Source organism: Ranitomeya variabilis, chromosome 1 (genome assembly GCF_051348905.1).
Source record: "Ranitomeya variabilis isolate aRanVar5 chromosome 1, aRanVar5.hap1, whole genome shotgun sequence".
Taxonomy (NCBI): Eukaryota; Metazoa; Chordata; class Amphibia; order Anura; family Dendrobatidae; genus Ranitomeya; species Ranitomeya variabilis.
Window position 1 is genome coordinate 465,913,376 of NC_135232.1, and position 72,089 is coordinate 465,985,464.

The 72,089-nt window shown below is 42.9% G+C and overlaps 1 long non-coding RNA gene across 1 annotated transcript; it reads right to left on the reverse strand.

The window, feature by feature from the left end:
- Positions 1-15,256: 15,256 nt before the first annotated feature.
- Positions 15,257-59,100, reverse strand: LOC143785645 (uncharacterized). Its single transcript, XR_013218142.1, has 3 exons — positions 58,875-59,100; positions 15,560-15,715; positions 15,257-15,482 (listed from the first exon to the last, which is right to left on the reverse strand). It is a non-coding gene; the product is annotated as an uncharacterized LOC143785645 (long non-coding RNA).
- Between the last annotated feature and the right edge of the window lie 12,989 nt (positions 59,101-72,089).

Sequence of the window (72,089 nt, forward strand, 5' to 3'; positions counted from 1 at the left end):
GTTCAGCACATTCTATGTTTTGCTCATTTGTCCAGCTTATCAGTATGGATCTATTCAGCTAAGCTGGAAGCTCTGGGCTGCAGATTTTGCCCTCCACACGTTTATTCAGGTGTGGAGATTTTTGCATATCTCTGTGGTGGACTTTTTCTAGTTTTTATTACTGATTGCACAGTGTTTCTTTCCTTACTGTCTATCTAGCTAGAATTGGCCTCCTTTGCTAAATCTTGTTTCATACTATGTATGTCATTTCCTTCTCCTCTCACAGTCAATATTTGTGGGGGCTGTCCTATCCTTTGGGGATTTTCTCTGAGGCAAGATAGCTTTCCTGTTTCTACCTTTAGGGGTAGCTAGTTCTCCGGCTGTGACGAGGTGTCCAGGGAGTGACAGGAACATCCCACGGCTACTGCTAGTGTTGTGTTAAGATCAGGAACTGCGGTCTGTATAGTTACCACCTGCACAGAGCTAGTCGCATGTCACTCCTAAATTACCAGTTCATAACAGTACAACTGGCCAAAAATGAGTTGAATGCATCTCAAAAGAAGGAAAAGAAAAAGAGTTCTGAGCCATTTTTTTTTTCTTAAGTCTGTTTTGTCTTTTTCCTTCCTCTTAATCTCTGGGTGGATTTGGGCGTGGACATGGATGTTCAGGGTTTGTTTTCTCGTGTGGATCAGCTTGCTGCAAGAGTTCAGAGTATCCAAGATTATGTTGTTCAGACTCCAGCCTTAGAGCCTAGAATTCCTACTCCAGATTTGTTTTACGGGGATAGATCTAAGTTTTTGAACTTTAAAAATAACTGCAAATTGTTTTTTGCTCTGAAACCCCGTTCCTCTGGTGACCCCACTCAGCAAGTTAAAATAGTTATTTCTCTGCTGCGTGGTGACCCTCAGGACTGGGCATTCTCCCTTGAGTCAGGGGATCCGGCATTGCTTAATGTAGATGCATTTTTTCAATCGCTCGGATTATTGTATGACGAACCTAACTCTGTGGATCATGCGGAAAAAACCTTGTTGGCTCTGTGCCAGGGTCAGGAAGCGGCAGAATTATACTGCCAGAAATTTAAAAAATGGTCTGTGCTCACTAAATGGAAAGAGGACGCTCTGGCAGCAATTTTCAGAAAGGGTCTTTCTGAAGCCCTTAAAGATGTTATGGTGGGGTTCCCCACGCCTGTTGGTTTGAGCGAATCTATGTCTCTAGCCATTCAGATTGATCGGCGCTTGCGTGAGCGCAAAGTGGTGCACCATATGGCAGCGTCCTCTGAACAGAGTCCTGAGCCTATGCAATGTGATAGGATTCTGACTAGAGTGGAACAGAGGGGATACAGACGTCAGAATGGGCTGTGTTTTTACTGTGGTGATTCTGCTCATACTATTTCTGATTGCCCTAAGCATATTAAGAGGGTTGCTAGATCTGTTACCATTAGTACTGTACAGCCTAAGTTTCTCCTGTCTGTGACCCTGATTTGCTCATTGTCATCTTTTTCTGTCATGGCATTTGTGGATTCAGGCGCTGCCCTGAACTTAATGGACTTAGACTTCGCCAGGCGCTGTGGTTTTTCTTTGCAGCCTTTGCAGAGCCCTATTCCTTTGAGGGGTATTGATGCTACACCGTTGGCCAAGAATAAACCTCAGTATTGGACTCAGCTGACTATGTGCATGGCTCCAGCACATCAGGAAGATTGTCGTTTTCTGGTATTGCATAATTTACATGATGTTGTTGTACTGGGTTTTCCATGGTTACAAGTACACAATCCAGTGTTGGATTGGAAATCAATGTCTGTGATTAGTTGGGGTTGTCAAGGGGTACATAGTGACGTTCCTTTAATGTCAATTTCCTCTTCCCCCTCTTCTGATGTTCCTGAATTTTTGTCAGATTTCCAGGATGTATTTGATGAGCCCAAGTCCAGTTCCCTTCTTCCACATAGGGACTGTGATTGTGCTATTGACTTGATTCCAGGCTCTAAGTTCCCTAAGGGCCGACATTTCAACCTGTCTGTGCCAGAACATACCGCTATGCGGAGCTATGTTAAGAAGTCCTTGGAGAAGGGGCATATTCGGCCGTCTTTGTCACCATTGGGAGCGGGATTCTTTTTTGTTGCCAAGAAGGATGGCTCCTTGAGACCCTGTATTGATTATCGCCTTCTTAATAAGATCATGGTCAAATTCCAATACCCTTTACCTTTGCTCTCTGATTTGTTTGCTCGGATTAAGGGGGCTAGTTGGTTTACCAAGATTGACCTTCGAGGCGCATATAATCTTGTTCGTATTAAACAGGGTGACAAATGGAAAACTGCATTTAATACGCCCGAAGGCCATTTTGAATACCTGGTGATGCCTTTCGGGCATTCTAATGCTCCTTCTGTATTTCAGTCCTTCATGCATGACATTTTCCGCAATTATCTTGATAAATTCTTGATTGTGTATTTGGATGATATTTTGATTTTTTCCAATGATTGGGAGTCTCATGTGAAGCAGGTCAGGATGGTATTCCAGATCCTTCGTGATAATGCTCTATTTGTGAAGGGGTCTAAGTGCCTATTTGGAGTTCAGAAGGTCTCTTTTTTGGGGTTTATTTTTTCTCCTTCGTCTATAGAAATGGATCCTGTTAAGGTCCAGGCCATTCATGACTGGATTCAACCCACATCTCTGAAGAGCCTTCAGAAATTTTTGGGCTTTGCTAATTTTTATCACCGTTTCATTGCCAACTTTTCCAGTGTGGTTAAGCCCCTGACCGATTTGACGAAGAAAGGCGCTGATGTGACAAATTGGTCCCCTGAGGCTGTTGAGGCCTTTCAGGAGCTTAAGCGTCGATTTACTTCTGCTCCTGTCTTGCGTCAGCCGGATGTGTCTCTTCCTTTTCAGGTTGAGGTTGACGCTTCTGAGATTGGGGCAGGGGCCATTTTGTCTCAGAGGAATTCTGATGGTTCCTTGATGAAACCATGTGCCTTCTTTTCCCGAAAGTTTTCGCCTGCGGAACGCAATTATGATGTCGGCAATCGGGAGTTGTTGGCTATGAAGTGGGCATTTAAGGAGTGGCGACATTGGCTTGAGGGGGCCAAGCACCGTATTGTGGTCTTGACCGATCATAAGAATCTGATTTACCTCGAGTCGGCCAAGCGGCTGAACCCTAGACAGGCTCGATGGTCCCTGTTTTTCTCCCATTTTGATTCTGTGGTTTCATATCTTCCGGGATCTAAGAATGTTAAAGCGGATGCCCTCTCTAGGAGTTTTTTGCCTGATTCTCCTGGAGTTCTTGAGCCGGTTGGCATTCTTAGGGAAGGGGTGATTCTTTCTGCCATCTCCCCTGATTTACGGCGGGTGCTTCAGGAATTTCAGGCTGATAAACCTGACCACTGTCCTGTGGGGAAGCTGTTTGTTCCTGATAGATGGACAAGTAAGGTAATTTCTGAGGTCCATTGTTCGGTGTTGGCCGGTCATCCTGGGATTTTTGGTACCAGAGATTTGGTGACTAAGTCCTTTTGGTGGCCTTCCTTGTCGCGGGATGTGCGTTCTTTTGTGCAGTCCTGTGGGACTTGTGCCCGGGCTAAGCTTTGCTGTTCCCACGCTAGTGGGTAGCTTTTGCCTTTGCCTGTCCCTTAGAGGCCCTGGACGCATATTTCCATGGATTTTATTTCGGATCTTCCTATGTCCCAGAGGATGTCTGTTATCTGGGTGGTTTGTGACCGGTTCTCTAAAATGGTCCATTTGGTACCTTTGCCTAAATTGCCTTCCTCCTCTGATTTGGTTCCATTGTTTTTTCAGCATGTGGTTCGTTTGCATGGCATTCCGGAAAATATTGTGTCTGACAGAGGTTCCCAGTTTGTTTCCTGGTTTTGGCGGGCCTTTTGTGCTAGGATGGGCATTAATTTGTATTTTTCTTCGGCGTTCCATCCTCAGACAAATGGCCAAACTGAGCGAACTAATCAAACCTTGGAAACCTATTTGAGATTCTTTGTGTCTGCTGATCAGGATGATTGGGTGGCTTTCTTGCCGTTGGCCGAGTTTGCCCTTAATAATCGGGCCAGTTCGGCTACTTTGGTTTCGCCTTTTTTTTGTAATTTTGGTTTCCATCCTCGTTTTTCTTCAGGGCAGGTTGAGCCTTCTGATTGTCCTGGTTTGGATTCTGTGATGGACAGGTTACAGCAGATTTGGACTCATGTGGTAGACAATTTGACGTTGTCTCAGGAAAAGGCTCAGCGTTTTGCTAACCGCCGTCGGTGTGTTGGTCCTCGGCTTCGTGTGGGGGATTTAGTCTGGTTATCTTTTCGTCATGTTCCTATGAAGGTTTCTTCCCCTAAGTTCAAGCCTCTGTTTATTGGTCCTTATAAGATCTCTGAGATTATCAATCCAGTGTCTTTTCGTTTGGCTCTTCCAGCCTCTTTTGCCATTCACAATGTTTTCCATAGATCTTTGTTGCGGAGATATGTGATACCCGTTGTTTCATACTACGTATGTCATTTCCTTCTCCTCTCACAGTCAATATTTGTGGGGGGCTGTCCTATCCTTTGGGGATTTTCTCTGAGGCAAGATAGCTTTCCTGTTTCTACCTTTAGGGGTAGCTAGTTCTCCGGCTGTGACGACGTGTCCAGGGAGTGACAGGAACATCCCACGGCTACTGCTAGTGTTGTGTTAAGATCAGGAACTGCGGTCTGTATAGTTACCACCTGCACAGAGCTAGTCGCATGTCGCTCCTAAATTACCAGTTCATAACACAAGAGGCAGCGTTTCAACAACATAATGGAAGAGTAAGTGTCCACATGTCTCCGCATACTGCATGCTTGGTCAGTCCTATTTAATTTATCAGTCTCCAAACTGAACACATGGCCTGAGCTTGCCCTTTATGCCTTGGAGATGTTGGCCTACCCTGAGGCAAATGTACTGTTGGAACTTGTGCTTAGCGCTTCAGTGGGTGTCATCACAGACAGGCGCATCTGCCTGTCCACAGCCAGTGTGGACAAGCTCACATTCATTAAAATGAACCAGGTGTGGATCCCCCAGGACTTGACAATACCTTTAGCTGCCTAGAAATGTTTACCAACCGCACACAGCCTTTGTTAACCGATTATCTACCAATGTCCTTTTTTTGGGATGCCTAATCTTTAGCTTCTAGCAACTAAGATATTATAATTTTTATAATTAGGTCCAATTTTTTGTGTTGTGTTTGTAAAATTAATGTTTACAAAATAGGAAATTATGTCATTGTCATTTTTAATTGAATATTGGGATGTCCTTTTCTGAAAAATCCATACTTAAAATTTTTTGTTTCTGATTCATTAGGACCCAAATCATTAAAAATCTGTCATAAAAAAATTGAAAAATTGCTAATTTGGCAAGTAATGGGTTAAACTCCAGCACAGTTTTTTCGTTCTATTTGACCTTTACAAAGTTTTGGGAACTCTGCAATTTAGAAAAACAAAAACAAATAAAAATCAAAAACAGGGTTGGCTGCCTCCTCCTCTTCCACCTACACCTCCACGTCCAACTCCACCTCCTCCTCCACTTTGACATCCACCACCTTTTTCAAGATTAGTATTTTTTATTCTATGGTATTTTAAGTAATTTTCCTATGCACAATTATTTGCAAGGCAGTCCTCAGCCCTTACTACAACCATTTTGCAATCATTTTACAGCACAAAAGTTTTTGTCCCCATTGGCTTTTCTAAGGTTTGGGTTCGAGGTCAAGTTGTGGTTAAACTCTGGTACCCGAACTGAACTTTGTACTACAGTTTGACCAAACCCAATGAACATCCACAGGTCCGCTCATTCCTAATTTTGTACCCAACCTTGCATAAGGACTTAATCTGCATACCTGCTTAAGGGCCTGCCAGGAAAATTAACACCATTCAATGCACCAAAAAATAATCATTTTTCACCAAAAATAAGAATGTATTAAAGTAAGTAGTAATAATTATAGAATGATTAATTTTTTTGAAACATCAAGCCCTGTGCAGGAGCCAATTCACACCAGTCATATACCAGAAAATATTAAATATTTTTTTAAAAATGCATGATCATAAAACAAAATAGTAGTCATTCCCAGTCTGGCACGTAGGATGAATCCTATGCAGGAGTGCACCTGAGGAATTCACACAGGTCAATATGCAACCAAAATGTACTCTTATTTACAAAGAAAAATTTAAAGATGGTAAACATGCAAGCAATTTTTTTGTCAGTACAGCAAGAAAGTACGTAAAAACTTTTTTTGATGACAACTCCAGAAAAATAAACCCAAGGATGAATTAATGATACTTGTAATTCAGTGTGAAACAGCAGGGGTAAGCACATATACTATGGTTTGTGGAAAAGCAATGGGAAGCACCATAGGACTCGACCAAATTCGGTAAGTTATCTTGGAAGTTAGAATTTTTTATAATATAGTTAACAGGGAAATTGCATCACTGACAGGTATCAAGAAAGATATATATCTTTGCACCATGTTAGCCAGTAGATAGAAAAATATTTAGAATTGAGAGTCCTCAGTGGTTGATAACTTTTAATGGCTAACTGAAAAGACGGTAACAAATTGCAAGCTTTCGAGACTACTAGTCTCAAAAGCTTGCAATTTGTTACCATCTTTTCAGTTAGCCATTAAAAGGTATCAACCACTGAGGGCTTTCAACTCTAAATATGATAGAGATCAGTGATTCAGGCAAAATTCAAATTTGCCTGCTTGTGCAGATTTTATGGAGAAATTTGATTTGCAGAATTCACTACAAATTTAATGTCCCTTATTATACTCTGGACTTGCTCCAGACCCCAGAGCATTGTAAATATAAGATGTAAAAATAAAACCATAGACTTTACTAATATAACCACATTTTACTATTTTTGCCATGAGCGCTGAATCCTCAGCCAAGCTAGGTCAAGACTTTTGGGTAATAGAAGGCTAGGGAGGCTTCTGTGTAACCACAGAAGGTCACAACGTCATGACTTCACAATGTATGAATTGATCTTTCTGGATGGGTAAGAGTGTAGAGACCAGGGAGGTGAGTAGTAAGGAGATTCTAAGTATTTTTATTTATTAACCAAATAATGACCCTTTATGGTTCAGAGAATTGGAGGTCGCTGTTGATCCACCTTGCTTGTGTTTATGCACAGGTGATTCAAATGGATCCTCTGTGGCTTTTTCACATGGGAAGTGGGAATTATTCATGATTACCGGGGAATATCATGAGCTCATTTCTTTGCCAAATGAAGATGTAATAGCTTTTTACAAACATTCCAAAAGTGATTTCTTTATTTAGAGAGAAAAACAGGTTTACTGAGTACTTGTTAAAGTGAAGAATTAATGACTTCTCAACTAAGTGTGAAAAAATATAAATTTTTCTGATATCCAAAACAGATTTGCTATTTTCAATATGAGTAAACAAGTAAAAGGCTTTTGGTCAAGTTGTTTAAAAATTTAAAATTGTTTTAAGAAGCAGGAGTTGTTTTCAAAGTGAAGAGGCAGTGGCCTGTCAACAAAGATTTCAAAAAATATTAATATTATTATTGTTATTTATTGTTATAGCGCCATTTATTCCATTGTGCTTTACATGTAAGGAGGGGTATACATAATAAAAGCAAGTACAATAATCTTAACCCCTTCACCCCCGGAGCTTTTTCCGTTTTTCCGTTTTCGTTTTTCGCTCCCCTCCTTCCCAGAGCCATAACTTTTTTAATTTTCCGTCAATTTGGCCATGTGAGGGCTTATTTTTTGCGGGACGAGTTGTACTTTTGAACAACATCATTGGTTTTACCATGTCATGTACTAGAAAACGGGAAAAAAATTCCAAGTGCAGTGAAATTGCAAAAAAAGTGCAATCCCACACTTGTTTTTTGCTTGCCTATTTTGCTAGGTTCACTAAATGCTAAAACTGACCTGCCATTATGATTTTCCAGGTCAGTACGAGTTCATAGACACCTAACATGACTAGGTTATTTTTCACCTAAGTGGTGAAAAAAAATTCCAAACTTTGCAAAAAACAAAACAAAACAAAATTGTGCCATTTTCCGATACTCGTAGCATCTCCATTTTTCGTGATCTGGGGTCGGTTGAGGGCTTATTTTTTGCGTGCCGAGCTGGCATTTTTAATGATAGCATTTTGGTGCAGATACATTCTTTTGATCGCCCGTTATTGCATTTTAATGCAATGTCGTGGCGACCAAAAAAATGTAAATCTGGCGTTTCGATTTTTTTTCTTATTACGCCGTTTAGCGATCAGGTTAATGCTTTTTTTTATTGATAGATCGGGCGATTCTGAACGCGGCAATACCAAATATGTGTAGGTTGGGGTTTTTTTTTATTGATTTATTTTGATTGGGGCGAAAGGGGGGTGATTTAAACTTTTATATTTTTTTTATTTTTTTCACATTTTTTTTTACTTTTTTTTTTTATTTTTGCCATGCTTCTATAGCCTCCATGGGAGGCTAGAAGCAGGCACAACGCGATCGGCTCTGCTATGCAGCAGCGATCATAAGATCGCTGCTACACAGCAGAAATGCCGGTGTGCTGTGAGCGCCGACCACAGGGTGGCGCTCACAGCCACCGGCGATCAGTAACCATAGAGGTCTCCAGGACCTCTATGGTTACAATGTACAAGCATCGCCGACCCCCGATCATGTGACGGGGGTCGGCGATGCGCTCATATCCGGCCGCATGGCCGGATGCGGTAGTTAAATGCCGCTGTCTGCGTTTGACAGCGGCATTTAACTAGTTAATAGCGGCGAGTGATCGCGATTTCACCCGCCGCTATTGCACGCACATGTCAGCTGTAAAAAACAGCTGACATGTCGCGACTTTGATGTGCGCTCACCGCCGGAGCGCACATCAAAGCAGGGGACCCGACATCTGACGTACTATAACGTCAGATGTCGGGAAGGGGTTAAACAATACAAGTCATAACTGGTACAGGAGGAGAGAGGACCCTGCCCGTGAAGGCTCACAATCTACAAGGGATGGGTGAGAATACAGTAGGCGAGGATAGAGCTGGTCATGCAGCGGTTTGGTCGATCGGTGGTTACTGCAGGTTGTAGGCATGTCGGAAGAGGTGGATCTTCAGGCTCTTTTTGAAGGTTTCGATGGTAGGTGAGAGTCTGATGTGTTCTGGTAGAGGGTTCCAGAGTAGGGGTGATAAGCGAGAGAAATCTTGTATATGATTGTGGGAAGAGGAGATAAGAGGGGAGTAGAGAAGGAGATCTTGTGAGGATCAGAGGTTGTGTGTAGGAGAGTACCGGGAGACGAGGTCACAGATGTAAGGAGGAGACAGGTTGTGGATGGCTTTGTACATCATGGTTAGGGTTTTGTACTGGAGTCTCTGGGCAATGGGGAGCCAGTGAAGGGATTAACAGAGGGGAGAGGCCGGGGAATAGCGAGGGACAGGTGGATTAGTCAGGCAGCAGAGTTTAGAATAGATTGGAGGGGTGCGAGAGTGTTAGAGGGGAGGCCACAGAGCAGGAGGTTGCAGTAGTCAAGGCGAGAGATGATGAGGGCATGGACTAGGGTTTTTGCAGATTCTTGGTTGAGGAATGTACGGATTCATGAAATATTTTTGAGTTGAAGTCGACAGGAAGTGGAAAGGGCTTGCATATGTAGTTTGAAGGAGAGATCAGCGTCAAGGATTACCCCGAGGCAAAAAATATCCTTCTTTTGATAGATATGTCATATTTATGTACCAATATGTTAGTACATTTTACATCAGCAGTACAGTATAGCACTATTAAACACTGAAACACAGCAGGCCACCAAAATGTGTGTTGCTAGTGTCGCGGTGCAGTGGTAGGGAAAGCAGCAGAAAAATAAAATGGGTTCAAAAAGGAAATGTCTGGCAATGATTGACCAGCAATTGCATCCCCATAAGCAGCAGTCTACTATAGCAATATAAAGCAGATTGGGCAACCAGAAGATGTGTGGCTATGCAGTGGCAGTTGCAGAATCCACACGATACAGAATTACAATGTGGCAGACAAATAGGCGTTTGGCAGTGTAATACAAGCAAATGTAGGCAGATTTTATGGCAGATTTATGGCAGGATCGGAGGTTACATGCAGGTAAGTATCGGGAGACTAAGTCACAGATGTATGAAGGAGACAGGTTGTGGATGGCTTTCTATGCCATGGTTAGGGTTTTGAACTAGAGTCTCTGGGCAATGGGGGGCCAGTGAAAGGATTGAGAGGAGAGGCTGGGGAATAGCTGGAAGATAGGTGAATTAGTCAGGCAGCAGGGTTTAGGATACATTACAGGGGTGTGAGAGTGTTAAAGTGGAAGTCACAGAGTAGGAGGGGGAGGTTGCAGTAGTCTAGGCAGGAGATGATGACAGTATGCACTAGTGTTTTTGCAGATTGTTGATAACGGAATGTACGGATTCGGGAAATGAGTTGGAGTCGGTATGAAGTGGAAAGGGCTTGGATATGTGGTTTGAAGGAGATTATAGAGTCCAGAGTTACCACAAGGCTGTGACCTTGCAAGACTGAACAGCGTGAACAGCCAATTACTTTCACAGAGAGGTCTGTTGGGGGAGTGTGAGTGATATGGGGGAAAGATGAGGAATTCTGCTTTGTCCATGTTAAGTGTCAGAAATCGATCAGAGAAGAATGATGAAATAGCAGACAGACATTGTTTGAAATTGGTTACTAAGGAGGTGATATCGGGTACAGAGAGGTAAATCTGTGTGACATCGGCATATAGATGATACTGAAAGCCATGGGACTCTATGAGCTGTCCCAAGTGCACAGGTGGTGACATGTGATTGAAAGTAGAACAGAGAGTTGATCTTCTGTAATGGTGGAGAAACTGGTTTTGAAGGTGGAGGGCTGAGTACTTATGAGGAAGGGTAGGTGGACTGTAGACCAAAGCTACCTCTGATGTTATCGATCTTCAGATTGAAAAATTAGGCAAAGTCTTCAGCTGAGATGAGAGGAGAGGAAGAAGGCACTGGGGGAAAGAGGAGAGAATTGAAAGTGTTGAATAGTTGTTGAGGGTTGTGAGACATGGAAGATATGACAGTTGAGAAATACATTTGTTTTACTACAGTGAGTGTGGACTTGAAAGTAATGAGGGACTGTTTGTATGTGATGAAGTGCTCGTTGGAGTGGGATCTTTTCCATCTCCGCCCAGCAACCCTGGATGCCCGCCTCAGTACTTTAGTTTGGCTGGTGTGCCAGGGTTGCCTGCTGATTGTGCAAGCTTTGGTATATGTGAGAGGGGTGTCCCTTGTCCTCTCACACTGAGCTGGGACTACTGTCTTGTTATGATCCGGTGACCTTGGAGCCACATGAGACTTTCTCAGGAGTAGGTGGAACCTGTACTGACCGCAAGCCCTACACTGTCACCGCAACTAGAAGTAGCCGTGGGGTGTACCTAACACATCCTAGACACCTCGAGACAGCCGGAGGACTAAATACCCCTATAGATGGAAATGGGAATTCTATCTTGCCTCAGAGCAGAACCCCAAAGGATAGGCAGCCCCCCACAAATATTGACTGTGAGTATTAGAGGAAAGACACACGCAGGCAGAAATCAGGATTTAGCAAAAGAGGGCCATGCTAGCTAAATAGGAAAGGATAGGACAGAATACTAAGCGGTCAGTATTAAAACCCTAAAAATATCCACAGTAGATAATACAAAAATTCCACCATCTAACTAAAGACATGGAATGTATATCTGCATCTCCTGAGAATCCAACTTGACTGAAATATCCAAACACAGTCTAAGCTGGACAAGAAAAAACATTGAATAGTACTGAATTGTAAAACACACAGCATGTGTGCTGTAGAAACAAAACCAGACACTTATCTTTGCTGATTTGGCAGCAGGGCAGAAGGAACCAGACAGAGATGCAAAACCTCCAAGAACAATGGACAACTGGCAAGGGCTAATGAATCCTGCACACCTAAATATCCCAGTCAGAGCTGCAATCAGCAGGGACACCTGCCCAGGATTGCAACCCAGGGACAACTGCATTACTATCAACAACCACCGGAGGGAACCTAAGAGCAGAATTCACAACATGTCTCTGATATTTTTTTGCTTCTGGTTTGACATTTTTATAATAACAAATTTAATACAATTTTCCTCCATTAAAAAAATAACAGAACAAGAAATGATAAATGTTAAATGCCCCCCAAAAACAGGCAACAGGCGTGATGTGGCATGTACGATGTCAAATTTAGCAGATAAAACAAATGTGCAAAGAAAAGTAGCTTGTCACAAACACAGTTAAGTTTCTATTTTTGAACTTCTCTTATGTAATTTTGTAGCATAATTTTGCCCTTCCCAGAAAATGATTTAAAAGGGAGTATTATATACCATTGTTGAGCTAATTCATTTGATACTAATCAAATTCTAATGAAATATTTAGGAATTCACTGGATCTGGCAAATCTTAACAATTTTCTATTCACTTTGTATTAATTGCCAAAAAATGCCCTCATCCATTTTGCATAATAAAGAAGATTGCATCAGCCACAGGAGTCATGTTGAAGTCATGTGAGCTTCTCAATAATGCCTTGCCACTATCCTATTCAATGATATAGAAGAGCAAATTAGATCAGACTACTATAGCTTATATAAAAGCAGAGGAAGGATAGTGAGAGAATGTCACAACTCAAAATAATGAATAGAAATAGCGAGAGAAAGCTCTACAACAGTGGACAAATTTAGGAAAAATATTTTTATTCAGCCTCCAGAAAAATTCATTTATCTTATTACAATTGAGTCTTACATCTCGTTAGAACAGGACAGAAATATAATACTCTGAAACTCCTTAGACATCTCCAGATGTAGTTGACCTTTAAAATAATTAAAAGTAGGTATAAAACACCATATGTTTTACATACCATTTTTCTTGATAGCAATCCCACTTGCTAGCAATGCAGTAAAGCTATAAAAATAATATGAATATATAGTGGATATATAACTTCAGTGGCTTATCAAGGAGCTTGTCCATCAGAAGTAGTAGTTACTTTGAAAGTGTTGTATTGTAAACATATGGCCTTTTTCTTTAAAAGGACTATCCCTAAAATTTTGTGAATTCATGTGGAATCATTTGTAATGAGGTGTGCTTTGCAGTCCTAAAGCACCTGGTTGTGGTATCCTTGAGTGTGTGTGTGTGTGTGTGTGTGTGTGTGTGTAACCTAGGGGTTTGCTGCCTAGCTCTTTTCAGGCCACCAATAGTTTGATGGTACTGGGACCTTGTAATTACATGATGAATCATTGAGACCAAGATCCTTTTTAAGAAGTTTAAGGCTAAGTTCACACGTTGCAGAATTGCCGCGGAAATTTCCGCGGCAATTCTGCGCCTCCTGCCACGGGTATATCGCATGCAGAATTAGCATGCATATACCCGCAGAAAACTAGCGTTTTGCAAGCATAATTAGCTTGCAGAATGCTAGAGTTTTCCAAGCGATCTGTAGCATCGCTTGGAAAACTGACTGACAGGTTGGTCACACTTGTCAAACATAGTGTTTGACAAGTGTGACCAAGTTTTTACTATAGATGCTGCCTATGCAGCATCTATAGTAAAAGATCGAATGTTTAAAAATAATAAAAAAATAAAAAACATAGTTATACTCACCTGCAGACCTCTGCGGCGTCCGTTCCTATAGCTGGAGTGCAGTGAAGGGCCTGCGATGACGTCACTGTCTTGTGATTGGTCGCGTGAGTCACATGAGCGGTCACGCGACCAATCACAAGACAGTGACGTCATCACAGGTCCTGAACCACATCATCTATAGGAATGGAAGAGAGAGCATGCACCGGAGAGGCGGGAACACTTCGGCGGCCATCAGAGGGTGAGTATAGGACTATTTTTTATTTTAATTCTTTTTTTTGACCAATTATATGGTGCCCAGTCCGTGGAGGAGAGTCTCCTCTCCTCCACCCTGGGTACCAACCGCACATGATCTGCTTGCTTCCCGCATGGTGTGAACAGCCCCGTGCGGGAAGTAAGCAGATCAATGCACTCCTATGGGTGCAGAATCGCCGCGATTCCGCAATTTTAATGAACATGCTGCGTTTTTTTCTGGAATGCGATTCCGCTCAGGAAAAAAATGCAGCATGTGCACAAAAAATGCGGAATGCATTCTATTACATAGGATGCTTAATGTAAGCGTTTTTTTTTGCGGTTTTATAGCGTTTTTATAGCTACGTGTGCACACAGCCTAAAACTTCTTTACTGGAGTTCTTTAAACAAGATTTCACCAATTGATAGCATGCACAATACTTTATTTACATGCAGAGTTTCCTTCTTTGATAAAATTAAATTAGGCATTTCAATGCCATAGGTAAGTGCAACGGGGTCTGCTGTGCTGGAGTACCTCTTTCAGTACCACCCCGTGTTTTAGGAGGTCAACTCTGCTCTGAATGAAGGACGCTGACTGGAATGGCTTCATTACATGGGCGCATATAAAATATCACTGCTTCTCCACGTATTTCCAGTGTGACAACTCTTTACTCACAGGACACAGAATATATATCACAACAAATACAGAGGGCAGGCCAATTCAAAAGTGGCAGGCCAGACATACATTACAATAGCCGCAGGTGGCCGGAGCCTGCCGAAATTTACTGTGGGAATTACAAAGGTGGGGGAGGTCAGAAGGAGAATATCTTGTCCCCTCTGCCCAGGGGCGCAGCCTTTGGGCTGATGCATTAGGGACATGAATCTCACATGGAACCTATTATACATACATATGACTGCACAACATATTCTGGGTGCTGGGGAGTTCTGTAACAGCAAGATTCAAAAGTAACAGAGTACTTCTCAAGCTTTATAGTTGTGTTTTTACTTTATTAATACTCCACTGCAATGGGTGCCTCACATTCCTTCCTGGTCAGAATAGCACTTCTCTAAAGAAGGAACTGGTTTACATGATGCCTTTATTGTATATAGCCTACTACTGGTGACCTAGAGAAATTCTGTCTCTCTCAACTCTGATTATTGGTATGGATGTATGAACTGATAGCGAAAGGAGTCTTCTTATTCCTCCCCCAATCTCCGCACTCTGGCTGTGCAAGTAAACTGACAAAACCCAAGTTAAAAACATAATAAGCACATACAATGTAGTAGATAAAGTAGTTTGTAAAGTGACATGCATGTGAATAAGGGTTGTTAAGAATTGAACCTAGCCAGAAGACAAGCAGACATGTTGAGCCATATGAATTAAATGTCTAGCTGAAAGAAAAAGACAATAAACATGGAAGAGCGCAGCATGAGAAGTACCAGGTGGTTTGATTGGGATGTTGCAATGGAAGGTGGGGGGATTAGCCTCTCACCTGGAAGGATTATGCACCCCTGCACAACTCCAGTAGCAGACGTCTCCATGCACTCCTGCTCTATTGCTCTGGGACTGCTCCTGTGGTTTGCTTCCTGGTCTGGTCACGTGGGCCCAAGATCCAGTCACGTGATGCCACTTCACAGGATGTCACATCACTTCAGGTCCTGTTGCCTGGAGATGATCTCTATGGCCCCAAGCTGCTCCAGCCACAATCCCACAAGGGGAATGTAAACTTTTTTTGGAAAAAATGTGGTCAATTTAAGGAGCGCTATGGCTATACACACTGCAATAGATTAGCGGTAAACAAACCTTTCATTGAACAACTAAGTGTTTTGGCAGTGGGCTGCTACCTTCTTCAGGTGGATTTAAAAACAGTGTAGGAAGTAACACATTAAATAGGGGTAGTGACCAATGGGATGAAAGCATTCAATGAAGTCGATTAATCCTTTGTATACAAGCGATCAGCTGTCAGAAATGCAGCAATAAAACCAAGAAAAAAAATCAATAAATAGTCAAAAAATGATCAAAAAATAATGTGATGTAAAATATAAAATGTACAATATATAGATGTAAAAATATGTAAAATATAGCAATATCATGATAAAATAAAATATAAAATTTGACCTGAAGATAATATATTTCAAAGTGATTCAACGACCTAATCACCTGCAAAACTATTTTTACAAAATGTTTATCATGCACAATCTAAAAATACTAATAACAGATTATACTGTAGCATATACAATTCTTATTTAAAAACTCTAAAAACACAAAGAAAATATGAATTGATCCATTTCACCTTTTTATTATTTATTAATGTTATAACCAGGGATTGCCAGCCAGTCTCCCATGCTAGTGAATACCCAGCCTCAACCTGCTTAGCATCTGCAAGCAGACAAGGAAATGCACATTCAGTCCTTTCCTCCTGTTATTTTCTAATTATTACCATACAGTTCATTTCTTTTATCCTTACTACTGTTACTTAGCCACATTCTCAATGGTTAAATTCAGGCCCTCAGGACTCAAAGTACCCAATTTAAAGATCCCCAAACTTTCTTTCTTTATTAAGTTGCTATAAAGATTCAGAGCAGTAACAGCTGCTTGATCTATAATTATAAATTTTAAGAATTTTGAATCTTTTTGAAGAAAGTGCAAAAATGTTTGGACATACTATGTTATTGAAACCCATTGTGTATATTGTGATGATGCTTGTTTAATCTGGCATGCAGCGTCTGAATAGTGCAACCCACATATTGTAGGCCGCACGTTCATTGCAGGAGATAAACAACATAAGTGGACTGACAGTCCACCCTGCAATTAATGGTGAAGCTAGCCCCAGTGGTTTGAGATCTGAAAGATTGTACTACAACACAGACATTTTGGGGTGTTGCAAGTATAACAGCTCAAATTAGAATTCATGGGTTTCTCCTTTGTATTTTTTTATTCCAAAAAAATATTGCTAGGTGACACCATATTCCGCAAATTGCGATTTCTTCTATAGACAATATATGGCCTGTTGAGCAAATGGTTTGAAAGAATTGGGTTAGCCTGTTAGATGAACCAATACTTGCATAATAACCTTTGAATACTTGCTCGAGATTGTTTGTAAGTGGTTACCATACTCCACTCCCTAGATTTCATTTCATTGATCTTATTATCGGAAAGGATTTTTGCAATACAAGAATCTTGTGGGAGAGGTTGAGTTCTCCTATAGGCATCTATTAATAACTTCTTAGGATATCCTTTCTGTAGGAATCTCTGCCTTCACAAAATCCTGATTATTTGTGCAATTTTTATGAACCCTCCAATACTGGCCATATGGAATATTCTTAATCCATCTGAGGAAGTGCCCACTATCAAATCTGAGAAGGCTGTTTACATCAACAGGTTTGAAATGAGTTGACGTGGACAACATCGACGGGATAATACGTCATATGTGATCGGCCGCGCTCTCGGGGGTAGCGCGGCCGATCGTGGCCAGGTGTCAGCTGATTATCACAGCTGACATCCGGCACTATGTGCCAGGAGCGGTCATGGACCACCCCTGGCACATTAACCCCCGGCACACTGCGATCAAACATGATCGCAGCGTTCTGGCAGTATAGGGAAGCATCGCGAAGGGAGGGGGCTCCCTGCGTGCTTCCCTGAGACCCCCGGAGCAAGGCGATGTGATCGCGTTGCTCCGAGGGTCTCTTACCTCCTCCTCCCTGCAGCAGGCCCGGATCCAAGATGGCCACGGCATCCGGGTCCTGCAGGGAGGTGGCTTCACAGTGCACAGCAAAGTGTCAGATCGGCAATCTTACACTATAACATGATGCCCCCCCCTGGGGCAATTTTATAGTGTAAAAAAAATATTCACATGTGTTAAAAAAAAAAAAAATCCCCCCCCCAAAAAAAAATATATTGTACCTATAAATATATTTCTTTATCTAAATAAAAAAAAACAATAAAAGTACACATATTTAGTATCGCCGCGTCCATAACGACCCAACCTATTAAACTGTCCCGCTAGTTAACCCCTTCAGTGAACACTGTAAAAAAAAAACGAGGCAAAAAACAACGCTTTATTATCATACCGCCAAACAAAAAGTGGAATCACACGCGATCAAAAAGACAGATATAAATAACCATGGTACCGCTGAAAACGTCATCTTCTCCCGCAAAAAACGAGCTGCCAGACAGCATCATCAAAGAAAAAAGAAAAAAGTTATAGTCCTCAGAATAAAGCGATGCAAAAATAATAATTTTTTCTGTAAAATAGTTTTTATCGCATAAAAGCGGCAAAACATAAAAAATGATATAAATGAGGTATCGCTGTAATCGTACTGACCCAAAGAATAAAACTGCTTTATCCATTTTACCAAACACGGTATGGTATAAACACCTCCCCCAAAAGAAATTCATGAATAGCTGGTTTTTGGTCATTGTGCCTCACAAAAATCAGATTAAAAACGATCAAAAAATGTCACGTGCCTGAAAATGTCACCAATAAAAACGTCAACTCGTTCCGCAAAAAACAAGACCTCACTTGACTCTGTGGACCAAAATATGGAAAAATTATAGCTCTCAAAATTTGGTAACGCAAAAAAAATTGTTTGCAATAAAAAGCGTCTTTCAGTGTGTGACGGCTGCCAATCCTAAAAATCCGCTAAAAACCCTGCTATAAAAGTAAATCAAACCCCCTTCATCACCCCCTTAGTTAGCGAAAAATTAAAAAATTTAAAAAATATATTTATTTCCATTTTCCCATTAGGGTTAGGGCTAGGGTTAGGGCTAGGGTTAGAGCTAGGGCTAGGGTTATGGTTAGGGTTAAGGCTAGGGTTAGGGTTAGGACTAGGGTTAGGGCTAGGGTTAGGGTTAGGGTTGGGGCTAGGGTTAATGCTACAGTTAGGGTTGGGGCTAAAGTTAGGGTTAGGGTTGGGGCTAAAGTTAGGGTTAGTGTTTGGATTACATTTACGGTGGGGAATAGGGTTGGGATTAGGGTTAGGGGTGTGTCAGGGTTAGGGGTGTGGTTAGGGTTACCATTAGGATTAGGGTTAGGGATGTTTATGGATTAGGGTTTCAGTTATAATTGTGGGGTTTCCACTGTTTAGGCACATCAGGGGCTCTCCAAACGTGGCATGGCGTTTGATCTCAATTCCAGCCAATTCTGCGTTGAAAAAGTAAAACAGTGTTCCTTCCCTTCCGAGCTCTCCCGTGCGCCCAAACAGGGGTTTACCCCAACATATGGGGTAGCAGCGTACTCAGGACACTTTGGACAACAACTTTTGGGGTCCAATTTCTCCTGTTACCCTTGGGAAAATACAAAACTGGGGGCTAAAAAATAATTATTGTGGAAAAAAAAGGATTTTTTATTTTCACGGCTCTGCGTTATAAATTGTAGTGAAACACTTGGGGGCTCAAAGTTCTCACAACACATCTAGATAAATTCCTTGGGGGGTATAATTTCCAATATGGGGTAACTTGTGGGGGGTTTCTACTGTTTAGGTACATTAGCGGCTCTGCAAATGCAATGTGACGCCTGCAGACCAATCCTTCTAAGTCTGCATTCCAAATGACACTCCTTCCCTTCCGAGCTCTGCCATGCGCTCAAAAGTTGGTTCCCCCCCACATATGGGGTATCATCATACTCAGGACAAATTGGTCAACAACTTTTGGGATCCAATTTCAACTGTTACCCTTGGAAAGATACAAAACTGGGGGCTAAAAAATAATTTTTGTGGAAAAAAAAATATTTTTTATTTTCACGGCTCTGCGTTATAAACTGTAGTGAAACACTTGGGGGCTCAAAGCTCTCACAGCACATCTAGATGAGTTCCTTAAGGGGTCTACTTTCCAAAATGGTGTCACTTGTAGGGGGTTTCAATGTTTAGGCACATCAGGGGCTCTCCAAACGCAAGATGGTTATCATCTCAATTCCTGTCAATTTTGCATTGAAAAGTCAAACAGCGCTCCTTCCCTTCCGAGCTCTCCCATGCGCACAAACAGTGGTTTACCTCCCACATATGGGGTATCAGTGTACTCAGGACAAATTGTATAACAACTTTTGTGGTCCAATTTCTTCTCTTACCCTAGGGAAAATAAAAAATTGGGGGCAAAAATATCATTTTTGTGAAAAAATATGATTTTTTTTTACGGCTCTGCATTATAAACTTCTGTGAATCACTTAATTGGTCAAAGTGCTCACCGCACATTTAGATAAGTTCCTTAGGGGGTGTACTTTCACATCAGTGGCTCTCCAAATGCAAGATGGCGTGCCATCTCAATTCCTGTCAATTTTGCATTGAAAAGTCAAATGGTGCTCCTTCCCTTCCGAGCTCTGACATGCGCCCAATCAGTGGTTTACCCCAACATATGGGGTATCGGCGTACTCAAGATAAATTTTACAACAACTTTTGAGGTCCATTTTCTCCTGTTACCCTTGGTAAAATGAAACAAATTGGAGCTGAAGTAAATTTTTGGTGAAAAAAAGTAAAATGTTCATTTTTATTTAACCATTCCAAAAATTCCTCTGAAACACCTGAAGGGTTAATAAACTTCTTGAATGTGGTTTTGAGCATCTTGTCTTGAGGGGTGCAGTTTTTAGAATGGTGTCACACTTGGTTATTTTCTATCATATAGACCCCTCAAAATGACTTCAAATGAGATGTGGTCCCCAAAAAAAAATTGTGTTGTAAAAATGAGAAATTGCTGGTCAACTTTTAACCCTTATAACTCCATAACAAAAATAAATTTTGGTTCCAAAATTGTGCTGATGTAAAGTAGACATGTGGGAAATGCTAGTTATTAAGTATTTTGTGTGACATATCTCTGTGATTTAATTGCATAAAAATTCAAAGTTGGAAAATTGCAAAATTTTCAAAATTTTTGCCAAATTTCCATTTTTTTCACAAATAAACACAGGTAATATCAAAGAAATTTTACCATTGTCATGAAGTACAATGTGTCTTGAGAAAACAGTGTCAGAATCTCCGGGATCCGTTGAAGCATTGCGGAGTTATAACCTCATAAAGGGACAGTGGTCAGAAATGTAAAAATTGGCCTGGTCATTAACGCGCAAACCACCCTTGGAGGTAAAGGGGTTAATTCATCAATGAAATCAAGGGCCGCATTTTCGGGGCCATTACAAATCAAAATCAAATCATCTATGAAACGAAGGTAGAAGTTAATACGGCTGAAAGAAAAGGCAGGCCACACCTTTATATGCACATGGTGCAAACAAACTGAAAAATAAAACCTAAAAAATGAACTTGGATATAATAAAAACCTAAAGAAATTAACTTGGATATAAGTTGAAGTCCGTGCAGGATGTAAGTGCATGTATACACTATCCACTAAACAGGCAAAACCCAAGATAAAAACATAATAAGCAAATATCCTGCAGTAAATAAATAAACAGCAATAGTGCATGAAAATAATATAGGGTACTTAGTTAACATTATATCCATGTGGTGCCCCATGACTGTGTGTCTACTGGCCGGGTTCAGTCCATCTCATACCTTATCCCCATGAATGTCACTTGACAAACAGTAAGGTTTTAACATTTGAGGTTAGGACCATCACAATATGCCATTTCTTCCCTTGGTATATTACGCTGGTCTCCTCTCCACATTCAGCTTGCTAATGGAGATAGCGAACTTTTGACATTTCAGCCTCGTCACTTTACCAACTTGGTGTCTCCACCTTTGACCACTCTGCTTGACCTCTTTGTTAATCTCCCGGTGGGCAGGGCTTCTGTTTACACCGCGTATGCACCTCCCACAGAGTGTTGGGTCTTTACTAGAGGGCATTTCTTTTTCTGGGCCGGAATTCTAGTGGTCTGGGCAAATTTGTGCGCTCTTCTGTGCCCTCTACTCCCACAATGGGCTTTTTTTATTTTTGCAATGCGACACCATTCACCATTTTGACCTGCCATTCAGGTACCATCTTCATCTTTAAATTAATCTATTTATGATGGTGAAATCACCATAGCCTTTATTTAATTGTTCTCCTTTTTTTCATTTCACCAGACTTTTAGCCATACATTTAGGCATTCTTTTAAAAAGACAATTCAAAGCCATTCATTGCTATACAATTTCATCACCTTTATGAAAAGTTGTCAGGGCTTAGCAAAGAACTAATCATTATGTGACACATTCATTATAGCTGAAATCTTTTTCAGCTAAAAGCTGAAGCACATTCATTTTTCTGAAATAAAGATTGAATGAAAGGGAATTTGTTAGCACCAATTAGCAACATAAACAGCTGTAACTATGTGATATTCTACCTGATGCTAACCATGGTGAAACAATTATGTGTATACTCCTACAACACACCTGCCATTAGCCAGCAAAAGTTATACAGTAAATGGTAGAGATGAGTGAGCACTAAGCTTGGATGCTCGCCTAAGCAATTCCTAATACCAACATGCTTGTTTCAAGTAACTAGTATAATGGGAGTCAATGGGAAAACCAAGTTTTTTTTCCAAGTTTTTTTTCCTACAAACCCTACAAAGAAGTCTGGGGGCAGTGAAAATGTTCAAATATATGGGAAAAGTGCTGAATGGAAGGAGAACAGCATGGGGAAGACCCCTGGAAGCAACTCTGACTCCCAGATCGCTGCTGAGAAAAATGGAGTCACATTTTTACTCTTTGAGTGACAATAAAACATTACAAACCAACAAAAATTTGCATGTTACAGAGAAAAAATGTTAAGAAACATTTTTTTTCTGTGTAATGGGATGTATAAAAGGCTAAATTTAAAAAGGATTTAAAAAACTATAATTTAAGTAAATCCAAATTGATTTTTTTATTTAAAAAAGGAAATTTCAGTTTAATTTATGAAGGAAGCAAGAATAGTAAAAAATTAGGACTCTGATACACCCTGCATTAGACATGAAGGAAGACCTCATACACATACATTTTGTTCAAATTGTCTTATATTGGTATGCATAGACTCATAAACGCTGTGCACTTTTGAGGGTTTTATTATACCAACAAAACATAGTCCAGACCATGGAATAGTCTATGGATGAGCCATATATTACCGATAACGGTATGTGCACACGTTGAGTAAAATTTCTGCACCATTTCTGCATCTCTTGGCAGGAAAAACACAGCTGCAAAAACAAATGTTTTTGATGCTTTTTTGGTGTGTTTTTACGTGCATTTTTTATTGATTTGAGTGAAGTCAATTGTGAAAAATGCAGGGTAAAAACCTACAGAGAATTGACGAGCAACAGATTATTTTATGCACTAAATCTACAAGTTAAAAATATTCAATATGTGCAGGACACTTCTGGCTTCCTATTCACTTTGCTGGCAATAGGTTTTGCTTCAGGTTTTTATCACAAATCCAAGTAGAAAAAATGTGACAAATAAGCACCAAAACTGGAACATGTGCACACAGCCTAAAATTTTGAACACGTTTTTGAGGCTTCTTTAGTAACACACTATGCCCAAGAAAATGTAATAGATTATGGGTGAGCAACACAATGTTGATAACATTTTCAACAAGTTTTTTGAGGCTTATCTATTACCAGAACTTACCCAAGAATATTTCTTGCTGGTTATATACCACCAAAATGTACCCAAGAACATTGTATGACTGGGCAATAGAATACCATTAAATTTGTGAAGTTTTTTTGAGGGATATATAATAATGAAATGTATACTAAAATAGTGTATGGGTGAAAATTTAGTACAGCAAGCATTGTATATCACAAAAAATGTACTTCAGACAATGGAATAGTGTATATGTGAGAAATGTAACCCAGCAAAATATTTCAATGCTTTTTGGAATGTTATGTATCTAAGAAATGTAATCCATGTCACAGAATAGTGTATGGGTAAGAAATGTAAGTAATGCAATTACTGTCTCAAGAAGTGAGTGATGAGACACAGTTGCCAAAAAGTGATGTTGTTAAGTCAGAAAGTCAGGAGGAGGACCTGGGTGCAAAAGTGTAAGATCATGTGGAGGACGACGAAGTCACTGACTCAACCTCAGAAGGTGACTTGCAGAGCAAGGACAGCAGCACACAGGAGGAGAGATCTGCAGCACCACAACAGTCAAGAAGAGGCAGTGGACAAGTGTTCCTCAGAGCACCAACACGGGTGAACTTGCCTGGAAAAGATTTATTTGTTCCTGAGTCTGTCACTTTTTTAAAGACAGTCCAGTTAACCCCCAAAAAGACCCCTAAAAATTAACTTTTAATAACCGTTTAATAATCTTTCTAAAAGCGTTGAAAATTCAAAACAAACATCACATATGACAGACAAAAAAATATGCTGGGGTGTTTTACAAGGTGTCCTGGATCAGCCAAAGTTTGACAGGAAGTCAAATATGTGGACCTGATAAGTCCCTAATTGGTCACTTTCTTGCATTCCATTGACATCACTTACGTTCACGGTGAGAGAACTTCCGGACCGAGATTGGTGCTCCGTGCTACACGTGGAAAGAGAAGGATGGCACTACATACTTGAGGATAATTAAATCTAATACACTCACACCTGAATGAGAACCTTGGGGTTCCTGGGTTATCCCTATTTATGGGTGGATTGAGCATGAGAAGTGCAGCGCTTTCTTGTACCTACCCCAGTCCTTGGAACGCAAGCATAAATCCACAGCCACCCACCCACAGGCCGCAATACTAAATGGCTACATTTCCAGACTGCTTGTCCTGGAAATGTTGCCATTCAGGCTAGAGAAGACAACTCTTCCGTAACCTCATGGTGGCGGCCGTCCTTTGATACTCATTCCCCAGCCGCTACTATTTCTCCCAGTGTGCCATCCCCACCTTACACAAGCATGTGTCCCAAAACATCAGCTGTGCCCTGACCAACGCTTTTACTGGGAAGGTCCACTTAAAAATGGATACCTGAACAAGTGCTTATGGCCAGGGATTCTACATTTCCCTGACAACACACTGGGTAAACTTTGTAGATAGCGGGACCCAGTCAGATCCTTGGATGGAACACGTGCTACAACACTGTACATTGCAGACCCTGGTCCAATCAGGGTTTCCCCCACCTTCTACAGTTCCTGCATATCCTCCTCTTCCTCTTCACTATCATCTCTAAACCATCAACATCAGTTGCAAGCTGGAAGCACTGCCAAGCGGCAGCAGGTTCTGCTGAAGCTAATCTAATCAGGTGACAAACACTACCACAGAGTTGTTGAAAGGCCTAACAGACCAGACTGATTTGTTATTTTTACCCTTTAACCTACAACCAACCAAAGAGGAGGCGGCTCTGAAGCTTAGCAACCTTGCACATGTACCATGCCTGGCCCATGTGTTCAACCTAGCTCACCATAGCGGTTCAGTGGTGTTAGGGTTTGCGGAACGCACCAAATATATTTATTGATGGGATTGGTGCGTTCGCAACCTGGGATCCACCGTGCAGGACAGATCCTGCTGCTAAGTGAATCGCGGCACAATATGGCGGTATGAACCAGCTCTGTTAGCTTCACAGAGCGGCCGAGAAAGCAAAGCTCTGTGCCCTGTTAGACTCTCACAGAGGCACAGGCTAACTACCCAGATGAGAGCAGTCAGTGGTCATGCATGCACACAGCACTCCTCGCCGGAGGTGCCAGCATTCTAGGGGCTTATTTCAGCTGGGTCACTGAACACATTCAAGCACATGACCACTGTGGCGCAAAGCACATAACTTTGGAAGATACTAGCGCATGGCCGTGCGGCCATGCGAGCCTTAAATAGCTGCAGCACATACAGGACCCTCCTAAAAAGGACCAATGAGAGACTGCTACAGAGCCTGCGTACCTACAGGACCTTCCTAGAAGGACCAATAGATTTGGCTGCAGTACCTGAGCATGTGACCCTTGATCTCCACTGAGAGATCTTACCCTGGGCATGCTCAGTGTGTGCAAAGCAGGACTTAGTTCCAGAAAAACCTGCTCACTGCAGATCAGTGCAGGTTCAATAGCAAAGCCTGGAGAGGCAGCAGTAACCCTTTGCACAGAATCAGGCTCAGTGAGATGCTGGGACCGACGTCTGCTGCTGAGCAGGTTCCACTGCGGCTAATGGAGAATGTGAGACCGCAGCAGACACGGATCGAGATTCCCCCTGTGCAGCAGAGGAAACTCAACTCCTAACATTACCCTCCCTCCTAGAGCCCCCCCTTGAGCCTCGCTATGCTCAAAAGCTGCAATGAGCAACGGAGCCCGAATGTGCTCCACAGGCTCCCAGGCTCTATCCTCTGGACCGTGACCCTTCCAATCCACCAGATAAAATTTCTTGCCACGTACCACCTTGCACCCCACGATAGCATTCACCTCAAACTCATCTGTGGATGAACCCGATGTCCCGGCAGATGACTCAGAAAACCAGGACAAATGAACGGGCTTTAAGACGGAAACGTGAAAGGTATCGGTGATACCAAGGTGTGGAGGAATAGCCAAATGGTAGACCACAGGGTTGACCTTTCCAGAACCTTGAACGGGCCAATGTAGCGAGGCACAAACGTAGTGGACTCATCTCGCAGCCTGATGTTACGCCGAGAGCCACACTAAGTCGCCAGGAGCAAAGGTCGGAGCGGGGCGCCGGTGAGTATTGGCCGAAACCTCATTCTCTCCTTGGAGGCCCGGATGGCATCCTGTGTGCGATCCCAGATGTCACGTGCCTCCACCGCCCAGTCTGCCACCCTAGAATTGGTGGATGACATGGGCATGGGCACAGGGACACGCAGATGCTGGCCGTAATTGAGGAGAAAAGGAGTCTATCCAGTGGAATAGGCTACGGCATTGTTCAAGGCAAATTCCACCCAAGGTAGCAAAGATGCCCAGTCATCCTGCCTAGCAGAGACAAAATGTCACAAGTATGTCACCAGAGTCTGGTTGATTCTCTCTACCAACCCATTCGTCTCGGGATGATATGCAGAGGAGAGATTCAGCTCTATGCTGAGTAAACGGCAGAGCTCTCTCCAAAACCGAGATGCAAACTGGGGACCCCGGTCGCTGACAATTTTATCAGGCATTCCATGTAGGCGGAAAATATATTTAATGAACAACGCCACCAAGGCCCGTGCAGAAGGTAACCGTGGTAGCGGCACCAAATGCACCATCTTGGAAAAATGATCGGTGACTACCCAGATAACGGTGCAGCTACGAGACTTGGGTAAGCCCACCAAGAAGTCTATCCCGGCCATTTCCCAGGCCTGTCTGCCACCGGCATGGGGTAAAGTAACCCAGCAGGCCATTGCCGAGAAGACCGATTCTGAGCGCAGGAGACCCACGCCCGAATATAGTCCCCGACGTCACGAGCCATATGCGCCCACCAGTACGTCCTCGCCAAAAGCTCTTATGTGCTCTTGGTCCCAAAATGTCCACTGACTCTGGATGAGTGAGCCCAAGAGAGAACCTCCGATTGCAAATTCGCTGGTACGAAAGTCTTGCCCGGGGGCACGGACTCAAGCAAAACCGGAGCCACAGTTCTCAGGCTCTCTGAAGGGACAATAAGCCAAGGCTCCTCCTCCTCTTCCTCAGATGACACTACGGAGCAGGAAAGAGCGTCGGCACGAGTGTTCTTCTCCCCGGAGAGAAAATGGAGAGTAAAATGGAACCGGGAGAAGAACAGGGACCATCTAGCCTGGCGAGAATTCAGCCGCTGGGCCGTCTGTATATACACCAAGTTCTTGTGGTCAGTGAACACTTGGAAGGGAAAGCGAGCTCCCTCCAAGAGGTGTCTCCACTCTGAAAAAGCCAACTTCATGGCTAGCAACTCCTGGTCCCCGATGGAATAATTCCTCTCCGCTGGTGTGAAGGTCTTGGAGAAAAAGAAGCAAGGATGCTTCCGACCTTGAGCATCCTTTTGGAAAAGGACTGCTCCAGCACCAACGGATGAGGCATCCACCTCCATGATAAATGGCTTATCTACATCGGGGCGATGTAGGATGGGAGCGCTAGCGAAGTGTGACTTAATCGAGAGAAAGGCCTTGGAGACCTCCTCTGACCACAACTTGGGATTTGCTCCCTTCTTGGTGAGGGCAACCAAGGGAGCCACCAAAGTTGAGAAGTGTGGAATGAACTGGCGATAGTAATTAATAACCCCCATAAAGCACTGCACCACTTTAAGAGAATGGGGTTCCTGCCAGTCCATCACAGCCTGTAGCTTGGCAGGATCCATAGCCAAACCCTGGGCAGAGATGATATAACCAAGGAAAGGCAAGGACTCCTGCTCAAACACACACTTCTCCAACTTGGCGTAGAGGGAGTTTGCCCGTAAGTAGTGTTTAGCATTCCGATACCACAAGTATCGGGTATCGGCCGATATTTGCTGTATCGGAATTCCGATACCGAGATCCGATACTTTTGTGATATCGGGAATCGGTATCGGGATCGATATTAATGTGTAAAAGAAAGAATAAAAATAAAAAATATTGATATACTCACCTCTCCGACGCAGCCTGGACCTTACCGATGTAACCGCCAGCCTCCGTTCATAAGAATGAGCGCTTGAAAGTCCTTAGATGACGTCGCGGCCTGTGATTGGTCGCGGAGCGGTCACGTGACCGCAACGCGACCAATCACAGGCCGCGACGTCATCTAAGGACTTTCAAGCGCTCACTCTTATGAACGGAGGCTGGCGGTTACAACCAGGGCGCGTCACAGGGTGAGTATATCAATATTTTTTATTTTTATTCTTTATTTTACACATTAATATGGATCCCAGGGCCTGAAGGGGAGTTTCCTCTCCTTCAGACCCTGAGAACTATCAGGATACCTTCCGATACTTGGTGTCCCATTGACTTGTATTGGTATCGGGTATCGGTATCGGCGATATCCGATACTTTTCGGGTATCGGCCGATACTATCCTATACCGATACTTTCAAGTATCGGACGGTATCGCTCAACACTACCCATAAGAGGTCGAAGACTTTGCGAACATCTCTCCAATGGGAGTCAATATCTGGAGAGCAGATGAGAATATCATCCAGATAGACTACGACCGAGGTGGTGAGCATATCCCGGAAAATGTCATTCACAAAGTCTTGGAAAACAGCTGGCGCATTACAGAGCCCGAAGGGCATCACCAGGTATTCATAATGCCCATCCCTAGTGTTAAAAGCCGTCTTCCATTCGTCCCCCTCACGGATGCGAATCAGGTTATAGGCACCCCGCAGATATAATTTTGTAAATACCCTTGCTCCCCGTAGCCTATCAAGAAGCACAGAAATCAGGGGTAATGGGTACTTGTTCTTAACGGTGATAGCGTTAAGACCCCTGTTATCTATGCATGGACGTAAGTCTCCTGTCTTCTTCTGTACGAAGAAGAACTCTGCCCCTGCAGGTGATACTGACTTCCTAATGAATCCTCTTGCCAGATTCTCTTGGATATACTGAGACATTGCCTCTGTCTCCAGGAGAGATAACAGATAAACTCGACACCGGGGAGGCTCAGCACCAGGCAAGAGGTAATAGGACAGTCATATGGGTGGTGAGGCGGAAGGGTCTCCACAGCCCTTTCGGAGAACATGGCTGCATAGGGCCAATAGTGTTCAATTCTCTCAGGAATGACTAATATGGAGATAATCTCCTGATGTGATGGAGACACAGAAAGCGTGATAGGAATGGTTTGGTGGGTAATCTGAGAGGGTAGTGTCGACCCATTTACCACTCGAACGGTTACTGGTTTGGCGAGCATAACCAGGGGTATTGCGTGATGCTGGGCGAAAGCGGATGACATAAAATTACCCTCCGCCCCAGAATCCACGCATAGCTCTACCATAAGAGTGGATGGGCCAAAGGTAATTGTCCCCTTGAAGGACAACTTTGAGGCAAAGGTCGCCGAGTCTAGTGTACCTCCCCCTACTGCCACTAGACGCTGACGTTTCCCCGACTGCTGAGGACACTTGGAGGCAAGATGTCCTGACTGCCGGCAAGCATGACAGACCTTATGTGCACTAGCGGACTGGGACTTGGGTCCCGCTCGTGTCACCTATATGGCCTCATGTGACTCGGACGCCTGGACTGGAGATTCCAGAGGTCTGGCGAAGGTGGGAGCCAGCCGAAACCTCTGCCTACACTGGGCTCGCTCCAACCTTCGCTCGTGAAAACGAAGGTCTATGCGAGTTGATACAGCTATGAGCTCCTCCAGTGTGGCGGGAATCTCCCTAGTAGCCAAACCATCCTTCATATGGTCAGCCAGCCCCCTCCAAAATACGGGAATGAGGGTTTTATCCGGCCATTCCACCTCAGACGCTAACATCCGGTAGGTAACCGCAAAATGGCTGACCATGTCTGAACCCTGAGTCAAAGCCAGCAGCTGGAGCACTGTATCATGGGTGACTTGAAGTCCTACAATGACCTGTTTCAGAGTGTCCAGAAACCGAGGAACACTCCGCACCACATGATCGTTGCCCTCCCACAGTGGCGTAGCCCACTCCAACGTCCTGTCCGACAAGTGAGAGATGATGAATCCCACCTTTGCCCGCTCTGTGGGAAAACGTGCAGCCAGGAACTCGAGGTGTATACCACACTGGCTCACGAAACCCCTACAGGACTTACTGTCCCCAGAGTATCTCTCAGGCAATGGGAGGTGAGATATGGTCGGAACAGAGGTGGCAGTGGGTAAAGCTGCTGCAGCCACGCTAGCAGCCTGAACAGCTTTTGTGGTAACATCCACCGCCGAGGTTGCGCGCTCAAGAGACGTCAACCGACCCTCCAGCAGCTGGATGTACCCCTGCAACCGCTGTTCATCCGCCATTACTTAGCCAAATCCTGGCTCTAGTATACTGTTAGGGTTTGCGGAACTCACCAAATATATTTATTGATGGGATTGGTGCGTTCACAACCCAGGATCCACCGTGCAGGAAAGATCCTGCTGCTAAGTGAATGTCAGCACAATAAGGCGGTATGAACCAGCTCTGTTAGCTTCACAGAGAAAGCAAAGCTCTGTGCCCTGTTAGACTCTCACAGAGGCACAGGCTAACTACCCAGACGAGAGCAGTCAGTGGTCATGCATGCACACAGCACTCCTCGCCGGAGGTGCCAGCATTCTAGGGGCTTATTTCAGCCAGGTCCCTGAATACACTCATACACAATCTCCTCGCCGGAGGTGCCAGCATTCTAGGGGCTTATTTCAGCCGGGTCCCTGAACACATTCAAGCACATGACCACAGTGGCGCAAAGCACGTAACTTTGGAAGATACTAGCGCATGGCCGTGCGGCCATGCGAGCCTTAACCCCTTCATGACCCAGCCTATTTTGGCCTTAATGACCTTGCCGTTTTTTGCAATTCTGACCAGTGTCCTTTTATGAGGTAATAACTCAGGAACGCTTCAACGGATCCTAGCGATTCTGAGACTTTTTTTCGTGACATATTGGGCATCATGTTAGTGTTAAATTTAGGTCGATAATTTCTGAGATTATTTGTGAAAAAAATGGAAATTTGGCGAAAATTTTGAAAATTTTGCAATTTTCACATTTTGAATTTTTATTCTGTTAAACCAGAGAGTTATGTGACACAAAATAGTTAATAAATAACATTTCCCACATGTCTACTTTACATCAGCACAATTTTGGAAACAATTTTTTTTTTTGCTAGGAAGTTATAAGGGTTAAAATTTGACCAGTGATTTCTCATTTTTACAACAAAATTTACAAAACCATTTTTTTTAGGGACCACATGGCTGAAAATACCCAAAAGTTACACCATTCTAAAAACTGCACCCCTCAAGGTGCTCAAAACCACATTCAAGAAGTTTATTAACCCTTCAGGTGTTTCACAGCAGCAGAAGCAACATGGAAGAAAAAAATTAACATTTAACTTTTTAGTCACAAAAATGATCTTTTAGCAACAATTTTTTAATTTTCCCAAGGGTAAAAAGAGAAACTGGACCATGAACGATGTTGTACAATTTGTCCTGAGTACGCTGATACCTCATATGTGGGGGTAAACCACTGTTTGGGCGCACGGCAGGGCTCGGAAGGAAAGGAGCGCCATTTGACTTTTTGAATGAAAAATTGGCTCCAATCTTTAGAGGACACCATGTCGCGTTTGGAGAGCCCCTGTGTGCCTAAACATTGGAGCTCCCCCACAAGTGACCCCATTTTGGAAACTAGACCCCCCAAGGAACTTATCTAGAAGCATAGTGAGCACTTTAAACCCCCAGGTGCTTCACAAATTGATCCGTAAAAATGAAAAAGTACTTTTTTTTCACAAAAAAATTATTTTAGCCTCAATTTTTTCATTTTCACATGGGCAACAGGATAAAATGAATCCTAAAATTTGTTGGACAATTTCTCCTGAGTACACTGATACCTCACATGTGGGGGTAAACCACTGTTTGGGCACATGGTAAGGCTCGAAAGGGAAGGAGCGCCATTTGACTTTTTGAATGAAAAATTATCTCCATCGCTAGCGGACACCATGTCACGTTTGGAGAGCCCCTGTGTGCCTAAACCTTGGAGCTCCCCCACAAGTGACCCCATTTTGGAAACTAGACCCCCCAAGGAACTTATCTAGAAGCATAGTGAGCACTTTAAACCCTCAGGTGCTTCACAAATTGATCCGTAAAAATGAAAAAGTACTTTTTTTCACACAAAATTTCTTTTAGCCTCAATTTTTTCATTTTCACATGGCAACAGGATAAAATGGATCCTAAAATTTGTTGGACAATTTCTCCTAAGTACACCGATACCTCACATGTAGGGGTAAACCACTGTTTGGGCACATGGTAAGGCTCGGAAGGGAAGGAGCGCCATTTGACTTTTTGAATGGAAAATTAGCTCCAATCGTTAGCGGACACCATGTCGCGTTTGGAAACTAGACCCCCAAGGAACTTATCTAGATGCATAGTGAGCACTTAAAACCCCCAGGTGCTTCACAGAAGTTTATAACGCAGAGCCGTGAAAATAAAAAATAATTTTTCTTTCCTCAAAAATGATTTTTAGCCCGGAATTTTTTATTTTCCCAAGGGTAATAGGAGAAATTGGACCCCAAATGTTGTTGTCCAGTTTGTCCTGAGTATGATGATACCCCATATGTGGGGGTAAACCACTGTTTGGGCGCACGGCAGGGCTCAGAAGGGAAGGCGAGCCATTTGGCTTTTTGAATGGAAAATTAGCTCCAATCATTAGCGGACACCATGTCGCGTTTGGAGAGCCCTTGTGTGCCTAAACATTGGAGCTCCCCCACAAGTGACCCCATTTTGGAAACTAGACCTCCCAAGGAACTAATCTAGATGTGTGGTGAGCACTTTGAACTCCCAAGTGCTTCACAGAAGTTTATAACGCAGAGCCATGAAAATAAAAAATAATTTTTCTTTTCTCAAAAATTATTTTTTAGCCCACAATTTTGTATTTTCCCAAGGGTAACAGGAGAAATTGGACGCCAAAAGTTGTTGTCCAGTTTCTCCTGAGTACACTGATACCCCATATGTGGGGGTAAACCAATGTTTTGGCACACGTCGGGGTTCGGAAGGGAAGTAGTGACGTTTTGAAATGCAGACTTTGATGGAATGCTCTGCTGGCATCAGGTTGCGTTTGCAGAGCCCCTGATGTGCCTAAACAGTAGGAACTCCCCACAAGTGACCCCATTTTGGAAACTAGACCCCGAAGGGAACTTATCTAGATGTGTGGTGAGCACTTTGAACCCCCAAGTGCTTCACAGAAGTTTATAACGCAGAGCCGTGAAAATAATAAATGTATTTCCTTTCCTCAAAAATATTTTTTTAGCCCTGAATTTTTTAATTTTCCCAAGGGTAACAGGAGAAATTTGACCCCAAAGTTGTTGTCCAGTGTCTCCTGAGTACGATGATACCCCATATGTGGGGGTAAACCACTGTTTGGGCACATGCCGGGGCTCGGAAGGGAAGTAGTGACGTTTTGGAATGCAGACTTTGATGGAATGGTCTGCGGGCATCATGTTACGTTTGCAGAGCCCCTGATGTGACTAAACAGTAGAAACCCCCCACAAGTGACCCCATTTTGGAAACTAGACCCTCCAAGGAATTTATCTAGATGTGTGGTGAGCATGTTCAACCCCCAAGAGCTTCACAGAAGTTTACAACGCAGAGCCGTGAAAATATAATATCATTATTCTTTCCTCAAAAAAGATGTTTTAGCAAGCAATTTTTTATTTTCCCAAGGGTAACAGGAGAAATTTGACCCCAAAAGTTGTTGTCCAGTTTCTCCTGAGTACGCTGATACCCCACATGTGGGGGTAAACCACTGTTTGGGCGCACATCAGGGCTCAGAAGGGAAGTAGTGACATTTGAAATGCAGACTTTGATGGAATGGTCTGCGGGCGTCATGTTGCATTTGCAGAGCCCCTGATGTGCCTAAACAGTAGAAACACCCCACAAGTGACCCCATTTTGGAAACTAGACCCCCCCCAAGGAACTTATCTAGATGTGTGGTGAGCACATTCAACCCCCAAGTGTTTCACAGAAGTTTATAACGCAGAGCCATGAAAATAAAAAATAATTGTTCTTTCCTCAAAAATTATGTTTTAGCAAGTAATTTTTTTATTTTTGCAAGGGTAACAGGAGAAATTGGACCCCAAAAGTTGTTGACCAGTTTGTCCTGAGTACGGTGGTACCCCATATGTGGGGGTAAACCACTGTTTGGGCACACGTCGGGGCTCGGAAGGGAAGTAGTGACATTTGAAATGCAGACTTTGATGGAATGGTCTGCCGGCGTCATGTTGCATTTGCAGAGCCCCTGATGTGTCTAAACAGTAGAAACACCCCATAAGTGACCCCATTTTGGAAACTAGACCCCCCAAGGAACTTATCTAGATGTGTGGTGAGCACTTTCAACCCCCAAGTTCTTCACAGAAGTTTATAACGCAGAGCCGTGAAAATAAAAAATAATTGTTCTTTCCTCAAAAAATTATGTTTTAGCAAGTAATTTTTTATTTTTGCAAGAGTAACAGGAGAAATTGGACCCCAACAATTGTTGCCCAGTTTGTCCTGAGTACGCTGGTACCCCATATATGGGGGTAAACCACTGTTTGGGTGCACGTCGGGGCTTGGAAGGGAGGGAGCACCATTTGACTTTTTGAACGCAAGATTAGCTGGAATCAATGGTGGTGCCATGTTGCGTTTGGAGACCCCTGATGTGCCTAAACAGTGGAAAACCCCTCAATTCTAACTTCAACACAACCCCAACACACCCCTAATCCTAATCCCAACTGTAGCCATAACCCTAATCACAACCCTAACCCCAAAACACCCCTAACCACAACCCTAACCCCAACACACCCGTAACCCTAATTCCAACCCTAACCCTAATCCTAACCCTAATCCCAACCCTAACCCTAATCCCAACCCTAACCACAACTGTAACCCCAACACACCCCTAACCCTATCCGTAACCCTAACCATAAGCCTAATCTTAACACTATTTCCAACCCTAGCCCTAATTCCAACCCTAACTCTAATTCCAACCCTAACCCTAAGGCTATGTGCCCACGTTGCGGATTCGTGTGAGATTTTTCCGCACGATTTTTGAAAAATCTGCAGGTGAAAGGCACTGCGTTTTACCTGCGGATTTACAGCGGATTTCCAGTGTTTTTTTGTGCGGATTTCACCTGCGGATTCCTATTGAGGAACAGGTGTAAAACGCTGCGGAATCCGCACAAAGAATTGACATGCTGCGGAAAATACAACGCAGCGTTTCTGCACGGAATTTTCCGCACCATGGGCACAGCGGATTTGGTTTTCCATAGGTGTACATGGTACTGTAAACCTGATGGAAAACTGCTACGAATTCGCAGCGGCCAATCCGCTGCGGATCCACGGCCAATCTGCTGCGGATCCGCGGTGGATCCGCAGCCAAATCTGCATTGTGTGCACATGCCATAACCCTAACCCTACCCCTAACCCTAACCCTACCCCTAGTTCTAACCCTAGTTCTAACCCTAACCCTAGTGGAAAAGAAAAAAATATATTTTCTTTATTTTATTATTGTCCCTACCTATGGGGGTAAAAAATGGGGGGTTATTTATTATTTTTTTATTTCGATCGCTGTGATAGAACCTATCACAGCGATCAAAATGTACTTGTAACGAATCTGCCGGCCGGCAGATTCGGCGGGTGCACTGCGCATGCGCCCGCCATTTTGGAAGATGGCGGCGCCCATGGAGAAGACGGACGGGCACTGGGAGCCTCGGTAAGTGTAAGGGGGGGAGATCGGGGCACGGGGGGGGCATCGGAGCACAGGGAGGTGGCATAGGAGCATGGGGGGAGCGGACAGGAGGACGGGGGAGCGGAACACAGGACGGAGGGGACTACGGGACAGATCGGTGGCTTGGGGGGGTGATCGGTGGGGTGGGGGGGCTCACATCAGTGTTTCCAGCAGTTTCACTTTCAACAGCCAATCAGAGCGATCATAGCCACGGGGGGGTGAAGCCACCCCCCCTGGGCTGAAGTACCACTCCCCCTGTCCCTGCAGATCGGGTGAAATTGGAGTTAACCCTTTCACCCGATCTGCAGGGACGCGATCATTCCATGACGCCACATAGGCGTCATGGGTCGGATTGGCACGGGTTTTCATGACGCCTACGTGGCGTCATGGGTCAGGAAGGGGTTGAATAGCTGCAGCACGTACAGGACCCTCCTAAAAAGGACCAATGAGAGACTGCTACAGAGCCTGCTTACCTACAGGACCTTCCTAGAAGGACCAATAGATTTGGCTGCAGTACCTGAGCATGTGACCCTTGATCTCCACTGAGAGATCTTACCCTGGGCATGCTCAGTGTGTGCAAAGCAGGACTTAGTTCCAGAAAAGCCTGCTCGCCGCAGATCAGTGCAGGGTACAATAGCAGAGCCTGGAGAGGCAGCAGTAACCCTTTGCACAGAATCAGGCTCAGTGAGACGCTGGGACCGACGTCTCCGCTGAGCAGGCTCCACTGCGGCCGATAGAGAATGGGAGACTGCAGCAGACACGGATTGAGATTTCCCCTGTGCAGCAGAGGAAACTCGACTCCTAACAAGTGGTTTATCAGAACCTGTCCAGATTTGCCTGAGCTATTTTTGAAAGTATGTCAAGTGTGAGCCATTTTCCGCAAGTCAGCTACAGGTGCCACCACTCTGGCAGTGTTTCAGCAGCATTTGCATTTTCCAGCTCACAAACTCATGCGTGATGTCACCACGCATTGGAACTCAACATTACATATGTTGGCAAGGCTTTTTGAGCAGCCGAGAGCAGTAGTTGAATACCAGCTACACCATGACCATCGGTATTCTGGACAGCCTCGCACATAAGAGCTGATGAGTGGGCACAGATGTCTGACATCTGTGTGGTTCTCCAAAACTTTGAGGACTTAACCAAGATGGTCAGCGGTGATGATGCCATAATCAGCATCACAAACTCTGCTTCTCTGTCAACTGAAAAGCTCACTGCTCCCAATTAAAGATGAGGCTAAGCAGGCAGACAAGTTGAGATGAGAAACTATACTAAGTGATTCTATACAGCCCAGCCTCATCTCATCTTCTCAACACAGTTTGGGTGATAATGTGGAGGAGGAAAAACAGGAGCTGGTTGCCTGTGCTACAGATGGTACTACCCACACCAATCAATACTGTCTGTTTGCGTGGATGGCCTGAAGATGAGGAGGAGAGTGGGACAAGGAGGAGGAAGACTAGGAGGTGGACAAGTAGGACAACATGGACAGTTGTCCTCTTGATGGGGACAGGGCAGTCTTGGCTGTTTGCAGCCTGGCACACATGGCTGAGTTTATAATCCACTGTCTTTGCCGTGACCCTTGCATAGTGCACATGTTGGCAAACACTAATTACTGGTTGGTCACCCTTCCAAACCCACACTAAAAGGAGAACTTTATATTTCTCCTTCCCATGGCACAGAGGTCTAATAAAATGTTGCAATGTTGAAGAATTATTAAAAAAAATTCCCATCTGACAATGCTGGCAGCAGAGGTCACAGTTCCTACCACAACCAAGAAGTGGAGATGAGGGAGAAACACACCAGATGCAGCAAAGGCAGGGGAACACGCTCAAAGGTCTGGGACACTTTACTCAGACTCTCCCAGCACCCAGGCCCTGATGCGCGAGGTACTCTGAAAAGGAGAGAAAAGTTTTGGAAGATGCTGAAGGAGTACCTTGCCGGATGTACCAGAATCCTCTGTGATTGCTCTGTGCCTTATAACTATTGGGTATCCAAGCTAGACATGTGGCATGAACTGTCTCCCTACACCTTGGAGGTCCTGCCCTGTCTCTAACATTTTGTCAGAGAAGGTTTTTAGTGCTGCTGGGTTGCGTTCCTCCACAGTTTGCTGCTGCCACATCCAATAAAAAATCTTTTCCGGGTCATTTCAAATTACTTCTATATTCTACAATATTTTGGCTCTCCTCTGCATTTCATCTACAGTGAGATGCGGCAGATGGGACAGCGTATGACAGGTATAAAGTCTAATCCTTGCTGCTGATTTTTTCCATTCACTCATTGACCAATTTGTGTTTTTTTAACCCCTTAATGACAGCCAATATGTCTTTTAACTGACCTGATATATAAGAGAATAGCATCCCCATAGAGGTGACAATCCAGCAGCTGCTGGCTGTCCACTATAGCTGACAACTTGCTGCATCAGCCACGATCAGTGTTTGCACCATCCAAATCTGTTTAACCCCTTAGATGCTGCTGTCAATAGTAACTACATCATTATAAATGGTTAACAGATTGTGGGGGCTTCCTATTTATCCCTATTGGTGCCCTCAGATCATGATTTTGTGGTCCTGATGTTTGCCATGGCAATTCAGGACCAAATAGCAGCCTTAGAATCTGACGGCTATAGTAAACTGTTCAGAAGTTACCGACATTTAGGTGGTAAAAATAAACATTTTCATTTCTGTCATGCCACTTTGCATTAATGCCTGAAAATCAACTTAAGGGTTAATAAACTACCTGACAGCAGTTTTAAATATGTCTTGGGGTGCTGTTTTTAAAATAGTATCACTTTTGGGGATTTCCCAATATATGGGTCACTTCAAATATGGATAGGTCCCTAAAAAAATACATTTTGTAAATTTCCTTGAAAAAATGAAAAATTACTGCTACATTTTTAAACATCTTAAAATGCTAACAAAATAAAATAACATTTTACAACTGGTGCTGACATAAATTAGACATGAGGGAAATTTTATTTATTAATGTTTTTCTGTGGTATGACTATCTGAATAAGGGCTCAGGGTGGAAATGCGACGCCCCGTGGTATTGCTTTCCTCTTGAGGAGAGTGATGCTACGTTTGGAGGCAAAGAAGGATAACTGCATCCAGGTACCACAAACATGCAGCATGTTTCACACTCCAGACCACAAGGGGGAGCTTCTGCTCCTATTTGTTAGGTCACTCCCCACATATATATAACTGGTAGTCTGTAGGGAAAGTTAGAACTTTCCAGACTTGAGTCTGAGGAGGACAGAGGGTCCAAAGAAGCTGTGCATGCCCTCAGAGCAGCAGCTTCCAGAAAGATTTTTAGAAGGCAGAATTGTATTGCAGCAAGTGTGTAATGAGAGGAAGCAAAAGGAGATGATACCAGAAGGGGACCAGCCCTACACAGGCTGCCTCCTTCTGAGGCGCAGGATCCCGGTAGCCAAAACATCTAGGGAGTAAGGACCTTTATGCTTTGCTCCCGAGACCGGCAGGACAGCTAATTTCCCTATAAGCCTCCTCAATCCTCCAGTCATACGGGTTTGTCCTATCGTATCCTGGGGACAGAGAAAGACAGAACATCTTTAACAGTTGTGAGGACCTTATGAGAAGCTTAGCAGTAAGGGACTACAACACCATGGCACTAGAGGAAGGCTTTTATTTCCACCTGGACAAGGGGACTCTGGACTTGCCTCCAAACTGGCCAGACTCTGCCTGCCCTGTGATCTGGTGCCCTGGACTGTGAAGTCTTCAGTAAAGGTAAAGAGACTGCAACCTTGTGTCCTCGTTATTCCCTGCGCCATTCACCATATCACCTTCTACACACCGGGAAGCACTGGGGACATACTTCACCTGTGGGAAGGTATACTATCTAGCTGCCATAACATCATCCCAGTGGACCCCTTAAAGCAGCGTTGGTCACCCTGACCGAATACCACAGGTGGCGTCACAAACACAAACTTTATCACTTTAAAGACCTTTCCCATTTACACGGACGTCCCAGGGCCACGGACCGGGTCAGCCACCGTGACATCCCCCTGTGAACCGAAGGACCCAGTACCGCGTACCCCACGGCCCCATGGGGGCGATCCACAATCCGATAAAAAATCGGATTGCACTCCGACCAATGTTAGTCAGTAGGTGACATCTCATTTGCGATTTATTTTCTCAGTCGAAATCGGAATGAGAAAAATATCACAGCATGCTGCGATTTGCTGCGAGTCTCGGACGAGACTCGCCAATGCAAGTCTATGGGTGCGAGAAAAAAAATCGAAAAGCACTCGCACCATGCGAGTGCTGTCCAATTTTTACGCATCAGTGTTCTTTGAAAAGCCGGTAATTCAGTGTGCAGTAAAATCACAATGACAGGTTAGAATAGAATAGATATATACACATAGAATAGGTATATATATATATATATATATATATATATATATGTATGTCAGTAAGGCACACATATATATATATATATGTTTTATATTTCATACAGCGCTAGATAGCAGAAAAGCCGGTAATTCAATTGCCGGCTTTTGCTATCTCCTTCCCAAACTAGACAGGATATGACACATGGTTTACATACAGTAAACCATTTCATCTTCCTTATTTTTTTTTACATATTCCTCACTAATAATGTTACAAGTGTCTGTGTGCAAAATTAAGGTGCTGTAGCTGTTAAAATAAAGGGTTAATTCGCGGAAAAAACTGGCATGGGCTCCCACGCAATTTTCTCCACCAGAGTGGGAAAGCCAGTGACTGAGGGCAGATATTAATAGCCTAGATAGGGACCATGGTTATTGCCCCCCCTGGCTAAAAACATCTGCTCCCAGCCACCCCAGAAAAGGCACATCTGGAAGATGCACCTTTTCTGGCACTTAGCCTCTCTCTTCCCACTCCCCTGTAGCTGTGGGATATGGGGTAATAAAGGGTTAATGCCACCTTGCTAATGTAAGGTGACATTAGGTCTGGTTAATAATGGAGAGGTGTCAAAAAGATGCCTATCCATTGTTAATCCAATCGTAATAAAGGGTTAATAATACACACACAATAGGAAAAAGTATTTTAATGAAATAAATACACAGGGTGTTGCAATATGTTTATTATACGCTCAATCCAAATGACGAACCATGTCTTCTGTAAACAAGGTAAAAAAAAAACAACAACAATATCCCATACCTCTCCGCTGCTACAGTCATAGTCCCACGATGTAAATCTATCAGAAGGAGTTAAATAATTTTACAACCAGGAGCTCTGCTAATGCAGCTGTGCTTCTGACTGTAAAAACTGGGGAATGAATGGAAAGCAGGGGAATGTAGCATCGTAGACTTGCGGTGCTGCGCCCTTGCTGACGTAACCTCATATGAACTCGAGCGTGAGAAAATATTTTAACAGCTAGAGCCCCTAAATTTTGCACACATACACTTGGAGCATTATTAGTGCAGAATATGTAAAAAAAAATAAGGGATATGAAATGGTTTACTGCATGTAAACCATGTCTCATATCCTGTCGGGTTTGGGAAGGAGAAAGCAAAAGCCGGCAATTGCATTACCGGCTTTTCTGCTATCTAGCGCTGTATGAAATATAAATATATATATATATATATATATATATATATATATATATATATATATGTATATATATATATATATATATATATATATATATATATATATATATATATATATATATATATATATGTGTGTCTCACTGACATATATATATATATATATATATATATATATATATATATATACCTATACTATGTGTAGATATTTATTTTATCTATTTTATTGCAACCTGTCAGTGTGATTTTATTGTAAGCTCACAGGAATTGCCGGCTTTTCTATCTATCTATCTATCTATCTATCTATCTATCTATCTATCTATCTATCTATCTATCTATCTATCTAATATCTATCTATCTATCTATCACATATACTGTATATATATGTATATATAGGTGTGTTTTAAACAATATTTCGTTGTAAAACGATGTGTAAATGTCAGAGAACTGCTGTATGTAAAAGCTCATGTTAAAATCGAATTGCACACGGATTGCATACGGATGTAATACGGATGTTGCGATAAAAAATCGCATTGACATCGCATGACACTCACATGACACTCGCATGTTTTGCCTCCGTTTTTTCGGTCCAGAAATCGGACAGTTTTTTTTCTCACATATGGGTATAGGCCCTTAAATCATTCAAAGTTTTAAAATTGCTATTTTTTTACATTTTTCTCAAATGTCTGATATTTTAATAAATAAACACAAAACATATCGACCTAAATTTAACATTATCATAAAGTATAATATGCTATAAAAAACATTCTCAAAATCATTAGGATTTGTTGAAGCATTCCAGAGTTATTACCACATAAAGTGACACTGGTCAGATTTCAAAAAATTGGCTCTGTCACTAAGGGGTGATCTGTACTCAGAAATTAATTAAAGCTGGCAGTGGTGCTTGCAGTCCTTCACAGTTTGTTGCTGCCATGTGAAAGAACAAGAAAATATATTTTTCAGGGCCGGATAAAATCCCTTCTATATTCTATAATAATACCACTCTTATCTGCAATTGGTCTACAGTGAAATGTGGCAGTAGGGCTAGCTTATGATAGGCATCTAATCATGGATTATTGCCTTATAAATTCAAATCCTTGCTGCTACTTTTTTCCATGCACTCTTTGACAGATTTGAGTTTATAATGGTGATCTGTTCTCAGAATTTCTACAAAACAGGTTAAATTAACTGATTCAGTGTGTCCATTCACTGTTTCTCTGTGGCATCTGTATGTAAGAGGTAGAGGTGGAAGTCTTTACGCTGTTATTAGATCAGATGAATACATTATATTGCAGTAGAAATATAGCTGGCCCTCCAAAAATGCTTAGTGAGGGCCACCTGCCGGCCCTCTAACAATAGTGAGGGCACACTGCTTGCCCTCTATCAAAAGTAAGGACTGCCTGATGGCCCTCTGCAATAGTGATGGCCGCCCAATGGCCCTGAAAAAAAAACTTGTGACTTTCAGAGTCACTCCTTCAGAAACTAAACAGGATGTATCTGATCATGTCTCACACAACACATGACCAGATAAGGTATTAAAATGATAACATTTCCTGTTGATTGCTTTTTTCACCATTGAAAGCAATGCAAACTTGCTAAAACGCAGCAAATACAGTGTGTGTGTGTGAACATAGCCCAAAGTGTGGAGGAGCATTTTCATTATCCTGGAAAGAATGTTTCTTAACATTTTTTCCAGTAAACTCTGTTTTATCTTTGGTTTTGTATGTTTTATTGTCAGTCTGTAGAAGTGTAGGAACTCTAATCACATTGTTCCCACAAGCAATCTGGGATTCAGAGATGCTTCCAGGGGTCTTTCCATGCTGTTCTTATGTCATTTCAGCGCTGTTTCCATCGATTTCAGCAATTTTTAGACCACTTTTGACCTACGAGGGAGGGTTGCCTGAAAAATCCTCAAGTTTCCAACTGACTTCCATTATACTCATGTCGATTTGCTTGACTTCAGCAATGAGTACCCAAACATTTTAGTGCTCACTCATCAGTAATAAGGATTAGTGATGAGCGATTGTACTTGTTGCTCGGGTTTTCCTGAGCACGCTCAGGTGACCTCCGAGTATTTGTTAGTGTTCGGAGATTAAGTTTTCATCACCTCAGCTGAATGATTTACAGCTATTAGTCAAGCTGAGTACATGTGGGGGTTGCCTGGTTGCTAGGGAATCCCCACATGTAATCAAGCTATCTAGTAGCTGTAAATCTTTCAGCTGCCACAATGAAAACTTAATCTCCGAACACTAACAAATACTTGGAGACCACCCAAGCGTGCTCGGGAAAACCCGAGCAACGAGTATACTCGCTCATCACTAATAAAGATCTTTATTAATTTTTATATATTATGTCTATCATTATCTGGGTTCTAGAGAAAGCCTGAATCATAATAAGTGATATTAAATTTGTGGAGAATCATTTTTCCATATGTTGACTTTCAAGGAAAAACCTCCACGAACAGGCAAATTTGAATTTTATCTGTTCCGTTTATCTCTAGTATGGAACTATGGATGTAGCCATTATTACAGTACCCTAACATATGTGTCATTAGTTTGGGTTATATAAACCTGATGACAAATTCATTTTATTGTTGTTCACAAATATTATACACCTAAGTTCGATTTACTTAAATTTCTGTTTGCTACCTCTTTAATTAAATTAAGGTAATCACTCAAGCACAAGCTTGAATATACCATGTGAATGTTTGGTATCCAATTATAAATTTAAGCATGATTTATTATACTTCTCACAACCACGTAGACCATTTTCATACACAATAGAACCGGTTTAAGTGTGAGTGACATTTAGATTAAATTAGTAGTATATTTGATGTTTTACATGAAAGAATATAAGTATTAGTTATTGCAATAGAAGTATAGAATTCTGAATACTGTTGTTTTACATGTAATCTTTTTAAACAAAATGTTATTTAAAATACATTTATAAAGTTATGGGTTCTACATTTTTAGATTACATTTTTTGACTGTTTAAGCAAGTCTTTACAGTTTTATAATGTATTATACATTTACTTCATAATTTGTTTAGTTTTAAATCCAAATTTCACTCCTAATTTTAAAGATGTCAAATGAGGGCTATGTGTGAGGGTTTCTTTCTAAACCTATCTACACCTAAAAACCCTTTGGTAATTTCTCTTTAACCACTTCATGAAATGGCGATTTTTCATTTTTGGTTTTCGCTTCTTGTTCTTTTTCCAAAACAAAAATTTGCCAATCACAACTCCAGCAGCAGTGTGAGTGCAGGGAGAGAGTTTTTTTCACTATCATCTTCTAAATGAAAAAAAAGATTGTGAAAATTACAAAAATATGTAAAAATATTGAGTCTACTTGCATAGTAGAAATGGTGTATCAATCTATTCTTAATGAGAAAAAATAACATTACATATTTCATTTCATATTTGAGGTTTGTGACACGGAAAATCTAATCAAACTTATTTCAAATAAAATATTTCAATATTGGTTAACACAAATATTAATATGTCTGTGTTCACAATGGTTTCTTAGTTCTTACAAAGTGAAACTGAATTGACAAAACATTTGCAGTTGATTATTGAATATCTGTTTTTTGCCTGCTCCCTGTGAAATAATAATATTGTACACCTCTGTCTATATAATCATCAGATCGAATTTTATCATATATATTTATTTTACATTGAAGCAGCCAGCGTCTTGCTATTAATAACATACCTCTGTAAAAATGATCATAAAAGTGTCTCCCTAATGGGCACAGAGTGGCATCAAGGCTGTTTGTTAGAAACCTTGCTAATGTACTCGATAAATAATGTCATTTCCCCTTAGGAAAAGGGCTTCAACATTTCACTGCATTAAAATTCTGCACTTCAACAAGCTATCTGTAGCGTGCTTTGGTTGCCATTGTAAGATGGAGTGCTTTATGAATAATACCTTCAGGTGTTTCTGTAAGATTGTCTTTGAATCTCGATGGTTATATATGCACCACTTCAATAAAGTGATAGTGCAGAAGAGAAGTCTTAAGTGAAAAAAGATTGCATCTCTGAGCCAGTCACAGATTTTAGTCATTTTATTTTATGTATTGCAAAGGGATGTGAACTGTATGCATAGTGCTGTTAACAAGTGATTTTGTTGTTCACACATTACACATGAGACTGAAGGTCAAAATGTTGTTCCTGAATCAGTTTCAACAAAGAAAAGTTTTGAGCTTATCTGGAAAAAGGAAATTATTTTGTAGACAGTTATGATAAAAGGGAAAACACAATTTCTATTCAGTTTGACCATTCAAAACCATCTTCATTTTTTTTTTACATTAAAGTATCATTTTTAGAGCTGACCTCCAGCAATCAACATGAAAGCATTGTAAAATATGGGTCATGTGAATAAAATAAAATTTCTTTAGGAATTGTCCCAAAATGGGTGTGTTTTAACTGTCCATTAGGGATGAGCGAGTAGTGAAATATTCGGACTCGCTATACTCATAACTAGTGTTGAGCGATACCTTCCGATACTCAAAGGTATCGGTATCGGATGGTATTGGCCGATATCCGAAAAATATCGGATATCGCCGATACCGATACCCGATACCAATGCAAGTCAACGGGACACAAGTATCGGAAGGTATTCTGGATGGTTCCCAGGGTCTGAAGGAGAGGAAACTCTCCTTCAGGCCCTGGGATCCATATTCATGTAAAAAATAAAGAATTAAAATAAAAAATATGGATATACTCACCTCTCCGGCGGCCCCTGGACCTTACCGATGTAACCGGCAGCCTCCGTTCCTAAGAATGAGGAGTTTAGGACCTTCGATGACGTCGCGGCTTGTGATTGGTTGCGTGACCACTCATGTGACCGCTCACGCGACCTATCACAAGCCGCAATGTCATCGCAGGTCATAAACTCCTCATTCTTAGGAACGGAGGCTGCCGGTTACATCTGTAAGGTCCAGGGGCCGCCGGAGAGGTGAGTATATCCATATTTTTTATTTTAATTCTTTATTTTTTACATGAATATGGATCCCAGGGCCTGAAGGAGAGTCTCCTCTCCTCCAGACCCTGGGAACAATACACTGGGAACTTCCGATTCCGATTTCCGATATCACAAAAATATCGGAACTCGGTATCGGAATTCCGATACAGCAAATATCGGCCGATACCCAATACTTGCGGTATCGGAATGCTCAACACTACTCATAATGAGTAGGTCTTAATACTCGAGTATTCGTAACTAGTATTGAGTCCAATGCAAGTCAATGGGAAATGCGAGTAATTTTATGCTGGATCTTACAAAGTGGTCTGGGGGCCTAAGGAAAAGGCTGAAATGGGTGCATGATTGTTTAAAAGCAGGGGGTAAAATGCTATGTGTTGGTTAATGCAGGAAGAAGCCACCCATCATTATCACAAGGGGTTCACAATTTAAAAGGTTGTACTACTGTCCTTGTTGTTCCACTGCCATTGCACAATGTGCAGGCATAGTGTCTTCAAAAAAGTAGCCCTAGGCGCTGTATCATGGTTGAAGCATGAAGGAGGCCTCAAGAACCAGACAATTATGAAACTAGACTACTAGCATGGCAGTTCCAGTGCCCAATGTGCAGGCATACACGTAGTGTTTCCAAAAATGAGCTCAAGGGGCTGTATCATGGTTGACGCAGGAAGGAGGCCTCAAGAGCCAGACAATTATGAAACTAGACTATTAGCATGGCAGTTCCAGTGCCCAATGTGCAGGCATAGACATAGTGTTTCCAAAAATTAGCCCATGGGACATGATACCATGGTTGATGTAGGAAGGAGGTCTCATCACAATTGAATCCGATGGGAAATATTAATGAATGGAACATTGTTTCTAGCTTGTTGACCATGATGTACATGTGGCAGAAGCAGGAGTAGGATACACATGTAATTACCATCAGGAAAGGGGTTTGTATGGGAAGGGATGGATGTGATCAGCAGTAGCATAAAAGAACGTTTTGAGTGACTTTAGGTTCTGATGATGTCATCTGGAGGGATTAAAAACTGTGGCGAAATCCAATCCTTGTTAAATTTTGAAACCCCCATTAATGTATGCTGTTGCAAAGAGCTGGTACCCCTGCTACCAGCAGTGTCTGAGTCTGATAATGTCATCAAATGATTGACAATGACAGCTTTGAAGGATTGAATTGTGAAACCTCTTGGTGACTGCAACAGTAGCGAGGGAAATTTGTCCTTGTACCGTGGGTCGAGAAAGGTTGCCAACCAGTATAGGTTGCTGTTGAAAATGTGGATCCCGCAAGTGTTTTGGGACAGAAAATTAGAAATAAACTGTGCCATGTGTGACAAGCTGCAATGAGACAAATGTTCTGTGGCCCCAGAATGAGGAACAATACCCATCCTCTCCTCACACTGACTCTCCTCCTCCTCTTCAGCCCACCCATGCTGGATAGACCTGAAGCTGGGTTTGGGAGTCCCCTCTGTAGCATCATGGGTCCCCTCAGTACCACATGAAAATAAGTCCTCTCCCTCCTCATCTTCCTCCTCATCTACATCACCCAATCTTGCCTCATTATGATATTGGCTGGGTTGGGTAGGATCACCCAGTGTTAAATGGTGCTCCATACCCTGCTGATGTGCTCTCAAAGATTCCATGTTTAGATTATGCAGCAATTCTTTTAACGTACATAGCATCGGGATGATAACGCTGATAATAGACTGATCACTGCTCACGAGGTTGGTGCAGTACTCAAAGTTATAAAGCACCTCACAAATGTCAGCATTCCCCAAACCACTTGACAGTTGTTATGTGTTTTGGCTGAGTCGCAGTCTGACGAGCATTTTTAACCCCTTCATGACCCAGCCTATTTTGACATTAATGACCTGGCCATTTTTTGCAATTCTGACCAGTGTCCCTTTATGAGGTAATAACTCTGGAACGCTTCAATGGACCCTAGTAATTCTGTTTTTTCGTAACATATTGGGCTTCATGTTAGTAGCAAATTTTGGTCGATAACTTTTGTGTTTATTTGTGTAAAATCGGAAATTTGGCGAAAATTTTGAAAATTTCGCTATTTCAAATTTTGAATTTTTATTCTGTTAAACCAGAGAGTTATGTGACACAAAATAGTTAATAAATAACATTACCCACATGTCTACTTTACATCAGCACAATTTTGGAAACAAAAGTTTTTTTGCTAGGAAGTTATAAGGGTTAAAATTTGACCAGCAAATTCTCATTTTTGCAACAAAATTTACAGAACCATTTTTTTAGGGACCACCTCACATTTGAAGTTAGTTTGAGGGGTCTATATGGCTGAAAATACCAAAAAGTGACACCATTCTAAAACTGCACCCCTCAAGGTGCTCAAAACCACATACAAGAAGTTTATTAACCCTTCAGGTGCTTCACAACAGCAGAAGCAACATGGAAGGAAAAAATGAACATTTCACTTTTTAGTCACCAAAATGATCTTTTAGCAACAATTTTTTTATTTTCCCAATGGTAAAACAAGAATCTGGACCCCGAAAGTTATTTGTCCTGAGTACACCTATACCCCATATGTGGGGGAGAACCACTGTTTGGGCGCATGACAGGGCTTGGAGGAGAAGGAGCGCCATTTGACTTTTTGAATGAAAAATTGGCTCCAATCTTTAGCAAACACCATGTCGCGTTTGGAGAGCCCCTGTGTGCCTAAATATTGGATCTCTTCCATAAGTTTCCTTGGAAACTAGACCCCCCAAGGAACTTATCTAGATTCATAGTGAGCACTTTGAACCCCCAGGTGCTTGACAAATTGATCTGTAAAAATGAAAAAGTACTTTTTTTTTGCAAAAAATTTCTTTTAGCCTCAATTTTTTCATTTTCACATGGTCAACAGGATAAAGTAGATTCTAAAATTTGTTGGGCAATTTCTCCTGAGTACACTGATACCTCATATGTGGGAGTAAACCACTGTTTGGGCACATGGCAAGGCTCAGAAGGGAAGGAGCGCCATTTGACTTTTTGAATGAAAAATTAGCTCCAATTGTTATTGGACACCATGTCGCGTTTAGAGAGCATTTGTGTGCCTAAACACTGGAGCTCCCCCCCCAAGTGACCCCATTTTGGAAACTAGACCCCCCAAGGAACTTATCTAGATGCATAGTGAGCACTTTCAACCCCCAGGAGCTTCACAAATTGATCCGTAAAAATGAAAAAGTACTTTTTATTCACAAAAAAGTTTATTTTAGCCTCAATTTTTTCATTTTTACATGGCAACAGGATAAAATGGATCCTAAAATTTGTTGGCCAATTTCTCCTTAGTACATTGATACCTCACATGTCGGGGTAAACCACTGTTTGGGCGCACGGCAGGGCTCGGAAGGAAAGGAGCGCCATTTGACTTTTTGAATGAAAAATTAGCTCCAGTCGTTAGCGGACACAATGTGGCATTTGGAGAGCCCCTGTGTGCCTAAACATTGGAGCTCCCCCACAAGTGACCCCATTTTGGAAACTAGACCTCCCAAGGAACTAATCTAGATGTGCGATGATTTTTTATTTTCACAAGGGTAACAGGAGAAATTGGACCCCAAAAGTTGTTGTCCAGTTTGTCCTGAGTACGCCGATACCCGATATGTGGGGGTAAACCACTGTTCAGGTGCACGTCGGAGCTCGGACGGGAAGTAGTGACATTTTGGAATGCAGACTTTGATGGAATGGTCTGCGGGCGTCATGTTACATTTGCAGAGCCCCTGATGTGCCTAAACAGTAGAAACCCCCCACAAGTGACCCCATTTTGGAAACTAGACCCCCCAAGGAACTTATCGAGATATGTGGTGAGCACTTTGAACCCACAAGTGATTCCCAGAAATTTATAACGCAGAGCCGTGCAAATAAAAAATCATTTTTCATTCCTCAAAAATTATTTTTAAGCCCGCAGTTTTTTTATTTTCACAAGGGTAACAGGAGAAATTGGACCCCAAAAGTTGTTGTCCAGTTTGTTCTGAGTACGCTGATACCCCTTATGTGGGGATAAACCACTGTTTGGGCACACGTCAGGGCTCGGAAGGGAAGTAGTGACATTTTGAAATGCAGACTTTGATGGAATGGTCTGCGGGCGTCACGTTGCGTTTGCAGAGCCCCTGATGTGCCTAAACAGTAGAAACCCCCTACAAGTTACCAAATATTGGAAACTAGACCCCCCCAAGGAACTTATTGAGATATGTGGTGAGCACTTTGAACCAACAAGTGATTCCCAGAAATTTATAACGCAGAGCCGTGAAATAAAAAAAAAATTCACACAAAAATAAGTTTTTAGCCCCCATTCTGTTATTTTCCCAAGCGTAACAGGAGAAATTAGACCCCCAAAGTTGTTGTGCAATTTTTTCTGAGTACGCTTATGCCCCATATGTTTGGGTAAACCACTGTTTGGGCGCACGTCGGGGCTCGGAAGGGAGGGAGCATCATTTGACTTTTTGAAAGCAAGATTGGCTGGAATCAATGGTGGCGCCATGTCGCGTTTGGAGACCCCTGATGTGCCTAAACAGTGGAAACCCCTCAATTCTAACTCCAACACTAACCCCAACACACTCCTACCCTAATCCCAACTCTAGCCATAACCCTAATCACATCACTAACCCCAACACACCCCTAACTACATCCCTAAACCCAACACACCCCTAATCCTAATCCCAACCCTAACCCTAATTCCAACCCTAACCATAACCCTAACCACAAGCCTAGCCCTAACCCTAACACACCCCTAACCCTAATCTTAACCCTATTTCCAACCCTAATTCCAACTCTAACTCTAATTCCAACCCTAACCCTAAGGCTATGTGCCCAGGTTGCGGATTCGTGTGAGGATTTTTCCACACAGTTTTTGAAAAATCCGCAGGTAAAACGCATTGCGTTTTACCTATGGATTTACTGTGGATTTCCAGTGTTTTTTGTGCGGATTTCACCTGCGGATTCCTATTGAGAAGCAGGTAGGTGTAAAACGCTGCGGAATCCGCACAAAGAATTGACATGCTGTGAAAAATACAACACAGCGTTTCCGCACGGTATTTTCTGCACCATGGGCACAGCGGATTTGGTGTTCCATAAGTTTACATGGTACTGTATACGTGATGGAAAACTGCTACAAATCTGCAGCGGCCAATCCACTGCGGATCCGCAGCCATATTCGCACCATGTGCACATAGCCTAATTCTAACCCTAATTCTAAACCTAACCCCAGTTCTAACCCTAACCCTAGTTCTAACCCTAACCCTAGTTCTAACTCTAACCCTAGCCCTAACCCTAACCCTAGTTCTAACCCTAACCCTAGCGGAAAAGTAAAGGTAAATATATATTCTTTATTTTATTATTGTCCCTACCTATGGGGGTGATAAAGGGAGGGGTTTATTTATTATTTTTTTTTATTTTGATCGCTGTGATAGAACCTATGACAGGGATCAAAATGTACCTGGAATGAATCTGCCAGCCGGCAGATTTGGCGGGCGCACTGCGCATGCGCCCACCATTTTGGAAGATGGCGGCGCCCTGTTATGACCTGGTGGTTAAGAGGCCACACTGATATGACCTGGTGGCTAAAACGCAACATGGGACGAGCTCTGAGGAGGTGGTATCTCTACTGACCGCAATCCCTAATCCTAACAACAACACTAGTAATAGCCATGGGATGTTCCTGACTCTCCCTAGACACCTCTTCACAGCCTAAGAATTAACTACCCCTAAAGAAGGAAATAGAAAGCTATCTTGCCTCAGAGAAAACCCCCAAAGGAAAGATAGCCCCCCACAAATATTGACTGTGAGTGAAGAGGGAAATGACATACACAGAAATGAAATCAGTTTTCAGCAAAGGAGGCCAATACTAAACTTGATAGACAGAGAGAAAAGGATACTGTGCGGTCAGTATTAAAAACTACAAAAATCCACGTAGAGTTTACAAAAATGAACTCCACACCGACTCACGGTGTGGAGGGGCAAATCTGCTTCCCAGAGCTTCCAGCTAGCCTGAATATGACAAAGTGACAAGCTGGACAAAAAGAGACATATTTGCAAAATAATAAGTGCAAAGCAAATGGACAAACAAGAACTAGCAGAAACTTATCTTTTGCTGACAAGGACAGGCCATATGAAAAATCCAAGGAGAGAACAAAATCCAACCTAAGACATTGACAGCTGGCATGAACTAAAGCCCAGAGCAGGTTTAAATAACAAACCCAGGCAAGGCGATCAGTGATGGCAGCTGCTACAGCTACCTAAAGGAGCAGCAGTTCCACTCGAAACCACCAGAGGGAGCCCAAGAGCAGAACTCACAAAAATACCATTAGCAACCACAGGAGGGAGCTCCAGAACGGAATTCACAACAGCGCCCATGCTGAAGACAGATGGACACTGGGAGGGACACCAGAGGTCAGTAAGTATGTGGGGGTGGGATTGGAAAGCGGGGGGATGAGATTGGACAGGGGGGGAGTGGACAAGAGGATGGAGGGGAGCGGAGCACAGGACGGAGGATGGTGGCGGTGGATCAGTGGCAGGGGCAGGGGCAGATCGCGGTTTCCAGCCATGGCCAATGATATTGCAGCATCGGCCATGGCTGGATTGTAATACTTCCCCAATTTTCATTTGTGAAATATTACGATTGCTCTGAAGCTATCCCCTGGGCTGAAGTACCACTCCCCCTGTCCCTACAGATTGGGTGAAATTGGAGTTAACCCTTTCACCCTCCATCTCATGAGCCGGTTCATTGCGTCGCTGTAAGTGGCTTTCTTGTGTCTGTGGGTTTTCAAATATTTGGCCTTGAACAGACGATACCTCCTCACATTCCTCCTCAATGTTGTGCATTGAGAGGCCAGAGGCAGCCAAAGGATCATATGAGCCAAACAGATCATTGGAGTGGCCAAGCATGGGGTCAAAAGTTTCCTGTGACTGCTGAGGAGGGGAGGAAGTAGTAACAGGTTGAGGACTGTTTATCAACAGTAGACTGTGCGGTAGTGGAGGATTGGGTGCTGCTGCATAATTTCATTGAGGTCTTATCTGCCCTCCAAGACAGTATCTGCTCTTGCTCTGTCAGTTGTGCAGTAACATGCATGCTATTCGGTGTGCAAACAGCACCACAAGGGCAAAAAAAAATGGCCTGCAGGGATAAATGTGACCCCAAAATAGCTGGGAAAACTATCACTACTCCCTGACCTTATACAGTACTTTCAGCAAGAGCTGACATATTGAGGTACTATGCATGTGCTGTAACTCTCCTGCCTGTCTCCCTGTACTACTACAGTCACCTACTACTAGAATAGCTCTCACAAGAGCTTTTGTGTTTTTTTTAGATGAATTCTGGATGATTTCTAAAAGCACAACTCTCCCTAGCAGCTGCTCACACTATCCTTATGCTAGCACTAGCTGTGTTACAGATGCAATGTGCAGAAAATTGTGCCAGCAGGGTTTTTATAGAGCCTATGACTCATAGCCGACTATGATGACTCAGCTATGATGCTGCACAGCCAGCCAATCACAGTAATACCACTCAAAACCATGAAGGCTGCAGCATTACTGTGATTGGCTATTGCTGGGCGGGAGATACAAATATTGCGAGGCGAGTAGTGAAATGCTAGGATTCGAGTACTGTGAGTACCGTATTATGCGCTGAGTGCCGAATCCTAACGAATATACTTGCTCATCCCTACTGTCCACAGAATTGCTGATAAACACCTGATTGTTAGGGTCCTACCAATGAGATCGTTATGATCACTTGATTATGGATCTTGAAAGCAGAGCACAGGTGCTTCCATCAACCCTATAAACATTGAATTATTAATTTGTCACAGCTTTAGTCAAATGGTCACTGTCATTTTTAACAGATTTTTAATAAATCAATAGAAGTGAATATATTAAACTTTGTAATACATATTTAAAAACAGATCTGCTCCTTACCTCACTTATGACCCATCTCTTCCTCTACTTCCTAAACTCACCATGAATAGTGTTGAGCATTCCGATACCGCAAGTATCGGGTATCGGCCGATACTTGCGGTATCGGAATTCCGATACCGAGATCCGATACTTTTGTGGTATCGGGAATCGGAATCGGAAGTTCCCAGTGTATGGTTCCCAGGGTCTGAAGGAGAGGAAACTCTCCTTCAGGCCCTGGGATCCATATCCATGTAAAAAATAAAGAATTAAAATAAAAAATAGGGATATACTCACCCTCTGACGTGCCCTGGTAGTAACCGGCAGCCTGCTTTGCTTAAAATGAGCGCGTTCAGCACCTTCCATGATGTCACGGCTTCTGATTGGTCGCGTGCCGCTCATGTGACCGCCACGCGACCAATCACAAGCCGCGACGTCATCCCTCAGGTCCTAAATTCCCTTCTAGGAATTTAGGACCTGAGGGATGACGTCATGGCTTCTGATTGGTCGCGTGGCGGTCACATGAGAGTTTCCTCTCCTTCAGACCCTGGGAACCATCAGGGATACCTTCCGATACTTGAGTCCCATTGACTTGTATTGGTATCGGGTATCGGTATCGGCGAGATCCGATACTTTGCCGGTATCGGCCGATACTTTCCGATACCGATACTTTCAAGTATCGGACAATATCGCTCAACACTAACCACTAACTATAAAAAACTCCAGCTCACATCCTCTTTGTTCAAAACAAGACAGAGTGCCAGAACAGTGAGGTGTCAAGTTATTTTTTCTATTATACTTTTATTATACAATAGAGGGATTGAGAAACCTAGCAAAGGCAGAAACAGGTGAACTGTGCTACAATTAATGAGTGATGTATGACATCCTTGAGCTGGATTGACAACTACAGTGCTCGGTATGGTTTTACAGTTGACACTAGAAGTTTACATACACTATATAAAAAGACACATATACATGTTTTTCTCAATATCAGACACGAAATCAGAATAAACCTTTCCCTTATTATGTCAGTTAGGATTACTATAATTATTAATATTTGCCAAATGCCAGAATAATGAGAGAGAGAATGTGTAAAGCATTTTTATTACCTACTGCAAAGTCTAAAGAATACATACATTTCATCAGTATTTGGTACCATTGCCCTTAAACTGAATGACTTGGGTCCTTCCACAAGCTTCTCACAATAGTTGGTCTGAATTTGAGCCCATTCCTCCTGACAAAACTGCTGTAACTGAACCAGGTTTGTAGGTCGCCTTGCTCGCACTTGGCTTTTCAGCCCTTTTCAGGGCTATGGGATGGCGAATCCAAACATTGACTTTGTTAACCTTAAGCCACATTGTATTATGTGGTGCACTTGGCGCCTGTTTTTTTTCAAATGTTAAATGTATGTAAGTACCCTCTCTGTATCCCCTGTATATATGTGGTTACTTCCTGATGACTAAGTAATTTTAAACTTCGAAACGCGTAGAATAAACCACAGTTATTCTATTACACCTTGCTTGGATTGACATCTCTATAAACTCAGCGGCGTGGAACTACTCCACAAAAATCCTTTTATGTCCTGTTAATGGACATTTGCTGACTTGTTGATCTGCTGCAACTGTCATCCATATTTGATGCCTAAATATCGGACACATCAGGTTAGTATAATCTGATTGGGATCATACTGAGTTTAATGGATAAGACCCTATTTGCGCTTTTTTTCCTCACATCTTTACTTTAAGCCACTTTATTACCATTGTGGCTGCATGCTTCTGGTCATTGTCCATTTGGAAGACCCATTTCCATTCAAACTTTAACTTCCTGGCTGATGAGTTGAGATGTTGCTTTAGTATTGCCACATAATTTTTCTCATGATGCAATCTATTTTGTGAACTGCACCAGTCCCACCTGCAGTGAAACAACACACAACATGATGCTACAACCCCTGTATTTGACAGTTGGGATGGCGTTCTTAGGCATCCACGCTTCTCAATTTTTACTCCAAATGTAACGATGGTCATTATGGCCAATAAGTTCAATTTTAGTTTCATCAGACCACAGGACATGTCTCCAAAAATTAAAGTCTTCGTTCTTTTGTGCATTTGCAAACATTAATCTGTTTTCTTAGGTTTCTTTTGAAGTAATGGCTTCTTCCTGGCAGATTGTCCTTTCAGCCCATGCTGATACAGTACTCGTTTCACTGTGGATATTGACACAATCCTCAGCTTCCGCCATCATCGTCACAAGGTCTTTTGCTTTTGTCCTTGGGTAGATATGCACATGTTGGAGCAAAGCATGTTCATCTCTGGGACACAGATACCGTCTACTTCCTGTGTGATATGATGGCTGGACATTCCCATCTTGTTTATACTTGCGTATAATTGTTAATACAGATGAACGAGGCACCTTCAGTTATATTGAAATCATACTCAAGGATGAGCCAGACTTGTGCAAGCCTACAATTCTTTTCCTGATATTTGGCTGATTACTTGAGACTTTATTAATAATAATAATAATAATCTTTATACAGCGCTAACATTTTCTGCAACACTTTACAGTTTGCATACATTATCATCACTGTCCCCGATGGGGCTCACAATCTAAATTCCCTATCAGTATGTCTTTGGAATGTGGGAGGAAACTAGAGTACCTGGAGAAACCCACGCAAACATGGGGAGAACAAACAAACTCCTTGCAGATGTTGTCCTTGGTGGGATTTGAACCCAGGACTCCAGCGCTACAAGCCTGCAATGCTAACCACTGAGCCACCGTGCCACACAAAGAGGCCCTGTGTTTCAGGTGTGCATTAAAATACATCAGAACTAGGGATAAGTGAGTATATTCGTTTGGATTCAGTACTCGGTGAGGAATACGGCACTCGCAGTACTCAAATCCTAGCGAGTATTTGACTACTCGCCTAGCAATATTTGTTACTCCCGCCCAGCATTAGCCAATCAAAGTAATATAGCAGCCTTCTTGGCTGTGGGCAGCATTACTGTGATTGGCTGGCTGTGCAGCATCATAGCTGATTCATCATAGTAGGCTATGAGTTATAGGTTGTATATAAGCCCTGCCCGCGCCATTTTCTGCACATTGCATCTGGAACACAGCTAGTGCTAGTGTAGGGAGAGTGTGAGCAGCTGCTAGGGAGAGTTGTGCTTATGGAAATTGTACAGAAATCATCTAAAAAAAACACAAAAGCTCTTGTGAAAGCTATTCTAGTAGTAGGTGACTGTAGTAGTACAGGGAGAAAGGCAGAAGAGTTACAGTAATACATAGTACCTCAATATCTCAGCTCCTGCAGAAAGTACAGTATAAGGTCAGGGAGTAGTGACAGTTTCCCCAGCTATTTTGGGGGGTCACATTTACCAATGTAGGCCAATTTTTTTGCTCTTGTGGTGCTACTTGCACACTGAATAGCACGCACGGTACTGCACAACTGAGACGCAGCCAGCACCGCTGTCTTCTGTTGTGACTGGTGAACAAAATATTCGGTGTTAAACTCAGGTCAATTTTTTTGCCTATATGATGCTGTTTGCACACCGAATAGCATACATGTTACTGCACAACTGACAGGAACCCAGCTCCATTGTCTTCGGTGGTGACTGGCGAGCCCAATATTCGGTGTTAAACTCAGATCATTTTTTTTGCCTTTACGGTCCTCTTTGTACACAGAATAGCATGCACGCTACTGCAGAACTGACACGCATCCAGCTCCGTTGTTTTCTGTGGTGACTGGGGAGCCAAATATTCCGCGTTAAACTCATGTAAATTTTTTGCATTTACGGTGCTGTTTGCACACTGAATAGCATGCACGTATACAAAGAAAGTAGCGGGCACCACAAAGCATAAGTGAGTCAGGGATCAACCATATGCATATGAGAAAGACTATCAAGAAAAACTAAGAAAAAGGATATGCATAACATTGGGATCGACCATCAAAAGATAACTTTATTCATACAAAAAGGCACATCAAAACAAGACATACATTTAGAAGCATTTAAAAACGGAAAAAACAGCACATGGCTTGTAAGCTACATGCAACCCCCCAGACAGTTGGAGACAAATGTCGTTTTAGCACTGTACAGTATGACAAATATTTAGAGAAGGTGCGTGCATATGAATTGAAACACGTACACTAATATATACTCATATACCACCAACTTATACCCTACAGACATCAAACAGTATTAAGGACAAAGGTATAATATATACAAAATTTAGTCTCAGAGTATGCCCCCTCATGCACCCTAAAAATTCAAATGAAAGCAAAGCAATATATAAGATGTTAGCCAGAAAACTGGGGGTAAGATGACCATATATTAGATCAAGATATACCACCCAGAAACAATAGCCAAGTTATAAAGGAATATATCACCTAAAGACCAGGAGCGAGGCAGATAGTAAACTCCAAAGGAGCCTAAAGTGCAAAGATGCCAAGTAGAGATGAGGTAGTTCAAATATAAAGTGCTAATACTGGGGAGAACTTGAGCCCCACACATATTGATGCTACAAGGGCATCTTCCTCAGGGGAAATGTGAAGTAAACAGCCTAGACTCGTTTTAATATAGCCAAATAATGAAGCGAAATAAATATCACCTTTGAGTATTGCTATGGTGTGCAGAGATCTGGAGGCACATACAAGCCGGCATACACTTCCGGTTTACCAGGTTAATCCCACCGCACTTGCGCAGTGGGCAACTCCTGCTGTGTTGCCGAGGCTGCTGAGTAATACACGCAATCCCGACTAAGTGGTTGCTATGGGGGCAGTGACACCAAGGCACCTGCGCAGTGGAAGCAAGCAGGGAGAGGAGACCATAGAATGACTCACGCGATCCCAGCTAAGTGGTTGTCATAGAAACATTGACGCTGAAGTGCCTGCATAGTTGAAGCAGGCTAGAGAAGGAGACTGCAGAGTAATACAACAGACCCGGCAAGATGATTGCCGAAATTATATTAACACTCAAACGCCTGCACAAATAAGGCCGGCAAGGAGAGGAGAATGAAATAATGCACGCAATCCCAGAAGAGTAGTTTACATGGAGACAAAAGGAGCGAAGTTGATTAAAAGAGGTTTTTTTTTATATATATCTATAGCTTAATATAGTATAAAGACGCATACACCAACAATGAGGAATCACAATCACATAAGACCAAAGGTAGAAGTCTAAACGACGCTTTCTGCTGGTTTGAAGGGCACACACCACGCATGAAATTTGGAATAAAGTCAAAAAGATTATTTCCGTTGTTCTACTAAATTTACAAAAAGGAGACGCAGTCCCAATTTACAGGTTACTAAGTTCACACATAAGAGACGCAGTCCCAACTTACAAATTTACCAAGTTCCCAAATAAGAGAAATAGTCCCAACTTACAAGTAACTAAGTTCTCAAATAAGAGACGTAGTCCCAGTTTGCAATTTGCTTAGTTTACGGACAAAAGACGCAGTCCCAACTTGAGGTCTCTCACAAATATGTGTATGGAAACTCCAAATGAATAAGGAATTGTGCATGTGTCAGTGCACCAAACCGTGATGAATAGGCCCACATCAAATATGGAGCCCAAGAGAATATATATAAGCGCCTGCGCAATATGGCAGACTCACTCAGCTAGTGCACACATGGAAATAATATGCTCAAAGTACTGAGTAAGTATATGCGTAAATTGATAGAAGAACGTACATAGGGTCAAACTCGATTGATATGCCCATTAAAGGTGAAGACGCACATACCATATGCTGTAATAGAGGAGAATATGCCTAAGAGGACCTACAACAGTCAACTAGCCCAGTGCCGGTGTATGCACATGCCATAGTTTATTTAGGACAATATGTCCAAAAGAAGCCCAAGAGAAATATAGATCAAACCCACCAGACTAAGTTGGTACGCAGAGTATAACAACTAAGAAGAAGAACACAGCAAATAGGTTCATAGGGTCAGGGAGATGTATCCAGATCCCCAAAAGACATACTACTAGGACCCTTGACATCCATACCAATAGTCAGTGGTTATCAGTTATGAGCAACACACACCTTCAATAAATAGACTGGGGATACTGAAGCAAACCCCTCTTGTCACCAAACTAGATACAAAAATGCATCTCACATAACATACATGTATTATTTATTACCCTAGAGCAAAAATATGCATAGTAAAAGTCCTATGACTCTAAGGCAGACAACAACCATTCAGAGATGCATAATATGTAGCAAAAGCCAGAAAAGGACGTTAATCTTTGATGAACAAGGTAAGCAGCTAATCACGAGATGTCCTGAAGCTGATGATCCGGTGAATGGGGAACCAGCGATTCTAGTAGTCCATGGTGTCTCTCCGTTTGCCGCCTAGGAGTGAATCAAGAATGCCCAACAGATCTACAATAGGATATAAAAAACACCAAAGATAAGTACTGATGGAGGGAGAAGGGGTGGGAAAGCAGAGAGGGAGACCTATTATCTCATGCTTGCTTATAAAAACCCGCTCCTGGTTTTAGGTGATATATTCCTTTATAACTTGGCTATTGTTTCTGGGTGGTATATCTTGATCTAATATATGGTTATCTTACCCCCAGTTTTCTGGCTAACATCTTATATATTGTTTTGCTTTCATTGGAATTTTTAGGGTGCATGAGGGGGCATACTCTGAGCCTAAATTTTTGTGTACAGTATATTATACCTTTGTCCTTAATACTGTTTGATGTCTGTAGGGTATAAGTTGGTGGTATATGAGTATATATTAGTGTACGTGTTTCAATTCATATGCACGCACCTTCTCTAAATATTTGTCATATTGTTCAGTGCTAAAATGACATTTGTCTCCAACTGTCTGGGGGGTTGCATGTAGCTTACTAGCCATGTGCTGTTTTTTTCCGTTTTTAAATGCTTTTAAATGTATGTCTTGTTTTGATGTGCCTTTTTGTATGAATAAAGTTATCTTTTGATGGTCGATCCCAGTGTTATGCATATCCTTTTTCTTAGTTTTTCTGAATAGCATGCACGTTACTGCACAACTGACATGCAGCCAGCTCCTTTGTCTTCTGTGGTGACTGGCGAGCAAAATATTCAGCGTTAAACTCAGGTAAATTTTTTTGCCTTTACGGTGCTGTTTGCACACCAAATAGCACGCATGTTACTGCACACCTGACACGCATCCAGCTCCATTGTCTTCTGTGGTGACTGGTGAGCAAAATATTCGGCGTCAAACTCATGTCAAATTTTTAGACTTTACAGTGCTGTTTGCACACCGAATAGCACAGACTTTACTGCACAACTGACATGCAGCCAGCTCCATTGTCTTCTGTGGTTACTGGTGAGCAAAATATTCAGCGTTAAACTCAGGTCAATTATTTTGCCTTTACGGTGCTGTTTGCACACCGAATAGCATGCACGTTACTGCACAACTGACACGCATCCAGCTCCGTTGTCTTCTGTGGTAACTGGTGAGCAAAATATTTGTTGATAAACTCAGGTCAATTTTTTGGCCTTTACAGTGCTGTTTGCATACCGAATAGCACGCACGTTACTGCACAACTGACACGCAGCCAGCTCCGTTGTCTTCTGTGGTGATTGGCGAGCAAAATTTTTGGCATTAAACTCAGGTTCATTTTTTTACATTGCAGACAGTCCTCCTGTTTGTAAAACACAAAGCAGTACTAGACTGTAGTGCTACCTTCCACAAAGCACAAACTGCTCCTTTTTCCCCAATATCTGCATCTGAACATCTGCAACTATGTCACAAAAACCTAAATTCCCAAAAAAACCTATTGTGAAGGGTCAGGAACATGGATGTCGGCATGGGGTTGTCAGTGGTGCCCAACAAGGCACTGAGTCTGGGAGACAGAAGAAGTTGATGCATCTATGTTACTGGTGAAAATTCCTGGTGTGGAACGTAAACGTTTCTGAATGCAAGAAGAGCAAGAGCAGATACTCTCTTGGAAGGCAGATAAGGCCTCAATGTAATTTTCTAGTAGCATCCAATCCTCCATGACTACACAGTCTAATGTCGGTAACCAGAAAACTGGGTCATCCAATCCTCAATCTGTTCCTAATTCCTCCCCCCTCAGCAGTCGCAGGAAACATTTGACCCCATGCTTCGCCACTCCGATGATCTGTTTGGTACATATGATCCTTTGGTTGCCTCTGGCCTCTCAATGCGCAACATTGAAGAGGAACGTGAGGAGGTATCATCTGTTCATGGCAAAATATTTGAAAACCCACGGAGAGAAGAAAGCCAATTTCTGCCACGTGACATGCTACCTCAAGAGGTGGAGGCTGATGATGATGAGACACAGTTGCCATCTGGCCAGCCTACTATATCAACTCAGAAGTAGGATGACATAGCAGACAAGGTGGTCGATGATGAGTCCACTGATCTGACCTGAACCATTGGTATGCATAGCCAACACAACAGCACAGAGGAAGAAGGTGGATATGTAGCACCAACAAAGGCATTAAGGGCCACTGGTTTGAGAAGAATGCGAAGTATGTCAACGGTTGCCAAGAGCAATCCCTCTGTGACCCAATTCAAGGCAAGGGGGCGTTCATCCTCTGTTTGGAATTTTTTTTAGATAGTCCTTCTGAACCAGACATTGTCTTCTGTAGTATCTGCCAAATGGAGCTGAGCAGAGGCCAGTGCAAAGGCAACCAGAGCACCACCAGTATGCGTAAACACATGGCAGCCAAGCACCCTAGTCAGTGGGAGGAACAACAGAGTACCAAATCAGCATCTGCGGTTCAAACCACTGCCAGGTCACCTGTGACCTGTCCTTCCCAATCTGCTGGCCAGGAAGCAGGTGCTCATACCTGCTGCTCACAAGCTGCGGTTGCAGAGACCCAGGATACAGCAGTCCCATCCACTTGTATGTCCCAGCCAAGTGTCCAGTTGTCCATGCCCCAGATCTATGAAAGGAAGCATAAATACCAACCCACGCACCCAGAAGCACAAATACTAAGCGCGCTAATTGCAAAGTTGCTAGCTGTGGAGATGTTGCCATTTAGGCTTGTGGGGGCACAGTCTCTCTGTGATCTTTTGGCTGTGGCTGCCCCACGATGCTCTGTTCCCAGCCGGCACTATGTTTCCCGGTGTGCCATCCCTGCGTTACACCAGCACGTGGCAAACAATCTAAAGCATTCTCTCACCAATGCCGTAACCGGGAAGGTCCACCTAACAACAGACACGTGGACAAGTAGTTGTGGACAGGGATGACACATTTCTGTCACGGCACACTGGCTGAACCTGGTGGAGGGAGAGACAAAGTCACAAATTGGAGCAGCACTTAACCTACCCACCCCACGTATGGCTGGCCCAACCTCAGTCATGGCTTCTGCATCATCATACACGTCAAGTCTCACCTCTTCCTCCTCCTCCTCATTCTGTGCTGAATTACCCTCCACATATGTTGGCAAGAGATTAAAACACAGCAGTACCACAAATACAGAGAATATACCTCACATATATATATTCCCAATATAGGGATAACAAATTCTCGGCACACTGTGTAAATTGGTGACCACCGCCACCTAGTGGAAGAGAAGACCCAAACACCCTTCTATGGATACCAGAGAGTATCAAGACAGAGAATTTTTCAGAGTATATAGAACTTTATTTGGAATATATAATTCATTCAAAATACATATGAGTAGCGACATATAACAAGATAAAAAATATCATTAAAACTACATCATATTAAAACCAGATACAGGACAAAAAATAATTGCATAAAATAAGCCGGCCAAGGTGTAAAAATATATATATTATATGTAGTCCCTTATCTTCACTATTCAAATACAGAACCTTTGTGAAAAAAATAAATAAATTTATTAATAAAGTGCGATAAATAGTGCTATAAATGTATACGTATCATACAGAAAATAACACCGTGCAGTGTGCTAAAATCGCACAAAAAATTTTTTTGCTAAAAGTGCAATAGTGCCAAGAGTTCAAAAATTTATATATAGTGCCAAAGGACAGTATAAACAAAGTGCAATGTGCCACAGCCCTCAGCTCAACCAACTCAATACTAAGTCACACACATGTGCAGAGAACGGAGGAGACTATCAATGGATATTCAATATATTACCTATACACTGGCCAAGTCCTGTGTTGGCGCACCCCAACGCGCGTTTCGGACACTTTTCCTTCGTCAGGGGGTCCTATCAAGTGGTCCGAAATGATCCCTTTTTATATAAAACACCATCCTATGCTTTCCACCCTGGCTACGCCAGCGCATGCGCAGTCAGGAGGACCCGGAAGTGCGCGATCCCGCCCCATGTGACCGGACGTACAGGGCTGAGTCCCGACGTTGCCAAGGTCACTGGGACGCAGAATCCCGCACCCCGGGCCGCAGACCACGCATGCGCACCACCAGGAGGATATGTTGGCAAGGATTAGCGAGCAGCAGAGGGCACTTTCTGAATACCAGCTTAAACAGACTGCGACTCAGCCAAAACACCTAACAACTTTCGAGTGGGTGTGGATCCCTGACATCTGTGAGGTGTTGATAACTTTGAGTACTGCACCAACCTCGTGAGCGGTGATCAGGCTATTATCAGCGTTATCATCCTGATGCTATGTATGCTGAAAGAATCGCTGCATAATCTAAACATGGTATATTTGAGTGCCCATCAGCAGGATATGGAGCAAGATTTCACACTGGGTGATCCTACCCAGCCCAGCCAATATCATGATGAGGCAAGATTGGGTGATGAAGATGAGGAGGAAGATGAGGAGGGAGAGGACTTATTTCTATATGATGCCGAGGGGACCCATGATGCCACAGAGGGGACTCCCAACCCCAACTTCAGGTCTGTCCAGCATGGGTGGGCTGGAGAGGAGGAGGTGGAGGAGGAGTGGAGAGTCAGTGTGAGGAGAGGATGGGTATTGTTCCTCCTTCTGGGGCCACAGAACACTTGCCTCATTGCAGCTTGGCACACATGGCACAGTTCATGTCTCATTGTCTGTCACAAGACCCTTGCGTGATCCACATTTTCAAAAGCAACCTATACTGGTTGGCCACCTTTTTCGACACACAGGACAAGGACACATTTCCTTTGCTACTGTTGAAGTCACCAAGGGGTTTCACAATTGAATCCATCAAGAGGGCCGTTGTCGATCATTTGATGACAACATCAGACTCAGACACTGCTGGTAGCAGAGGTACAAGCTCTTTGCAACATCATACGTTAATGGGGAGAGACACGCCCAGCAGGTACAAAATAGGTGGGGGAAAATGTCCACAAACAGGGCCATCTTCAATAAACTGGCTCATCAGCAAGGGCTGTGTGGACCGGTAACAATGTCAAGGAGGCAGAAGTTCAACAACTTGATCAACAAGTATCTAAGTGACCATACCTGTGTCCTTCCTGATGCATTGGTTTCATTTAATTGCTAGGTATCCAAGCTGCATAGTTGGCAAGACCTCTCCTTATATGCCTTGGAAGTGCTGACCTGCCCTGCTGCTAGTGTGGTGTCAGAGCATGTTTTCAGTGCCGCTGGGGCGATCATCACAGATACACGCACACGGCTGACTACAGAGAATGCAGACAGGCTGACTCTGATAAAATTTAACAAGGACTGGATTTCGCCACAGTTTTTAAGCTCTCCAGATTACATCTTCCCAACCTAAAGTCACCCAAATCATTGTTTTATGCTACTGGTGATCAGGTCCATCCCTTCCCATACAAACTCCTTTCCTCCTTGTAATTACATGTGTATCCTACTCCTGTTTCTGCCACATGTACATCATGGTCAACAAGCTAGAAACAATGTTCCATTCATTATTATTTCCCATCTGAGGCAATTGTGATGAGACCTCCTTCCTGCATCAACCATGGTATCATGCCCCATGGGCTAATATTTGGAAACACTATGTCTATGCCTGCACATTGGGCACTGGAACTACTGTGCTATTAGTCTACTTTCATAATTGTCTGGCTCTTAAGGACTCCTTCCTGTGTCAACCATGATCTAGTCCCTTGAGCTCATTTTTAGAAACACTATGTCTATGCCTGAACATTGAGCACTGGAACTACGGTGCTAGTAGTCTAGTTTCAAAATAGTCTAGTTTCATAATAGTCTTGCTCTTGAGGCCCATTTCCTGTGTCTACCATGGTATCATGTACCTTGGGCTAATTTTTGGAAACACTATGTCTATGCCTGCACATTGGCCACTGGAACTACGTGCAAGTAGTCTAGTTTCATAATTGTCTGGCTCTTGATGCCTCCTTCCTGTGTCAATCATGATACAGCCCCTTGAGTTCATTTTTCGGAACACTATGTCTATGCCTGCACCTTGGGCACTGTAACTGCCGTGTTAGTAGTCTAGTTTTATAAATGTCTGGCTCTTGAGGCCTCCTTCCTGCGTCAACCATGATACAGCCCCCAGGGCTAATTTTTTTGAAGACACTATACCTGCACATTGTGCAGGGCCAGTGGAACAACAAGGACAGTAGTTCAACCTTTAAAATTGTGAACCCCTTGTGATGAAGATGGGTGGCTTCTTCCTGCGTTATCCAACAAGCAGCTTTTCACCTCCTGCTTTTAAACAATCATGCACCCATTTCAACCTTTTCCTCAGGCCCCCAGACCGCTTTGTAGGGTTCAGCATAAAATTACTCGCAATTCCTATTGACTTGCATTGGACTCGCTACTCGTTACGAGTACCCAAGTATTAAGACCTACTCGTTACGAGTATAGTGAGTCCGAATTTTTCACTGCTCGCTCAACTCTAATCAGAAGTTCCACACACATGACATCATCATGTGCGCAGTCCAGAATTGTTTGAAAGCATAGTAATCTTAGTGTATGTAGACTTTTGATATTGCAGTAAGTAATACAAATGCCTTAAGACATTCTCGCTCTCTCATTATTCCTGCATTTGGCAAATATTAATAATTATGGTAATCCTAATTGACCTAACATGGCAAAGGTTTATTCTGTTTTCATGTCAGATATTGAGAAAAACATGCATATGTTTATTTTTATATAGTGTATGATAAGCACTGGTTTCAGCTATATAACCCTACCAAGCACTGTAATTGTGAATCCAGCTCAGGGATGTGATAAATCACTCATTATATGCAACACAGTTCACCTGTTTCTGCCATTGCTAGATTTCTCAATCCCTCTCTAGGGAGTGGTCTGGCACTCTGACTTGCTTTGACCAAAGAGGATTAGAGTTGGAGTTTTTTAAAGTGCACGGTGAGCTTAGGAAGTAGAGGAAGAGATGGGTAATAAGTGAGGTAAGGAGCAGATCTGTTTTTAAATATGTACTACAAAGTTTCATATATTCACCTCCATTGATTCATGAAAAATCTGTTAAATCATAGAAACAAGTGGGCACCACCATAACTAAAGAACCAAATATCGGGGGGGGGGGGGGGGGGGGGGTGCTACTAATGCAACTGAAACATGGAATACATAATACAGAAAAGGAAGCGCAAATAACATGCACACACAACCCATACATAGTGAAAAAAGGCTTTTTATTAGAAAGACAACGTTGCTTAGAATCATATAAAAAAACATTTAAAAACACATAAAAGCATATACCCAAAACAACACCCCTTTTGATATGAGGATGTGTGCAAGCAGGCTCAATAGGGAATAAATAACCCCAAACAATTTGACTACTCCAGTGAGTGAGGATCCTCCAACAATATAATGCAGGGTACAACCATGAGCTAAAAATGTAGGGAACCCTTGTCAGAATATGACCATTTTACATATATCAAACGCACATAATAGGTGCATGTCATAGAGTATTTACAATTAGTGTTGAGCGATACCTTCCGATATTCAAAAGTATCGGTATCGGATTGGATCGGCCGATATTCAAAAAATATCGGATATCGCCGATACCGATACCCGATACCAATGCAAGTCAATGGGACCAAAATATCGAAATTAAAATAAACCCTTTCTTTCCTTGTAGGTTCATTCTACATGAAGGAAAACAACTAAGAATAATGTAGGATGCTTTGGGGGAGGTGGAGGAGACATTAAAGGCATAGAGGTTTAGCCCAATCAAATGGAATAGCAGGAATTCATTTTTTTTTTAAGACGTTCGGAGTTACAAAGATATTGACTATGTTAAGCTTTTTTATATTTTGTCAGATATTGATGTTTCGCTAATTCCATGCTCTTCACCTTCTTTTTTACTTCTCCGACACTTTCTTCTTCATCATCCTCAGCAGCAGCATCTTTTACATCTACTTCTTCTTCACCTTATTCATCTTCTTCTTCACCTTCTTCCTATTATTCTTTTTTGTTAAATTCTTCATATTCATTTTATTAAACTACTATTCTTCTTCATATTCTACTTCTTCATCATATTCTTATTTGTGACAGGCATACCTGTAGTTGTTATCTATAAAAGTTTGAAGATTACACCTTCCGTTCTGCCTGTCACAAAAGAGTTACAACAGGATTTGTCTGCGTTCAGTTTGGGCTGCAGCAGCAGGCTTTTTCCAAGGGCACCACGAGGAGGAACTGACTCACCCCCATACACTGCTTAGTCTTCTTCTGCTTATAATTTTGATAATATCTTTTGCTCTGATGTTTAGTCTTATGCTTAATGTTCTTCTGCTCTTTGTTCTGCAGCTTCTTGTTCTTCTGCTTCTCGGTCTTCAGGGTCGTCGTCTCCAGGGTCGTCGTCTCCAGGGTTGTCATCTCCGGGGTCATCATTGTCTTCGGGGTGGTCTTCAGGGTTGTTGTCTGAGGGGTCGTCATCTCTGGGGTCATCATCGTCTTAGGGGTGGTCTTCAGGGTGGTCGCCTTCAGGGTCTTGAACTTGGAAATGTAGCAGAAGGTACAAGAAGGCTGAGGAAATGGCGAGAACCAGCTGATGGTACTGGAACCTGGTTACTAAGCAGGAGGTACCCGTGCCAGAAAGCTCTACCAAGGACCACCTGACGTTGGTGGAACTCGGATACCCAGTAGGAGGCACCTAAGCCAAAGGCTCTGCCCGGTACCAGCTGATGGTACTGGAACCAGGATGGGGAGCAGAAGGTACAAGAGCAAAAGACACTGCCGAGAACCAGCTGACGGTACTGGAATCCGGATGGCTAGACGAAGGTACAAGAGCCAATGGAAATACCGAGGACCAGCTGACGTTACTGGAACCCGGTTACTAAGCAGGAGGTACCCGTGCCAGAAAGCACTACCAAGGACCACCTGACATTGGTGGAACTCGGATACCCAGAAGGAGGCACCTAAGCCAAAGGCTCTGCCTGGAACCAGCTGATGGTACTGGAACCAGGATGGGAAGCAGAAGGTACAAGAGCAAAAGACACTGCCGAGAACCAGCTGACGTACTGGAACCCGGATGGCTAGCCGAAGGTACAATAGCCAATGGAACTACCGAGGACCAGCTGACATTACTGGAACCCGGTTACTAAGCAGGAGGTACCCATGCCAGAAAGCACTACCAAGGACCACCTGGCATTGGTGGAACTCGGATACCCAGAAGGAGGCACCTAAGCCAAAGGCTCTGCCCGGAACCAGCTGACGGAACTGGAACCAGGGGGACCTATTCAACATTGTCTTCCTAAGAACCAGCTAATGGTGCTGGAACTCAGATAGGCAGCAGAAGGTCCACAGGAAAAACAAAAGTTGCTAGGCCGTGAGCCGGCCGTAGTTACCGAAAATCCACAGTCCTACAGGGGGAGCTTGTCCTATTGGCACTGTGGAACCAGCCTTGATTGCCAGTTCCCGCAGCCCACATAGGAAGCACCAAAACTGCAGGCACCATAGAGTCGGCTAACCCGACCGCAACACGACAGGACAATGTATTGGAGGCAAAGTGACCTTGACACTACCCAGAAACAGCTGGCATGCTGGAACCAGGCTGGGCAGGAGGGAGTACCCGTGCCAAAGACACTTCAGAGCAGCAATTGGTGGTGTTGGAGCCAGGGATTATATGACAAACAGAGTGTAGGCTGAGGCCTAATTGGAGCAAGTTGAAAGGGAACCTTTAACCCCCCCAGGCATTAGCAACTAGAAGAGCCACCTTGTGCAGTAGTAATGCTGCACAAGGAAAAGGAGGTTCTTTTAACCCCTATCTGTCCTCGGACGGGATAGTACGTCCAAGGTCAGAACCCCCGCTTTGATGCGGGCTCCGGCGGTGAGCCCGCATTAAAGCTGGGACATGTCAGCTGTTTTGAACAGCTGACATGTGCCCGCAATAGCGGCAGGTGAAATTGCGATACACCTGCCGCTATTAACTAGTTAAATGCCGCTGTCAAATGCAGACAGCGGCATTTAACCGGCGCTTCCGGCTGGGCGGCCGGAAATGAGAGCATCGCTGACCCCCGTCACATGATTGGGGGCCAGCGATGCTTCTGCATTGTACTGGTCCCCGATAGCTGTGAGCGCCACCCTGTGGTCGGCACTCATAGCACATCTGCATTTCTGCTGCATAGCAGCTATCTGATGATCGCTGCTATGTAGCAGAGCCGATCGTGTTGTGCCAGCTTCTAACCTCCTACGGAGGCTATTGAAGCATGGCAAAACTAAAAAAAAGTTTAAAAAAATGTGAAAAAAATAAAAAAAAATATAAAAGTTTAAATCACCCTCCTTTCGCCCCATTCAAAATAAATCAATAAAAAAAAATTGAACCTACACATATTTGGTATCGCCACGTTCAGAATCGCCTGATCTATCAAGAAAAAAAGCATTAAGCTGATCGCTAAACGGCGTAGCGAGAAAAAAAATTTGAAACGCCAGAATTACGTTTTATTGGTCGCCGCGACATTGCATTAAAATGCAATAACGGGCGATCAAAAAAACGTATATGCACCGAAATGGTATCATTAAAAACGCCAGCTTGGCACGCAAGAAATAAGCCATCACCTGTCCCCAGATTATGAAAAATGGAGACGCTACGGATATCGGAAAATGGCACAATTTTATTTTTTTAGCAAAGTTTGGAACTTTTTTTCACCACTTAGATAAATAATAACCTAGTCATGTTAGGTGTCTATGAACTCATAATGACCTGGAGAATCATAATGGCAGGTCACTTTTAGCATTTAGTGAACCTTGTAAAAAAGTAAAACAAAAAACCAGTGTGGGACTGAACTTTTTTTTGCAATTTTACCGCACTTGGATTTTTTTTCCCGTTTTCTAGTACACGACATGCTAAAACCAATGATGTCGTTCAAAAGTACAACTTGTTTTGCAAAAAACAAGCCCTCACATGGCCATATTGACGGAAAAATAAAAAAGTTATGGCTCTGGGAAGGAGGGGAGCGAAAAACGAACACGGAAAAACAGAAAATCCCAAGGTCATGAAGGGGTTAATTATACTCCTTGCTCACGCTGAACGAAATACTTATTAAATTTGGCTCCTCATACCGTGAAACCGTCATGGAGGCGGGACTTTCCTTCTTAATGAGACGCAGCACAGCTGTCATTCATACCCTCTTGGCGCCGGGCGCAGCCTCCTGAGCATTGCTTGTTTGTGTATTGGAGTCTGCGCTGTTATGTTATCCCTTGGCAATGCGCAGTTAGCGCTGCCCATCTTCTGACATCATTTGATGTCAGCCTGACTGCACCTGTGCGGTCGCGATGCCCGAGATCACGTCCCGCAGTGTCTTCTGATTTATTCACACTGCGGGGCTGGGATTCATGGCCTTGCGCAGTAAATATCTTCGCCTTTCACTCATGTCCTTACGCCTTCTTCAGACTGTGTAGTATCAGCTGATCCCTAATCACATGCCACGGCCGTGATGCCGCACAGTCTGAAGAAGGCGGAAGGAGATGAGTGAGAGGCGAAGATATGCACTGCGCATGCCCATGAATCCCAGCCCCACAGTGAGAAT